At 33.7% G+C, this 57968-nt stretch overlaps 4 protein-coding genes across 4 annotated transcripts; 3 read left to right on the forward strand and 1 right to left on the reverse strand.

The window, feature by feature from the left end:
- Positions 1 to 12040: 12040 nt before the first annotated feature.
- On the forward strand, positions 12041 to 14313 carry LOC129916693 (membrane metallo-endopeptidase-like 1). Its single transcript, XM_055996791.1, has one exon. It carries the CDS (start codon positions 12113 to 12115, stop codon positions 14207 to 14209), a length of 2097 nt encoding a protein of 698 aa, XP_055852766.1. The 5' UTR covers positions 12041 to 12112; the 3' UTR covers positions 14210 to 14313.
- Positions 14314 to 19224: 4911 nt separating this feature from the next.
- LOC129916692 (neprilysin-like) lies at positions 19225 to 21680 on the forward strand. The gene has a single exon (XM_055996790.1). The coding sequence runs from the start codon at positions 19569 to 19571 to the stop codon at positions 21678 to 21680; it is 2112 nt and encodes a 703-aa protein (XP_055852765.1). The 5' UTR covers positions 19225 to 19568.
- A 1440-nt stretch (positions 21681 to 23120) lies between these two features.
- LOC129914987 (membrane metallo-endopeptidase-like 1) lies at positions 23121 to 25193 on the reverse strand. The gene has a single exon (XM_055994442.1). It carries the CDS (start codon positions 25191 to 25193, stop codon positions 23121 to 23123), a length of 2073 nt encoding a protein of 690 aa, XP_055850417.1.
- Positions 25194 to 41355: 16162 nt separating this feature from the next.
- Positions 41356 to 43395, forward strand: LOC129916698 (membrane metallo-endopeptidase-like 1). Its single transcript, XM_055996797.1, has one exon. The coding sequence runs from the start codon at positions 41479 to 41481 to the stop codon at positions 43336 to 43338; it is 1860 nt and encodes a 619-aa protein (XP_055852772.1). The 5' UTR covers positions 41356 to 41478; the 3' UTR covers positions 43339 to 43395.
- Positions 43396 to 57968: the final 14573 nt, after the last annotated feature.

Raw genomic sequence — 57968 nt, forward strand, 5'->3', positions numbered from 1 at the left:
ATTTTTTGAAAAAAAATTTTTTTATAGAATTGGTATGCCATTTTCTAGCCATCATTAATCAACGCCTTAAACCAAATTTTCCAAAAAATTCAAAGTCGCGTTTTTTAAAATACATATTTTTTCAAAATCCAAGAATCAAATTTTTCAAAATTTTATTTTTGGCTTATATTAAAATTATTTTAATCGAATATGTAGCAGGCGCGGATCTAGAAATTTGGTTTGGGGGGGGGGGGGGGGTCGCAGGATTAAAAAAACTTACTTCCAAAATAATCAAAAAAAATGGTCAAGTGCTCAAAATATATGCCAAATTCTAGCTAACATACAAAATTCTATCGAAATTCTTAGATCAAATGTATTTTCGAGAGGATTTTGTTTCGGAGCTTAAATTAAGCTAAATTTTTGACAATACATTTTTTTAGAAAAAAGTTTTCAGCTGTCAAACATTTACGCTGCTGTGGGAGCCGGTTAAACTTTTATCTTCAGAGTTTAAATTGTTTGCAGAAGGATTAATGTATTTTTTAAATTTATAATCAAAAACTGAAAATAAAGAAAGAAAATTGGGAAAGTAATGTCGACTTTTCACGAGTCGATTTTTCACGAGTCGACAGAAAAGAAAAAGTAAAATCAAAATACGACCTGTAGCCAGCAAAGAAGGTAACATTCATTAAATAAAGAAAGGTCACGTAATAAGAAAAAATTTATATTTTCCTTAATCCAATAAATTAATTTTTCTATATTAATTTTTTTTTTTTAATTAATACAATCAAAGCTTTTTTTAAATCTGTTGAAATTATTGAGGTTGTCATTTTAAACAAATTTAGAAGTTAATAACCGTTCTACACTGTGTGAATCTTGAACCTAGTTAAAATAAACAGAAACCACTTTGATTAAACTGTTTTTCGGAATGATTTTTCGTTGAAGGATATCATTTTAAAATGTTTTTTTTTTTTTTTTTTCAAAATTGAATCAACGTTGACCATACTACATTTTACATTGCGATTGCAGTTGAATGTTTTTATCAAAATCGCAGGGACCGGTTTGGAGAAAATTACCTATATTTTTACAAAATTCTTACGTGGAAGGTACCTTTATGGTTGAACTGTACTAAAAGTACGAAAATAATTCAGAAATGTTTTTCTTTCACATTCGTGTTTTGAGTAGAACTCGCCTGGTGCCACTTTGAATTACATCGATGTTTCCAAGAGCGATGTTTTCAGCATTATTATTTTTTTGCGGAAACATCAAACCATAAATATTTTTTTCTATAAAAAAGTACCGAGTAAAAATAGTATAATTATATGTTTAATACGCATTTTAAGAAATGTGATCTCTGAAAGCATCAAATGTGGCTCGTTTCCACCTTTTTGCCTTATAATTTTCTGTTTTTCATCTGAGGTTTTGGGGGGGGGGAGTCATGATGGATACCCATTTTTTTTTTAATTCATCCAGCAAAGTACTAATATGGTTAACATGGGTAACTCAAATTTAAAACTATTTAATTGAATGTTTCATTTATAGATGATTACTGGAAGATTAAAAAACAATTAATCATTTGAAATATTTTTTGTTGTCTTTTTTTTTTTGCTGTAGTCAAAATGTATATTCGCCAAAATAAGCTTGCTTTACAAAAACAATGACTTGTCGAAATTATTTTTAATTGAATTTTTGCCTTAAGGATTTTGTCTTGTGGAGAAAAATTCCTGACTAACGTAGTTGAGTTAAATAAATGATATAGTGTTGCTGTAAGTACATTGAAACACGACTTTATAGCAGAGCATCACGTTTTCAATTAATAAACCCCACCCAAAATCGAAAAACACAATCAAATCGTAAATCGTTCTAGTTACATAGTTTTTCATCATCATGATTTCCGTGTTAGTTTCATAAAGCCTTTTGTAGTTCCATTTTACAAAAAGGCCTTTTTGTTCAGTATAACAATAAAATATTCAATTTTGATAGGATCTAGCACGTTGTAACCACAACCACCCAGATAGACCAACTATAACTGATGGATGATCAGCGTAGCTATAGCGATAGGCCATCAGGGCATTCAAAGACCCTGACCATGGATATCAACTTATTGTTTACCTACACAAAATCTCACATCTTAAACCGCGTTGTAATCTTTTTTGCTTTGTTGTTTTCATAAAATCGTGAGGTTCCCCGAGAAAGCTAGATGCAAAGCTTTTGAATGGCTCGTGTTTGTGGTTTGTGTTTTATATCTAACAAAATATGTATGTATGTGCAACAAAGAATTATAGTGCCTGAGTACTGCTATACCTTAAATACTTCATACCTTCTTCAAAGTACTTTGAGAAAGTGTGTGATAGGTATAGTAAATGTTGCGTAGAGGGAAATCGATTTTTGTATAGGTGCATAATATTGTTGCAAATTTTTTTATATTTAATCAGTGGCGTAGAAAGCACGGGTTGCACCCGGGCGGCAATTATGGTGTCACCCCCAGAATGAGAAACAGTAAAATAATTGAAATTCCGTCATTATATCTTGACTGAAAAGGTAAAGTATCTTAAGTCGACTTAAGATGTTTTTTTTTTTTTGTTGAACCTCAGTGCCATTCTAAAGGCCTACAGTTCTGTCTTATCGGCATCTTTCTATCTCACACCTTTGTTTTTTTATGCACAAAAACAATTTCATCTTATGTTCAAAAGACACATATTCAAAACCATAAGTAGACTTAAGATTATATTGGGTTAAGACTTTTTTTTATTGTTGTGAAATCTTAAATTATCTTATGTTGACTTAAGATATTTTCGCGCGAGCAAGCAGAAACAAAAGTCATCCTTAAGTTGACATAAGATAAAATATTTTAAAAAATTCCGAAAGAGTGTGAAAAGGCAAATCATCTTATGTCAACTTAAGATTTTGGAAATTAATATAAAATACAATTTATAGAAAAGCTCAACTATCTTAAGTCATATTTTTCCTTATAACGGGAAATATATTAAAAATATCTTTTTGAAATAAATTTAATAAAAAAGATCATTAAATTTTATATACAATTTTATACAATTAAATCTACACTTGACAGAATTTTTGGGAGGCCGCTTTGAAGTGTTTTTTGCTCTCCTGAAATATCATCAAAATTGGCATAAGATAGTTTACCTTTTCAGTCGAGATATATAAATATGATTTTTTACTTGCAGAGGCGAATTTTGGAGTCGCAAAAATTTGAGTTTTAAAAAAAATTTCAAAAAAATAATTTTTGGACTTAAGAAATATATATATTTTTTTAAAATTTTTATATATATATGTATGTAATTAAAAAATAAAAAATCACCAACAATTTTGAACATTTTTCGATTTTTTAATTGAAAATGCGCACAACTGTGCTGAAGTTCGTAAAAAAGCTTAGCTCGGTATAATTTTAGAAAGATTTTTTTATGGGAGCTAAAATTAAGCTGGCTCTGTGCAGTAGGCCTAAGGAATAAAAAATCAAATAATTTTGTTTGCATATTTTAAATGAACATACCTTGTTTAAGATTATTTTCCAAAAATTTCACATCGATACGGCAATTAGTTCTAGAGAAATTAACGTTTTGACATGGCTTACATGGTTCCCAAAAATTTTAAAAGCGTTTTTCTCGAAACTGTGTTTTCAAAGTTCCTCACCGGCTACACCGATCGGTTTGAAATTTCACACAATCTTCTTAGATACTTTTGTCAGCCACTTTAAAGTGTAAATATTTTTGGTTAAAAAAACGATTTTTTTCTTTGAGAAGCCACCATTTTGTCAAAAATCAAAATTTTGACTATTCCTTCGTTCATTACTTGTATTAATCTATTCTTAAAACGAAGGGGTGACACCCGGGGCGGTCCGCACAAACCGACTTCATGATAAATTTCTGTATCTGTTGTATATACAAATTTTCGAAAATTTTTTGAAAAAAATAAAATTGATATGCTGGCCGTTTTAAAGAAATTTCGAGAAAATTTATTGAAAAAAATTGATTTTTTGATACTCGTATAAAATATTTTTTTTTAATATTTTTAAATTAAGTCTGTTTAAAAATCTGATCAGCAGAGAAAAGAACAGTAAAGATCCATAAAGTACAAGTTTTTGTACTGAATAAAACAAATACTATTACTATTAAACAAAACAGATTCGTTCTAAGGCCAGTTTAAAAAAAAATTAAGATAGTTGGATCCGTTTTTTTAGGGCGTTTGTTTTTAGTCTATAAAAGCCAAAATAATCATAAACTGAAATTTTTGGTATATTTTAATATTTTTTACGTTTTTGATAATGTTGCGCTCTAAACTCGTGATGGAAAAATTGGATATTCACAAAGTCATCCCATAACTGGCACAATTTTTCATACATCCAAACTAACGCATCTGAAGCACGGTTGATAGGTAAACTTGGCAGGAATGACGCAAACATTTATTGAGTCTTGCAGCAGGTAGACCATTATTATTTTTTTTTTACTAGAATAACCGTTTTTTTGTTTTGCTTAAAGTCAATGCAATTTAAAACTGAATTCAGAACTTTAAGGATGATTTTTTAAATGAAAACCTATTTCTTCCTTAAGTTCAAGAAATTCTATAAAAAAGGTAAAGGTCTTAACGACAGTGTCGTCATTTTATGGCTTTTTAAATAGACAAAATGTATGTGATTATTACTTTGATGTATATTCAGACATTAAGCAACCTTTTTAGTTCAAAAAAAAAAAAAACTAAATTATCTTACCGACAATTAAACTCCCATAACTTAAACCATAATAAATGGTGGATACGCATACGCACTCATATAAAATGCCAAAAGGTGCCGCCAAAGTAAGTGCGACTTAAAAACATTTTAATTACCAATTATATACATAAGTCTTGGAATATACAACAGTCAATAAAATGTATGTAAAAGTCTTTGCATGTGTTTTTTCCAAATGGACAAAGCAAAAGAACCTTATCATGACAGATACAAAGTGCCTCTTAGTCAAAACTCCATGCGTCTGGAAGTCTCAAGTACACCAATTGATCCCAACGAGCAGGTACATACACCAGCCATTTGAATATTATGCTCAAACTCAAACCATTCTCAAGTTGTCCGTTTAAAAAAAAAAACAATTAAAGTGGATAAAAGTTGATACCGAAAGGAAGAACTAAAAATGTAGAAAAAAATAACCGATTTCTTTTTGTATGTCGGGACGGGACTTTGCGTATAAAGAAGCCAATTGGAGATATACAAAATAGCTACTTGCGCATTTAAAGTTGCAAACGGCATTCTTTTTCTTAATTTTCTTTAGATATACATTTTTTTTTTTAATGTGTATATAGTACCTACCTAAGTTGTATGTTAAACTGCGATAAAACAAAAGAAATGCACTTGTCGTTTGCGCGCGCATTTTAATCATCCGGTCAATATGATGGTGACTATGAGGCTTTGCATCTGGTATCCAAGAGGTTATATTTTTACTTTTTTTTCCTTTGCTTCCAAAATAGGTAAGTTAAAGGCAAATTATAGTTTCTTGACAAAAAAAAAAGCAAAAGATGATATTGAAATTCAAAAGGATTGTCAGGACTTTTGTTTCAAGCAGAGATTAGAAATAAATCTCAACCTTTTAAAGGTTCCTAAATATCTCTTATTTGTCACCATTTTCAATAAAGGTCATAAAATAACCTTTATTTTTAAAAAAGAAAAAGTTCGGTCAAGGTCTGAGAGAAACCTTTAATTTGTATTTTTTTTTTTTTGTTTCGGTCAACCAGTGAGATTTATCGCTGAGAGAAAAAAATAAATCTCATCTGCAAATGTATATCAATTCCTAGAGACATTAGAGTGGTGACATATGAAAGCTTATATTCTCAGCTACCCGATAGTATAGTTTTTGAATTTTTTTTTTCAAAATTCCGAGAAAATCGCGTTTGAAAGTTGGGGTAACATTTTTTTTCGAAAAATCCCCGAATCTCCTGGAAGCTAAACCGCTTGGGAGCAATTTTTTGGAGTGATGTCAAATGATAGCTTGTGTCATGGGCCTACTCTTTGTACATTGTCAGATTTTTAAAAAATCATCTTCCATGTTCAGAATCGGGCTTAACTTTTTTTTACCTTTAAGTTCTCCCAGTTTAAGAACGCGTGCACCTACAGGGATGGGATTTGTACCCAAATGTAGGTTAGAGTCCCCGCTACCTTTTGGCATCAAAAATTTTTTTTCATTTTTTTTTCCAACATTCCGAAATATAGCCGTTTGAAGTTGGGCGGGCGAAAAACGCTTTTGGAAGCTGAACGGTTTGACCTAGATATTAGAACATCGGTCTCCTGAAATATTCGAAATTGCATTGGTTGTGCTTGTCGTCCCAGCGACTCAAATCACAGTGGAAAACACATTTTCGTCTTTAGATTTTACTTTAAACGAAAAGAGATATAGTCTTGGGTCTAAAGAACTTTGAGAGTCTATTTAGTTCATACATTATTTAATACATAAACTTAGAAAAAAGTCCTGTTTTAATTTTAAAGCAAAATCATGCGACCGAGTTGTGAGCCTTATTGTTATTTTTTTAAATTTTGATCTAAGCTATATGAATTCTAAAAGAATATTCTATTTGATGGACTTATGACGAGGTCGACTCTCTTACAATCATAATACATCCATCATATTCCCTCTCCACCCATTCTATTCAATTAAAAAAAAAAATTAAAAAAATAATTTAATCTTTTGATATAATTTATTCTAGACAAGTATCATCCGACCGGTGTGGTGGAAATATGCAAAGAGACGCTATTTTTTTTTCTTCAAAAATGGAAGCCAATGTGGGGGTTGTTGTATAGTTGCTAGCTAAGTCAGGGTTTCATTGAGTTTTGAGATTGAAACTCTTGAGTTTGTTTTTTTTTTAAGATAGGAGAACGCATGTGTTTTTTACTTTATTATTTCTCATTTTTGTTGTTTTTTGTCCACTACCTGGTCAGTATGCGGCCTCAATCAATTCGATGTAATCGCCGTTTAAAGGCCACCGAAGAATTTCTGATAAAAGGAACATCAATTCACGTGGATAGAATTTTGAATTTCGCTTAAAACAAAAAGAATATTTTGTGGAAGCAAATATTTTACTCATACAATTTGTTGTATTTCTTTTGTTTTTTGGTATAATTTTTTTGGCGAGGGCAGACAACATTTTATTCGTGGGAAAATGATTAAAAACAACTAGATTGTCTGAGTGACATCAGAACTACCCAACTCATATAATAGGTATTTATGTTTGTTGTAGCAAATTTTTTTTTATAAAAAAAATAGTTTTACGTTTTGCAGTTCTTGCAGTTAGGGGGGGGGGTATTACAAATTCGAAGAATTCCCTTTTTTTAAAATCGCCAATTTTTGTCCATAACTTATCGATTTTTATTAGGTACCTATCGATTGACTATCGCCGATTCCATACCAGATTAAAATTTCTCCGAAAAAAGATACAAAGCCGCTAACTAAACATGAAAGAATAGGTTTTGGAAGTCTTTCATTTTCTGTAGTAGCTTCTTGAAGTCATCATGTATGTACCTAAATATAGTATAAAAACTTTTTTTGAGTTAAAGGGATCTTGATCTAAAGCATTTTTCGGAAAAAAATTACTTTTTGAAAATTGGTACATGAATGAGAGGTAGAAGAATTCAGAAGCCTACATTTTGTTGCATTCTCTATTAAAGACGACCAAAAGCACTTGGTGCTTGGTATGCTTTTTTAATTTTTTAAAATAGTAATAAAATATACACAGTTGAAATGAAGTGCTACTAAAGCTATAAGTATAAAAATGGATCCGAAATCATAAATCACTTGAAGATGTGGTCATAAAAATTTGAAAGAAATTAACGAAAATTAATGTTGTTTCTTTTAATGTTTTCGAATAAGCAACTGTTTATTTTGTTTAACAAAATGGTATACACCGTCAATTTCGTTGTTTTGATGATATTGACCGTTATTTTTGTATGGCTAAACATTTTTTTTTTTAATTAAAAATAATTTTTTCGTGCACCCTTTTTAATGCAAATTTTGAAAATTTTCCATCAACGTTTACAGTTTAACCGATATTTTGTACGGAAACATTGAACACTAATTCGGCAGGAGTAAGTATAATGATTAAGATTTGAAACTACAGGGTGTCCCAAAAGTAATGGATCAAACGAAATATGCTGATAGGCCTTCTTAAGGTCTCTCAGAATTTGGTAACTTGTTCATCCCAAATCCTTACGGTTTTCGATTTAATGCAATTCTTGTGAAATTTTGAAAAATCCCTACTTTGCAACAGTATTTTGCTTCTTGCGCCCACTATTGATTTTTGTTTTTTTAAATTCTTTTACAAAAACATTGCGAAATAATTAGGAACAATTTATTAATCAAAATATTTTTTATTCCATACGCCATTTCGGTGCAAATTAACTAACAGTTTCAAGTTTTATAAAAAATCAATTTCTAACTTTTATTTGAGAGCAACATCGCAAAAAAAATTTGCACGGTGTGTGGATGGTTTATTATTTTAAAAAGTTGTCCTGTTATTGTCGTTTTCAAAAAATTATAAAAGTTTCCGAAGTTGCAGTTAGATCGCAAAATATTACAATTTGAATAATTCAACAAAACAGGGTTTTTCAGAGCAAAAATACAAACAAAAATAGAGGCTTTTGTTCAAAGAAAAATAAACAAATAACAGTTCGAGAAAATGTGTTTATTTTTGGTTGTTTTTTGTTCTGAAAAACCCTGTTTTGTTGAATTCAAATTGTAATATTTTGCGATCTAACTGCAACTTCGGAAACTTTTATACTTTTTTGAAAACGACAATAACAGGGCAACTTTTTAAAATAATAAACCATCCACACACCGTGCAAATTTTTTTTGCGATGTTGCTCTCAAATAAAAGTTAGAAATTGATTTTTTATAAAACTTGAAACTGTTAGTTAATTTGCACCGAAATGGCGTATGGAATAAAAAATATTTTGATTAATAAATTGTTCCTAATTATTTCGCAATGTTTTTGTAAAAGAATTTAAAAAAACAAAAATCAATAGTGGGCGCAAGAAGCAAAATACTGTTGCAAAGTAGGGATTTTTCAAAATTTCACAAGAATTGCATTAAATCGAAAACCGTAAGGATTTGGGATGAACAAGTTACCAAATTCTGAGAGCCCTTAAGTATGCCTATCAGCATATTTCGTTTGATCCATTACTTTTGGGACACCCTGTATAAGAATTTTTTTTTTTTATTTCCTTAGAATCTTTTGAGCCCGTATTTTAAAATTTAGCCTTGTTCAAAATAAAGGTCGCCCTAACGTACACTTACATTTAAAAAGATCAAAGAATTATTATTAACATCAATTGCTCTAAGAGTTAAATTTGCTTAAATTTTTAAGACTTTTTATATAGAAATTTCGAAAAAAAAATAAGACTCCTTTTTTTAAAAAAATAAAATCTTAAATCAAATTGCCCTCCAAAACAAGTATGCAGTTTTGATTGGTATACTAAGGTGCATTTTTAGACAAAAAATTTTCAAAATCGTTAGAGCCGTTTTTTAAAAAACTAATTTTTTATAAATAATTTTTTGGAAAAAAATTTAAAAAAAAAATTGGTATGCCATTTTGTAGAAATCACTAATCAACATCTTAAAACAAAATTTCAAAAAAATTCAATGTCCTGTTTTCGAAAATTTTATTTAAAAAAAAAAAAATTTCAAATTTTTTTTTAAAATCCAAAAATTATTTTTTTGAAAATTTTTGGTTTATAATTCAATTTTAAAGTTCAAGTGACCTCAACTCCAAATTTATAAAGCGTTTCGCCCAGGTACGACAGTGGGCTCATTAGTTAGATCTGTCTGATGAGCCCACTGTCGTACCTGGGCGAAACGCTTTATAAATTTGGAGTTGAGGTCACTTGAACTTTAAAATTGAATTATATTCAATCGCTCCACTTAAAATAGAAATAATTTAAATAATTATTATTATTTTTGTTATTTTTTTCTTCGTTATTTTTTGGTTTATATTTATAATTTCAAAAAAATTCAATGTCCTGTTTTCGAAAATTTTATTTTTCAAAAAAAAATTTTCAAATTTTTTTTAAAAATCCAAAAATTATTTTTTTTGAAAATTTTTGGTTTATATTTATATTATATAAATGCTTCTTCACAAAAAGTTTCGTTGAAATCAAATAAGCGGTTTTGGAGATAATCGGATTTGAAAAATACGGTTCTATGGCAGGTACCATTAATAATGATTTTCAACAAAAAAAATTTTTTCATTCAAAAATACACCTTAGCTTAAAACTAACACATGAATTTTTTAAACAAAATCGTTGGAGCCGTTTTTGAGATATTTCAATTTTACTAAAATCGGTATATGACAAGTACCGTTATTTTTGGTCCAAAAAAATTAATTCCAAAAATCACTCTGGAGAGTCGCAAAATAACGCTACATACCAAGTTTGACATCAATCGGTCCATCCGTTTAGGCTGTAGCTTCGTTTACAGACAGACAGACAGACAGACGGACTTCCGGGACCCACTTTTTTGGCATTCTATACCATCGTAATGTCATGGAAAAATGTTATCTCAACTTTTTTTTTTACGAATGCATAACTTGATATACATTACATACATATGTATAGTACCTATATCGCAAGTAAAAAATGTTACGCATACGCCGTGGAGACCCCATTTTTACCCGACTACAGCAAGGGAAGTTTATGTGTTAAATCGGTATGTACATTATAGGTGAGTATGCATGTATTTATATATGCACAAATTGTACATTATGTATGTTAGGGTGGTTCAAAACAAATAAAAATGTCTCCGAATGTCGATGCAAGCAACTTGTTAGTAACACTTACGTAAAATATGATTTCATTTAAACTTCTTTATTTTGCTTCTTTAAATTAAAAATGTCCTTAGTTATACGGCTAAATCAATTCTTTTCAAAGTTATGCAAAATCAAAGGTAATTCGTCAGATTATTTAATTTTTTTATATAAGGGTGCGATTGGCCGTTAATTTTGCTAAATATCACAAAACCTGTCTATAATAAAAAAAAAAAAATGGTATAAATTTTCTTTTTAACGGAGAATCCAAGGTAATCATGGCCATGGGAAATAAATTATTAAATTCGCTTTTTAATGTTTATTGCCATATTAGAAAAAAATGTTCCGATTTGTTGCCACTACAGTAGTTGTGAGGGTTCTCATTATGAACAAAAGACAACTAATACAAAAGTATTTATATATATTTTCAATTATGATTAAGGACATTTTAAGAAGTATTAAATCACAAAACAAAAAGGATTCTTGAAATTTTTGAAATGTTGATGGTACACATGTGTACCGTGCGTCCCGAAAGTGTTAAGAACTAAGTTTGCCGTCTGATAGAGTATCATATTTCATAGTAAAATGATAGTGTTCTTAAGCTATTATATATGTAAAAAAAAATACTGCACTATCAACCAATCTAATTTTAATAGATAATCTTTTTTATAACTTTAAAGTGAACCATTCGCAAAAACTGTCTTCTAAAAAAAACCTAATGAAATTTACGAATATGAAAAAAAATATAGATGGCGATTCGAAAGTATACTAAATAGTTTAAATAATTAAACGACCTTGAGAATATCAAATGATAAGAAACTATATAAAAGCTCAAAAATCTTATTATGCTTCCTTATCACTTTCAAGGTCTTAAATACAAAAAAAAGTGATGAACATAGTTCAACTTTCCACAGAGAATACACCAAAACACAAATTGAGCATGAATGAAAACTACTCTTATGTACCTTAAATTGCAAAGTATTAGTTTGTATAATAGACACTTTTTACATAGACTTAAAACATTTCTAAATAATCTTCAAACAAAATAGTGTCGTTTGTGGTTTGTGGATGATCTTAATTGACCCCTCTCATGCGCCAAAACTTTCTCTATAATTTACAGCAAAAAATAAAGCATTTTCAATTAAACGACTTTTCAAAAAGGTTATCTCTCTCTCAAGCTTCAAATGTATTTCGGGAAGGTCAGGTTCAACATAACAAAATTAAAAAAAAAAAAAAACAAACTTATGAGCACAGTCCAGAGCAAATTATAACCGCATTTGAATTAGTTTGCTAGAGAGTGTGGCCGGGCGAATTATAAAGTACGCGCCACTTAAAGTCTATTATGAAATCCTCGTATCAGTCAATCGTGTTATTCGTCGCGATATTTATACAAAATAGAAATCTTTTGTCAAGTTTTGCTGCTCCAACACTTGATAATGACATCCTTCACGGCAAGGATGACGTAGTGAAATCCTTTCGTGAGAAATATGCATCGCGCATGAAATCTTACATGAACACCTCGGTAAATCCTTGTGATGATTTTTACGAATATGCATGCGGTAATTTTCCAAATGCTATCGAAAAAATCGAAACTGTCCGAAAACGGAGTAACCTTTTAGATATTCGGTATGCCTTGAACGATTTAGTGGATATAAGTCTTCAAAAACACAGGAATCCTGATGAAAAATTCGCCGGAGAACTTGAAAAAGCAAAACAACTTTTTGACTCATGTGTGAAAGCATCGCTTTGGCCTGTCGAACCGAAAGAAGAGTTTTTAGCAGTCATCAGAAAGATCGGCGGATTTCCTGCTATTGATCCTACCTGGAATGCATCGGCCTTTGACTGGTTTAACATGACTGCTCATCTTAGTCGATATGGCATCGATGGATTGGTCAAGGAAGAAATCTACCTAAAGCATCCATTCCCCCCGTATTTTGAGCTTCCCAAGTTCGGATTTGACTTTGATGTCTATCTCGAAAATATCGCCACAAAGGATGCCCCGGGACACGTCTACAGTGAAAGTATAATGAGGGAGCTTTTAAGTATTTACGGGGTATCAGGTGCCAATGCCGACAAAGTTATCGAAGATGTTATCGAATTTTGGCGGGAAGCTCTTCTGGCTGAAAAAAGAAAAGACAGCTATGGACATTGTGAATTTTTGTCCCTTATTGACGACACAGCAGAATTCACCAAATGGAATACGTTCTTTGAAATCGCCTGGGAGGGAACTCAATTCCAGCCATCCGATTATAGTGAATGTCCGTGCGATTGGTATTATCACAAGTTGGACAAAATTATTGCTAAACGTCCTGAAGCGGCTGCCAACTACATGGCCTTGAAATTTCTATTCAACATGCATCCCCAAGTAAAATCATCGAGTTTCCAACGAACTCATTGCTTGAGTTATGTTAAAAAGGCTTTTCCAATGGTTTTGTCCCATTTTTACCTCAAGGAACACTACGACAAAGCTGTTGAAGATGACATAAATGAGATTATCTCTGAGATCAAACACAGCATGAGGAATATTATGGACACAGCTGATTGGCTGGATGATGCAACAAGACAGGAAGCTTTGGAGAAAATTCGTACTCTTCGAACACGGATTGGGGAAGTTAAAGATCCCAGTACGGACATTTATATCAACGAGATCAATAAGCTTAATTTGACGGATAATTTTGCAGCGAATGTTCTAGAAATGGCCAAGTTTAGACTTGACCTGCGTCACTATGGTTATTTGCATTCGGATCTTCCCGAAAGTACAACTCCAATTGAACTTCTCGATGTGCTTCAAGTGAATGCCTTCTATTACGTTCTTGATAACAGTATAAATGTAATGGCTGGTATTTTACATCCTCCAGTTTACCATCCACATCTTCCAAAGTCCCTGAATTATGGAAGTCTTGGATATATTCTTGGACATGAATTGACTCATGGTTTTGACAATGTCGGTTCGAATTTCGATTCTAATCTAACTCAACGAAATTGGTGGACAGAAAAGTCTAGAAAAGTGTTTGAAGAACATTTAAATTGTTTTGCTTCACACTACAGTGAATATACAGTTCCTGAATTAAAGCGGAAGTTGAATGGAACCACATCGCAAGATGAAAATATTGCTGACAGTGGTGGTTTGAGGGAAGCTTTAGCTGCCTATCGTCGAGTCTTTAAGAATGCTGTTAAAAATAAAGTTCCAGATTTTGAGAAAAACGAATCTCTCCCTGGGTTGGATATGACCCCTGATCAAACGTTCTTCCTTAGTTTCGCTCAAATCTATTGTTCCAAATATGATTTGAAGCATTATTGGGTTGAAATATCTGATGACCATCCATTGGATAAGTACAGAGTTCTGGGTTCATTGCAGAACTTTGAGGAGTTTCCTCTTGTCTTCAATTGTCCATTGGGCAGTCCAATGAATCCGAATGAAAAGTGCCGCCTGTGGTAGGCTCTTGTTGTGTGTCTTTTGTGTACAAAAAAAAAAATAAAGTTAATTCTATGTAATCTACTATTAAGCCATCAGTAAATAAAAATTTGTTTTTTACTAAAGTACTGAATTGAGTTTGTATTTTTCTTTGTGGAAAAGAAGACCTAGATTTAGAATGGAAATGGAAGTGTGCCGTATAATTTTCTAATGGTTCCGAATGTGGTGACAACACCCACGACTATGGCGGCGTACCACACATCATGTTTCAATGAAAGAAAACGTGCCGCACTGTAAATGCCACTACATTTGGATATTTGACGCATATAGTGAAATGCATTTATTAATACCGTTTAATGGTTTGATTTGTTTTAATGAAGCTATTGCAACACTTTTTTCTTTGTCAATTTGGTTTGAAAAATGTGTAAAGAAAATTAAATAACTAAGGGCTTGAAGAAGGTTGGCGAATAAAAGATTGTTTTTATAAGATAAGAATACTTTTAGACTTATGGATCTAGTGGAGGCTAGTTAGTAGCCAGTTATTGCAGATTGTTTTGCACTTTCGCGGTCAAAATGTTGGAGTTTACATAACGGGTAGTATTCAAATAACATAATAACGTAAGTACTTGCTTCTATAAGAAAAAAAAAACTGTAATATTAAAGGTTTAAAAAAAAAGATTTGATAATAATTTTATTTAATTAAAAATTTATTAAAAATTAATAATAATAAAACAAAAATTCTACTCTAAATCTTTAAATTATATTCATCACCAAACAAAGTATGCAATTATAGTGGAGTAACTAAAGCTCAAAAATTGACAATATTAGGGAACCCGGCCGAACAGCTTAGATTTTGATGATCTTTTTTTTTCAAGCGTCGGTAATTAAAAATACTTTAAAGTCTATAGATTAAAAATTGCCGGTGCTGCCGTTTTCATTTCTTAAATTTAATTGAAGATTTTTGTGAACAAAAACAAATTTTTTTCAAAAATTTTTCTTAAATTTCATAAATTAATTGATGCCAAAAGATTGTCTAGCAAATTCAAGGAAATAAATATATGGGAGTGAGGGACAATCTTCGATAGTTCAAGCGATAGATGCAATTTTCTTATTAATTGACTTCAAACACAAAAAAAATATTTGAACACAACGGCAACACCTACAATATTCAAATATACATTTTTTAAAAGCTAGAAGCTTAGTCATATATGTAAAATTAAAATTAAGTTAATTGAATGAACGGCTTTTGAAAGAATGGTAATTGAACTCAGATTTTTGAAAAAAAAAATTATTGAAAAAATTTTAACATATTGTTTTTTAAACTTGGTCGTAATATAAAATGCATTTATTTTCAATTTTTTTTTGGCCGCATTTATTATGATTTCAAATTATAAAAGGAAATGTCAATATGTATTACGGTTTATGAAAAAAATTAAAAAGTATTTCATTTTCGAAGAACTTTTTTTAATAAAAGTTTTGAAAAAAAATGTAACTTATTTTTTTTTTAAAGTTCAACATCTAAACATAAAATTATTTTTTATTCATTCAATAACCCTTACTGTTGAAAGTTAAATAGCAAAAATTTAAAGTGTGATATATTTTACCTTTTTTGCTTCGAAATTCAACTGATAATATTTATGGCCAAAAATTTTTTTTAAATAAATTCATATTTTATTAGAAAAAGTTTGGAAAAAAGTCATTTAAAATTTTTTTAATAACATTTTTTTTTTTTAATTCTGAGTTTGAGGACCATTTTTTCAAAAAGTCTTGATTAAATTTAGTAGATTTAAATTTAAGAGATAAGAATGAGCTTCTGGCTTTTTAAAAATGTATTTTAAAATATTGTAGGTGTTGTCGTTGTTTTCAAAATATTTTTTTTGTGTTTGAGGTCAGAATGTTAGAAAATTGCATTTATCGCTTAAACGATGGAAGATTGTCCCTTACTGCCTTTTATATATTTTCCTTAAATTACCTAGAGAATCTTTTGCTATCATTTGTTTTATGAAATTTAAGCAAAAAAAAATGGTTTTGTTAAAAAAAAAACTAATTTTAATTTTAAAAAACAATATGGCAGCACCGGCAATTTTTAATCTATAGACTTTAAAGTATTTTTAATTACCTACGTTTGAAAAAAAAAATCGTCAAAATCAGAGCTGTTCGGCCGGGTTCCCTAATAATTTGCTTTAGTTACTCTACTATTAGTTTTCTCTTGAATTAAAGACTTTTTAGACAAAAAAAAAAAATTAAAATCGTAAGATCTGTTAAAAAAATTATAATTTTGTTTGTGTTTGAAGTTTTCAAAAATTAAAAAAAAAATATTAATTTACATCTCATTTTAAGAACATATAATTCAACTCTTAAAAAAATATTTACATATTTTCGAAAAAAATTGATATAAGAAAAAAGTTTTAACCCTCCCAAGTAAAAATTTAAATATTTTGAAATAAATATAAATAAATACTTTTGCGTGTGTTTAACAATCATTCATACATGAATTGATAGTAATTTTTAAAGATTTGTTATAGATGCGTTAAACAAAAATTATTAAAAATTATTAAAAAGTATAGTAGGTTTTGAATGTTCATATTTCATCCAATTTTAGCCGCGTTGAATTTTCCCAAATTTCGAGGCTTGGAATGATTTTGAATATTTCTTTAAGTGAGAATTTATTTTCAAAAATTTCTTTTAAGTCTCATCATACTTAGACTTCTAAAGTCACCCAAAAAAGTTATTCCATGTTTGTTTTTTGTTCTAAAAAAAAACGTGTTTTTTTGAATTCATATTGCATTATCTTTAGTTTTAAGTTTCACTTTGGAGAATTTAATGCTTAAAAACCAAAATCTGAGTTAAAACATACGAATTATTTTTAGGGGGGTTGCTTAAATTTTTAAGACTTATTATATAGAAATTTGGAAAATGTAGGTATATAGGTCAAAAAAAAAAAAAAATAAAATTCGTTTTTTAAAAAAGTAAAATAAAGTCTGAATTCAAGTTGCCCTCCAAAACAAGTATGCAGTTTTGATGGATATATTAATATGCATTTTTAGAAAAAAAAAATTTCATCGTTACAGCCGTTTTTTAAAAAACTAATTTTTTATACCTAAATAATTTTTTGGAAAAAAGTTTTAAAATAAATTGGTATGTCAATTTGTAGAAATCACTAATCAACATCTAAAAAAGAAATTTCAAAAAAATTCAATGTCCCGTTTTCGAAAATTTGGTTTTTCAAACAAAAAAATTTCAAAATTTTTTTTAAAATCCAAAAATAAATTTTTTATTAATTTTTTTTTTGGCTTATATTAAAATTATATAAATGCTTCTTCACAAAAAGTTTCGTTGAAATCGAATGAGCAGTTTCGGAGATAATCGGATTAAAAAAAAAAACGGTTCTATGGCAGGTACCATTAATAATGATTTAAAAAAAAAAAATTTTTCATTAAAAAATAGACCTTATCTTAAAACTTATATTTGAATTTTTTGAACAAAATCGTTAGAGCCGTTTTTGAGCAATTTGAACTTTACTAAAATCGGTATATGTCAAGTACCGTTATTTTTGGTCCAAAAAAAATAATTCCAAAAATCCCTCTGGAGAGTCTCCAAAAAATGCCACATACCAAGTTTGAAGTCAATCGGTCTATCCGTTTAGGCTGTAGCACCTTATACAGACAGACAGACAGACTGACAGACAGACGGACTTCCGGGACCCACTTTTTTAGCATTCTCTACCATCGTAATGTCATGGAAAAATGTAATCTAAACTTTTTTTTTTGTACGAATGCATAACTTGATATATAGTACCTATATCGCAAGTAAAAATGTTTTGATTGATTAATATTTCCCAACCATTAACCATTTTTTAGTGAAAGAACTTAAAAAAAAAATTAACTATGTACATTGTACAATGTCTATATCAACTATCAAAAATAATCTTAGCCGATTCAGTCGTTTATTTTTAGTGATTTATTTAAAACATTTACATACAATAGATCTTTATATTTCTAAAAACAATAACAACTAGCCTAAGCAAACTTTAGCAAAACGAAAAAAAAGTGGGAAAACCGAACAAAGTGTTACTAAAAGTAGGGGAAGTGGGGGCAAGACCGCCGCTTTAGTGTTTGATTGTCTTAAAAACCAATATAAAACAACTTTTAGTTAAAATAAAGTCTTACATTTTGCACTTAATCCAATCTAATCTAGAAAACAGTTGCAGGTAGAAGGTACAAATACAGTCTGCAAAGTAATCTTCCTCAGGATCATCACTTACAGTATTATTTGGTGCATGTAGTTTGACTTTTTCGAAGATTTAACGGTGAACTTCTTCTTTCACATTTTGTAAGCTACCAGAGCTCACAATATTTCACCCATGGCCGGTCTTGCCCCAGTCATATCATGTCTTATGATCTGATATATTAATTTTGTTTTAATTTATCTTTATGATTTCTTCTTTCGCAGAAAATACTTTTGAATATTCACTTTCTATTAGGTATAAAAAAAGAAAAAGCTAAAAATTTTAATTTTTTCAGTGTTAAATACAAATGACTTTTTCACATGAACGATAACAATTTGATGAGAAATCACAAAATTTACCGTCACTCTTCGGCGTGTCAACTGAACTTGCTTAAACAGACGTAATCGATCATACCAAAAGGCACCTATTTTATATTGCAAGTGTTGCAAATTTTACTTTTTTTTCATACAACATAGTACAAAAACGGTCTTTAACCTACTTCCCCTATATTTTTTCAAAATTACAAAGTCAACAAACTTCATCTAAAGTTTGATTTGTCTCATTGTTATAAGAGTATTCAAACTACTTAAGTTCCATAGTCACAAATTTAGCATGAATTTAGCATATAAGTATTACTTTTTTGATAAATCATGCTATATTAATTTATTTTTCCTAACAAGATTTCAGATTAAAAAACAAACAACTTGTTTATAAAATTTACCTACTAGCTAATGGTATTCCCCAGTTTAGTTAATTTCAACTTAAATGCTGTCTTTTCATGCAAAACAATACTTGTGATATAAATAGGTTTACAATTTACCGTTTAAAATGTGAATATTGGAAAAAATCTTACAAGAATAAGTAGCGTTACTGCAGGGAATACTGGTCATTATTCGTCAATGAAGTTGACTAGGCATTTCCATAATTTCGCCTGAATAATTGTTGTCAACTTATTGTGCAAATGCATCTCATTGAATGACTAAATTTATTTTCCATTTGAATCAGATAATCCCAGAGTCAAACTTGATTAAGATTATGATAGTGTTTGGTAAACAATTTTGCATTCAAATAAAAAAGGAATTTTTTGTGGGATGAGTTCTTACTTGTCTCTCGTTACTAGTGAAAGTCGTGTCTCGTGATCTTAAAAAATTTAAAATGAAATCAAGCCCCACTTGGATGTTCTTTTTTTGGGTGATGTGCATCCAATTGTGCATCGAACTCACTCAAACAGCACCAATTTGTTCCGAAAACGAAGTATTTATCGACGAAGAAGAAACCTTTATTGCTTCTCACGCTTACCGAATGAAATCCTTGATGAACACTTCCGTCGATCCGTGTTATAATTTTTACGAATATGCTTGTGGGAATTTTCCAAACATTATCCAGGATTTGGAAACAACAACCATCAAGCGATCGACCCTGTCTGATTTGATGTTCGACATTTATGACAAAATGGATGATATTCTCCAAAAACCACGTAATCATAGTGACGAATATTACAATGAACTGGAAGTGACAAAAAAGTTTGTGGATACTTGCGCCAGTGCTAAACTCTTTCCCATGGAACCAAGACAGGAATATTTGCAAGTGATCAAGGATATTGGAGGATTTCCTGCCATCGAAACAAATTGGGATGAGCTGTCTTTTGATTGGTTCAGTATGACAGCGTATCTAACTCGGTATGGCATTGTTGGTTTTGTTGACGAGAAAATTTTACCAACTTATCCATTCAAACCAATTTACTATCTCCCAAAACTAGGCTTTGGAATTAATGTCTATCAGGAGAATTTTGCCACAAATAAGTCCGACGGATATGTTTACAATGAGAATATTATGAAGAACCTTCTGCAAGTGTATGGAGTGCCAGAAACTAAAGCTTCTCAAGTGATAGAGGAAATTTTTGAATTATGGCGGGAAATATTGAAACTCAAAGCTAAGTTGCCTAATGGAGATTTGGTCGGTATTAGTAATGAATGTCGAAAACTGTCCGCTGTGGAAGACATTGAACCAGGCTTCTTGAAATGGTATAATCTCTTTCCAATCGCCTGGGGTAAGACTGATTTTAGAATTTCATATGAGTCTTATTGCCCGTGCGACTGGTTTTATAACAAACTTGACTTTTTAGCCAAAAAGAAACCGAAAGCATTTGCCAATTATATGGCTTTGAAGTTTCTCTATGAAATGTATCCTCGTTTGATTTCGACGAAGTTCCAACGAAGACAGTGTCTTGCTATCACAAAAGGTGCCTTGCCGACTATATTTTCTCATTTCTATATGAAGGAACATTACAATAAGGAAAACGAAGGTGATATTATGGAGATGATCACAGAGTTGAAGACGGCTTGGAAATACTCAATAAACACAGCAGATTGGTTGGATGATAACGCGCATGATGAGGCTTCAAAGAAATTGGAAAATCTTCGTTCGCGAATTGGTCAAATGGTTGATCCCATTTATGACATGTACATAAAAAAAATCAACTCCCTTAAACCAACAAATAATGTGGCACTCAACATCCTTGAATTAGCTAAGTTTAAAGTTAATATGCGTCATTATGGTAATTTACATCCAATTGAAACCAATAAAACATTAGCTTACGACATTCTAGATGGAACTATTGTAAGAGCTTTTTATATGCGTTTGGAGAATATGCTTGGTTTGATGGCTGGAATACTTCAGTCTCCAGTTTATCATAAGAACTATCCCAATTCTATAAAATATGGTACTCTTGGGTATATTATTGGACATGAAATTGGTCATGGATTTGAGGGATATGGATTTGCAGTAACTTCAAATCGAACTCAACGTTTGTGGTTATCAAAGAAGTCCAAAGCGATAGTAGATCAGGAGTCAAAATGTTTTATAGATGATTATAGTAATTTCAAGGACCCAGGATTTGATCAAAAACTTAATGGAATGAAAGCGCTTAGTGAAATTGAAGCTGATAGTTTTGGACTGAGACAGGCATTCACGGCTTATAAAACAGTCCTGAAAAACGGTTTGAAACATGAAGGTGATGTGTTTTTAGAAAAAGAAACTGTTCCAGGATTGAATTTTAATCATGAAAAAACATTCTTTCTTGCATTTGCTCAACTTTATTGTGCGAAATATGAATCAAGACATTATTGGAATGAATGGAATGAAAATCATCCACTGAATAGATATCGAGTTATTGGCACTCTTAAGAATTTCGATGAATTTTCAAATGTTTTCAATTGTCCTGTTGACAGTCCGATGAATCCTACGCAGAAGTGTCGATTGTGGTAGAATTTGAAATTGTGAATTAAGTAGTTCATATGTGAAACATTTTTAGAAAATAATATTATTTTATTCTATTTAATTTATTTATTTACATATTAAATATAAATAACTTTTATTAAAAAAAAATATTAAATAAATATTAAAAGTAATGTGACTGATATTTGATGAATTCTTTCTTTTTTTGTTAAAAGGTGTGCTGTAAAAGAGCTATATTTTGATTAAAAAGTTTCTGTTTATTTCTACTAATACTATAGGTAATGCTTTTATCACTGATTTATTTATTAGGTCAATAAAATATTTAAAAATGGGAATTATATTTCGAAATTGGAATATTGAATTTTTTTAAATTTTTGTTGCTGGGCTTGATAAGAAAAATAAATTAACAATTCTTTTTTTTATTTTATTGTTTATTTTTTTTAATGAATCTTTGTAGGATCCGAAAAGTAATTGTCCATACGAATTTATGCTGAAAGAAAAAACAAAGGGCTCTTTGAATAAAGTAACTTGTTTATTTCAAATCTTAATGGTTTTCGAAAACATGCAAAACAAGTGTCTTGTCTTACATGAACATTAGACATTCTGCAATTTTTTGTAAGCGTTGCTCCTCATGGCTTAGTAACAAAAAAGTAATTTGGCTGTAAACTTTCAGAGATAAATTGGTCAATTTCAAAAAATATCCGGTACCTTTTGATAACCAAAACAAATTTTTCTATAAGTTTATCACTGGCGATATACTGCATGTCTATAAAATCCATTTTCATCCAAAAATAAACCAAAATTTCCTTCAAATTCAAATTTTTGATTTTAAACTAATTTCCTTTTAATTTTATGTTATCTATCATGTAGATTTTATAGTCATTCAACAATTTTATTGCCAGTGATAAAAGCTAAAAGGAAAAAAGTCATTTCATTCAGATTTGACCAAATTTTAGCGGCTCAACCTACTAATGCTTAGTGTTTCAGAGACATTGAAAAGCATTGAACCAAAAATTTTGTTTAAAATTGTGTGCAAGTGTAATCAATGGTAAAAATTTTATATTATTGTTTAATTTTGCTTATAAAAAAAAATGTTATGCATACGCCACAGTGATCTGCAAATTGTTTTACTTTTTACTCAATTGACCGCCTTTCAGGAGAGTTTTCAAAGACAAATCAAAGCACAATAAAGCAAAGAATCGATGTAAATGTGCATGGGTACACATTAATGCACTAAAATAGGCACTATGCTGTACGGATATAACAATTCAATAAAAACTTTTTTATGGAAACATTGCTCTTTAACAGCACTCTTTGGCAAAATATTTTTTTTTATTTAATTTATTTAATATTGTTTTTTACAATAATTTTATACTTAATTTATATTAATTATAATTAATAATAATTAATACAAGACTAATAATAAATATTTTTTATAAATATCAACTACTTAAATTACAATTTCAAAATCTACCATAGCCGACATTTCTGCGAAGGATTCATCGGACTATCGACAGGACAATTGTAAACATTTGAAAATTCATCGAAATTCCTTAGAGTGCCAATAACTCGATATCTATTCAGTGGATGATTTTCATTCCATTCATTCCAATAATGTCTTGATTCATATTTCGCACAATAAAGTTGAGCAAATGCAAGAAAGAATGTTTTTTCATGATTAAAATTCAATCCTGGAACAGTTTCTTTTTCTAAAAACACATCACCTTCATGTTTCAAACCGTTTTTCAGGACTGTTTTATAAGCCGTGAATGCCTGTCTCAGTCCAAAACTATCAGCTTCAATTTCACTAAGCGCTTTCATTCCATTAAGTTTTTGATCAAATCCTGGGTCCTTGAAATTACTATAATCATCTATAAAACATTTTGACTCCTGATCTACTATCGCTTTGGACTTCTTTGATAACCACAAACGTTGAGTTCGATTTGAAGTTACTGCAAATCCATATCCCTCAAATCCATGACCAATTTCATGTCCAATAATATACCCAAGAGTACCATATTTTATAGAATTGGGATAGTTCTTATGATAAACTGGAGTCTGAAGTATTCCAGCCATCAAACCAAGCATATTCTCCAAACGCATATAAAAAGCTCTTACACTAGTTCCATCTAGAATGTCGTAAGCTAATGTTTTATTGGTTTCAATTGGATGTAAATTACCATAATGACGCATATTAACTTTAAACTTAGCTAATTCAAGGATGTTGAGGGCCACATTATTTGTTGGTTTAAGGGAGTTGATTTTTTTTATATACATGTCAGAAATGGGATCAACCATTTGACCAATTCGCGAACGAAGATTTTCCAATTTCTTTGAAGCCTCATTATGTGCGTTATCATCAAACCAATCTGATGTGTTTATTGAGTATTTCCAAGCCGTCTTCAACTCTGTGATCATCTTCATAATATCACCTTCGTTTTCCTTATTGTAATGTTCCTTCACATAGAAATGAGAAAATATAGTCGGCAAGGCACCTTTTGTAATAGCAAGACATTGTCTTCGTTGAAACTTCGTCGAAATCAAACGAGGATGCATCTCATAGAGAAACTTCAAAGCCATATAATTGGCAAATGCTTTCGGTTTCTTTTTGGCTAAAAGGTCGAGTTTGCTGTAAAACCAGTTGCATGGACAATTGAACGCATACGAAACTCTAAAATCAGTCTTACCCCAGGCTATTCGAAATAGTTTATACCATTTTTTGAAGCGTGGTTCAATGTCTTCTACAGCTGAAAGTTCTTGACATTTATTTTTAATACCGACCAAATCTTTATTAGGCAACTTAGCTTTGAGTTTCAATATTTCCCGCCATAAATCAAAGATATCATCTATGACTCGAGAAGCTTTAGTTTCCGACACTCCATACACTTGCAGAAGTTTCTTCATAATTTTCTCATTGTAAATATATGCTTCGGACTTATTTGTGGCAATATTCTCCTGATAAACATCAAATCCGAAGCCAAGTTCTGGGAGATAGTAAACTGGTTCGAATGGATGATTTGGTAAAATTTTCTCGTCAACAAAACCAACAATGCCATACCGAGTTAGATGCGCTGTCATAGTGAACCAATCAAAAGACAGCTCATCCCAATTTGTTTCGATGGCAGGAAATCCTCCAATTTCTTTGATTACTTGCAAATATTCGTGTTTTGGTTCCATTGGAAAGAGTTTAGCACTTGCACAAGTATCAACGAACTTTTTTGTCACTTCCAGTTCATTGTAATATTCGTCACTAGGATTACGTGGTTTTTGGAGAATATCATCCATTTTGTCATAAATGTCGAACATCAAGTCAAACAGGGTCGATCGCTTGATGGTTGTTGTTTCCTTATCCTTTATAACATTTGGAAAATTTCCACAAGAATAATCGTAAAAATTATCACACGGATCGATGGAAGTGTTCATCAAGGATTTCATTCGGTGAGCGTCAGAGGTAATAAAGATATCTTTTTCTTTAAATAATTCTCCATTTTCTGAGGAAATTGGTGCTGTTTGCGTGAGGTCAATGCACAACTTGATGCACATCATCCAAAAACAAATTGATTTCATTTTAAATTTTTCAACCGCAACACACACACGACTTTCCCTCACTTATAATCGGATACAAGTAAGGGCTCATCTCACTAAAAAATTCCTTTTTATAAAAAATTGTGTACCAAGCTCGATCATAATCTTAATCAAGTTTGACTCTGGGATTATCTGAATAAAATGGAAAATCAATTTAGTCATTTAATAAAATGCATTAAAACAATAAGTTGGAAACTATTCTGGCGAAATTATGGAAATGCTTAGTCAGGTTCATTGGCGAACACTGTGCGCCAGTGTTGCTCGTAGTAATACTACTAATTTTTGTAAGATTCTTTATTATATTCTCATTTTAAATAAAAAGTAATGTTCTGCATGAAAAGACAGAATTGAAGTTGAAACTAACTTAACTGGGGATTCCCAATAGCTAGTAGGTAAATTTGTAAACAAGTTTTTTTAGTGTGAAATCTTTTTAAGAAAAAATTGCATGAGCCCTGATGCTAATTTCTCAATCAAGCAAAAAAGTAATAACGTATTTGTGATAACGGGGGTTCCTTTGTTTAGTTTTCATGCTAAATTTGTGAATTTAAAACTAAGAGAATACGAATGCTTTTATAATAACGGAGGTAAACTAAACCCATTAAGTTGTTAAATTACTTGTATATTTTAGACTGTTCAAAAGATAGTGAATATTTATAGTAATTGTTCTAAATAAATTAATAAAAATCAACGGTCAAGTCGGTTAAGTAGATTTTTGAAAGTTGATAGATAAAGTTCATTAATGTTGATGTATTATCTCCCATAAATGAAGAAGACAATATTATTTAGGTTTCATTAATAACATTAACCAATGTTAATAAACTGTAAACGTTAAAAAAAGGTTAATGAATCGAACTTAATATACCTATTGAAGTGAAAACTTCTTTAGCATCGTAGTGATTTGAAACAAGATGAAACGAAAACGCGACACGACTTCAACTTGTTATAACTTTTTTGTTTTAATAGATAGATGAATGAAATTTGTACTGTAGATAGGTAATTAAATAAATTTTAATTAAATACAAAATTTCAATTAATTTCATATTCAAAATTCGGAGATAACGGTAAAAAGATGTTCTTTTTCAACACGTTATATCTTATGATCTAGTGCACATACAAATTTGATTTAATACGCATGCTGATAACATAACCTTTTATTTGATATATCACACATAACGTTACGTGCTCTACAAGTTACACAATCTTAAATTGAAAAATTTGAAACATACCTCAAAACACCGCGTTAGAAGTTATAGAGGTCAAAAGGTCACGAAAATTCATTACGGCGTTGTTATGAAGATGTGAAAAATCGACATTGATATCGCGTCCGCGTTAGAAGTTATAGAGGTCAAAAGGTCACGAAAATCAGTTTTTCGCATATATCTCGTGACCTGTTGCTCGGAGGTCAGTAGGGGTCTATGGAAAATCTGTTCGACATAAAATTATCTACAAATATTGTCTTATGCATTTTTCTGTAAATCCAACCGATTTCGGACTACATTATAACGTAGTCATTCAAACTACATAAATTTCTTCAAAGTTTCGATATGAAAGTTTTAGTCTTGTTTAAAATACTCAGATAAGACACTAGAGAAGAAAACACACAAAATATTTATTTCACTGTTTAACGAAACAACAAATCAAAAGATGTGCGATACATGTGTCTACACTTTGTCAACTGATTTTAATAAAATCAAATCTTATTTTAAATGACCGCTGCAAGAACCATATCCGGTTAATCATGATCAGGTCGAGTGACTAGGAAAGTGGTAAGAACAACAATTTGACGGATTTTATGTTCAAAATAAAAAAAAAAAAAAACAATCAATGCATAAATTTTGGTTACAATATTTTGGTTAATAATGTGATTCCAAAAGATAAAAAATAGATTATTTTTTGGTGGAATTATAAAATAAAACTGATGATGACGCTGATTGGTTTGCTGTCATGTCGTTGAATCACCACTTGTTCTTGGATTTTCCAATCGGAGTCTAACGTGATCTTTTGAGGTGATGTGGTTTTAAAGGAATTGATATTGATGGACGAAATACAGGGTGTTCTGGATTATGATAAGGGCATTTCAAGGGGTGATTTTGGGGTATTTTCTATGAAGGAAATTGCTCTACATTAACTCTCAATCTGCACAGTTGATTCCACTAAGAGAATATTTAAGAATTGGTTTGCCTTAACTCATGTTAATCAAGGGGCACGGTAGTGCCCAGCCAAGTTCTCTAGCAACTTTGGCACTACACCCTTATTTACAGGAAACAACTCAGGCCATTTTCGACCCCCCTCTAACTTCCACACCAAAGATGCTAGAAATTTCAAACTCACTACATTTGTTGAGCTCGTCAAAACCAAACACCTCACAAAATTTCAGCCTCCTACGATGAGTAGTTTCTGAGATATAGGGCTTCAAAAATCGCAAAAACCGTAACTGACTCACTGACTCACTGACAGATCATCAAAATTATGGAGAACTTCCCGATATCGTAGAAACTTGAAATTTTACACGGTGATAGGACTTGTGGTGTATACAAAGGAAAAAATCGATAATTTGAGATTTTCAATTCGGGGGGCGTGGCATCCGCCCATTTCCGCTGAATTTTCATCATATATTATAGAGCACTTCTGATTTATCGTAGAATCTTGAAATTTGGTAGAATAGTAGAGCTGGTAGTTTATACAAAGGAAAAAATTTAAAACTTGAGAATTTCAGCCAGGGGGCGTGGCAACCGCCCATTTCCGCTGAATTTTCATAAATTATTATAGAGCACTTCTGATTGTCGTAGAATCTTGAAATTTGGTAGAATGGTGGTGCTGGTAGTTTACACAAAGGAAAAAATTTAAAACTTGAGAATTTCAGCCAGGGGGCGTGGCAACCGCCCATTTCCGCTGAATTTTCATAAATTATTATAGAGCACTTCTGATTGTCGTAGAATCTTGAAATTTGGTAGAATGGTGGTGCTGGTAGTTTACACAAAGGAAAAAATTTAAAACTTGAGAATTTCAGCCAGGGGGCGTGGCAACCGCCCATTTCCGCTGAATTTTCATAAATTATTATAGAGCACTTCTGATTGTCGTAGAATCTTGAAATTTGGTAGAATGGTGGTGCTGGTAGTTTACACAAAGGAAAAAATTTAAAATTTGAGAATTTCAGCCAGGGGGCGTGGCAACCGCCCATTTCCGCTGAATTTTCATAAATTATTATAGAGCACTTCTGTATGTCGTAGAATCTTGAAATTTGGTAGAATGAATGGTGGAGCTGGTAGTTTACACAAAGGAAAAAATTTTAAGTTTGAGAATTTCAGGCAGGGGGCGTGGCAACCACCCATTTTCACTGAATTTTCATCAAATAAAGAGATTTTATATTCTACAGCCATACCTTGCAAAAACTAGTGAAATCACAACAAAAACATTACTGTTAAAAAAAGAGCCAAGTTATCCTATGTTGAAATTATGCTTACACAAAAAGTACTGAGATGTAAAAGTGTACCAAGTTCTAAAGTTTGGGTTCAAATTCGTATCAATAAAAGTTTGATTGTTTAATTGGCAATTTTTGAAATAACTTTAAAAATCGATGGTTAAGAAAAATTGTCAAGAGAACAATCAAAATTTTATTGATACGAATTTGAACCCAAACTTTAGAACTTGGTACACTTTTACATCTCAGTACTTTTTGTGCCAGCATAATTTCAACATAGGATAACTTGGCTCTTTTTTTAACAGTAATGTTTTTGTTGTGAAATTAATTTCTCCGTCAATATTAATGATAGAAGCTTTGCTAAGATCTTGTTTATTAGGAAAAATGTAATTCTTTGAAACTGCATTTTAAAAATGTTAATATATATTTTTTGATTACTCAGATATTAATTTTTATATGCAGTTCATTTTTTCTTACCCATGATAATTTTTGACTTTGAAGCGAATTTTCTTCGATAAATGTGTGTTAAATAAAGTCTTGTACAAATTTATTCTAATAAAGAAAACAATAATGAACAAAAGTCATTTACAAATTTTCCATAAAACTTATACACATACATACATCTTATGATGCTTGGAAAAACCTGAACCAGGAAAAATCTTTAAAAACATGTTTTCTTTTTTGTTTTTTAGTCATAAAACCGGAAGAATTAATTATTTATTTTGTTATTTAAAGATAATTTTCATTTAAAATCTAGTTACATCAATTATTTAAAGTGTACTCCTTGTTTTTGTAGGCATGATAGAGCGGGTTTTTTGGATTTCATTGCTAATAAAGCGAGCTCAATTCTTGGTGTTATTTAAACGTTGATCAAAGGAGTTTGATGATCCATTTGTTACTTTATCTTTATATACAACCCCATCTTGAATACGCTTCACAAGTATGGAGTCCTTTTTATGAAGTTCCTAAAAACCGAATCGAATCAATTTCTGAATAATTTTGTACGCTTTGCTCTTGGAACGATCCTTTCAATTTTCCACTGTATGAACAACGTATCAATCATCTTCAGATATAAACTTTAGCTCAAAGACGTGTTAATAAAATGATTTGATCTTTCTTCATCGGCTTATTCATCTCCTGAAGGTCCAAAACACAGTCCTTTTGCCCCTTAATCCAGATTCTTGCATAGCCTTTCGTAATCAGGATGACAAACTGTACAAAACCAGATAGATTCTTCGCCCGATTTTCAAAATTGGTTCTAGGATTTTTGCAAAAAAAATTTTAATTCTTTTTTTGAAGTGAAAACTTCTTTAGTATCGTATTGATGAAAGATGAAACGAAAAAGCGACAGGCAAAATCAACTTTTTGATTTTAATAGATAAATGAATGAAATTTATACTGTAGATAGGTTATTAAATAAACTATATATATGATAAACTTCAATTAATTTCACATTAAAAATCCTGAGTTAAATTGAAAACTCAAAAAACCCGTAATATCAGTTTGAAATATCGACATGGTGAGCTTTCGACAATTTTTACTTTTTTGTAGACATGGTAGAAATATGATTGAAGCGACATCTACAAAGTGAAATAATAAGCTTTCAGATGATATAAAATTTATTATAGGTTGTCATACAAAAAATATGGATTTAAAGGTGATGGAATAAAAAAAAGGTATAGATTTTTTCGATATTTTTTTTTGTAAGACAAATTATTTTTTAAGGTTTCACTTCTACGACGACGTGTGAATTGCACACATGATTTTTTTTTATTTTTGAAGTGAAAACTTCTTTAGTATCGTAGTGATTTGAAACAAGATGAAACGAAAACGCGACACTACTTCAACTTGTTATAACTTTTTTGTTTTAATAGATAGATGAATGAAATTTGTACTGTGGATAGGTAACTAAACAAATTATAATTGTACAAAATTTCATATTCAAATTTCGGAGATAACGATAAAAAGATGTTCTTTTCCAACACACGTTATATCTTTTGATCTAGCGCACATACAAATTTGGTTTAACTTTAATACGCATGCTGATAACATAACCTTTTATTTGATATATCACACATAACGTTACGTGCTCTACAAGTTACACAATCTTAAATTGAAAAAAAAATTTAAAAATACCTCAAAACACCTGTGGAGATCTGTTGGCGATGACCAGCTACCAGTGTAGGAAGTACCGTAATCTCAGTCTGGAAATTCGACATGGTTGACTTTAAAAAATTCTAACTTCTCTTGTAGACATCTTTGAAATAAGATTTATGCATCATTATACAAGGTGAAACAAAAAGCTTTCACATGGTATAAAATTTTTCAGAGGTTGTAAAACAAAAAAATTGATTTAATAGCATGAGAACATTGCTTTTTGGATGAAATTTCATCGAGTCTAAAAAATTCTAGCTCTTTTTGTAGATGTCTCATAGACCTGATCGATATATATATTTTCAGCTTAGAAATTTATATAGGTTGTCATATAAAAAACATGGATTTGAAGGTGATAGAATAAAAATAGGTAGATATTTTCTATTTTTTTTTTTTTTTTTGCAAGAAAAATGATTTCTTAAGGTTTCACTTCTACCACGTGTGAATTGCACACATGATTTTTTTTTTTTTTTATTAATTGCATCATTATTGTTATTAAAAAGTTGGTACTTTCGCTCAATTTCTAACGCTCACTTGAAAAATACCTTCGTAAAAGTGTTCAAGCACTCTGGATAATAATTTTCTACTTGCAGTTTATGCTTCAAAAACAGCAACATAACATTTTTGTAAGCAACGATTTTAATATATATTTCTACTTTTACAATAATTGCCAATTAAGATAAAAATTAAATAAAATATATAAAATTTGTGCAAAAAGTATTAAAAATATTTTTAAATTTAGTTATTATTATTTATTAATTTTTTATTTTATATTTTGTATAATTTAAAGTCATGTCGTGCCAAATTCTGACCCGTGCACAGTGCGTCGAGTGTATGGGGGATGTGGACAAAAATCAGAATATATGTACTAAATTTGTGTTTCTTTGAATAAGAAAACCTTCAGAAACACATATTTATGGTATATTTTATCAAAGTAATGATAAATTTCACAAAAAACTTATAAATATTTAAATAATATCGAATGAGATCCAACTCTGCAGGCAAAATTCCTTAAAAAAATCCAACTTTTTTAAATTCAATCTTAAGACTGTTTTTTTTTTATAATGCTTGATTCCTACAAAAAACAAAAACAAAAAAACGAAAGAAAACATATAAAAAAGAAAAAAAAAACGACGTACGAAAATTGTCCAAAAAATGACAAAAGTCCAATTAAATTCCCCGATATTTTGGAACAAAATATTTTGAAAAGCACTTTAGCATATACAGCTTTTTGTTTTACTTAAAACAAACTCATAAAGCACATTTATGTTTGAAAATTTTACGATTTTAACTAATTTTTCGAAAACGTCCTTGTTTTTTAATACTGAAAATGAGTCTTCAAAAATGTAAATATTTTGAAGATGAGCAAGTATGACAAAAAAGGTGAGCATGATAAGAAAGTTGAAATATAAGGTCTGATATAAATTTAGTTTTTTAGTCACAAAAAACAGATTTTTTTAGGTTAAATTTTTTAAATTATAAGGACAAAAAAGCATCTCAAATGAATTTGAACTGAAAAAAATGAATGCAATTTATTTTCCTCTTATAAAATTATGAGACATAAAAGAGTTCTAGCGACATGAAAAAGTAGAAGCCAAATTCGCACCCGTGTGCCTATCACGTCACAAAAAAGAGGTGTGCCTACAGAGGGTTAATCAACATCTGAAACCCAAATTTCAATTAAATTTTATGCATCGTTTTTTCGAAAGTTCATTTTTCAAAACTTAATTTATTAATACCTAATATTAAAGTTAGTCATACATTTTTTTTGAAATTGAATAAGTCGTTTGGAAGAATGTAAGAAATTAAAAAAAAAAACTGTTCTACGGCAGACCGTTAGAAATAATATTCGAAAAAAAACTGTTTCACCAAAAGATGGACGTTACTTTAAAAATAACATTTGAATTTTTTCATCAAAATCCACGTTTTTGAGAAAATTGTACTTTGTAAGAGATTGGTAATTGGGAGGTACGATTTTTTGGTCCTAAGAAAATAATTCCAAAAATACCTCTGGAGAGTTTGAAAAAAATGTTGTAAGTAATATGATGTTAATTATTCCATCCGTTAAGACAAAAACTAACAAAGAGATAGTAAAATGCACTTGCGGTTTTGCATCCTCAATCTTATTATTGTAATAAAATACATAAAAAAAAGTTGAGATAAAAATCATCTCAACTTTTTTTTACACAAGTCGTGCCAAAAAGCTAGACGTATAAGTTTGCTTAAGACAAACAAACAAATTTGAGCTTTTTCCATCCAAGAGGGGCTTAAAAACTTGACTTGTCTTAGACAAAAAATATGAAAAATCAAAAATCAACAGCTCACAATGGTTTGGTATAGCTTTTTTTAAAAGCCTATATCATTTCTTTTATTTTATTCATTAAAAAAATATCAGTTTTATGGCCTTAAGATGTCATTGGAATATATTCCACACTACTAACGGAAGTGAAGCAGGAGTCACCATTTATATATAATATTTATAATTCAAAAAAATTTATATTTTAAATTATTTTTATTATTATTATTTTTATTATTATTCATATACATATGTACAATGTACATATATTGTTTTTTTTTTTCGCTTGAATTAAGTCCGATAAATACACTGAGGGAAAAAATAAATTGAAGTTGAAACGTTGTTGTTTCAAAGATGAACTACTTTGATTTATGTGACTTTAAGATACGAAACCATCAAAAATTAACCTTTTTTCCACGTTGATTTTAAAATGTTCATCTTCAACGCAAAAACATTCCGAATAATAGTTAAATCAATGTGGTTTTCATTGATTTAACGTTGTTTTATGGTGGCTTTTCCCTCAGTGTAAATAAATAAAATACACACTTTTCCATTCATGCAGTCAGTGTTCATCGATTTATATGTACCTACTTCAAAAAATACACGATTTTTCTAGAAAAAAATTATTTTGAAAATTTTTGCAATGATGAGTTTTTAGTACACAAACTGCCTGGTTAAATTCAATTAAATGTATTCTTTTATGAATTTCACATAAAAACCATTTATATTTAAGCAACTCTTACCATAATAAGAGCAATAGCAAGTAGGGGGACCCAGGCGCGGGTCTAGAAAATTGGTTTGGGGGGGGGGGGGGGGGGGGGGGGGGGGGTCACAGGATTAAAAAAACTTACTTCCAAAATAATTTTTAAAAAATGGTCAAGTGCTCAAAATATATGCTTAATTTTAGCTAACATAAAAAATTCTATCCAAAATCTTATATCAAATGCATTTTTGAGAGGATTTTGTTTCGGAGCTTAAATTAAGCCAAATTTTTGACAATACATTTTTTCGAAAAAAGTTTTCAGCTGTCAAACATTTACCTTGCTTTGGGACCCGGTTAAACTTTTGTCTTCAGAGTAAAAATTGTTTGCAATAGGATTGATGTATTTTTTTAATAAATAATCAAAAACTAAAAATAAATAAAGAAAATTGGGAAAGTAATGCCGACTTTTTACGAGTCCATTTAAGCCGCACGATAGATTACAATAAAAGCAGGATTTTACAATGATCTGATCTGGATCACGAGAAAAATAAAACACAGCTTTTATTGATGATGAAAAAAAAAATTTTAAGTGAATGTAAACTCAAAAATAAAATTCACAGGTCAACGCTTGTTTGTAAATTGTTAATATTTATACTAAGAAAGTATTTACTAAGATACTAAGAAAGTACTTAGCCAATTCAAAAATGTATCCCAATTCTCACAACTAAATAAAGCTAAAAATTGATATGTAAAAAATATACATATGTTTATATATTTCTTAATCCAAAAAATTATTTTTTCTTTATTTAATTTTTAATTAGTGCAATCAAAGCTTTTGTTTAAAAAAAATTTGTTGAAGTTAATGAGGTTGTCGTTTTAAACAAATTTAGAAGTTAATAACCGTTCTACACTGTGTGAATCTTGAACCTAGTTTAAATAAACAGAAACCACTTTGATTAAACTGTTTTTCGGAATGATTTTTCGTTTTTTCAAAATTGAATCAACGTTGACCATTCTATATTTTACATTGCGATTGCAGTTGAATGTTTTTATCAAAATCGCAGGGACCGGTTTGGAGAAAATTACCTATATTTTTACAAAATTCTTACGTGGAAGGTACCTTAATTTATGGTTCAACTATACTAAAAGTACGAAAATAATTCAGAAATGTTTTTCTTCCACATTCGTGTTTTGGGTAGAGCACTGAGCATCATTTTTTTTTTTGCGGAAACATCAAACCATAAATATTTTTTTCTATAAAAAAGTACCGAGTAAAAATAGTATAATTATAATTATGTTTAATACGCATTTTAAGAAATGTGATCTCTGAAAACAAAAGTTAGCTTTAAAAAGAAAAAAATGTACAAATTAAAAAATACATAGGTATTTTTAGGATGAAATAAATTTCCTCCACACAGATTTGTTACAAAGAAAAGCGTATATCTTAAACCAAAATATCAAATTAAGTTATTGCGTTATTATTATGTATAAGAATGATATTTAAATATCAAATTTAAAAAAAATTTTTTTTTTATATATTTTATCTACTATCAACTTATCATATCAATTTTTCATTCCAAATTATTAAATAAAAAACAATTAATTTTTACTAATTTAAAGGCGCTATGTGATGTATTTTCGAAGTAAAATGTATGAATTACTTAGAAAATTAAAATGAAATCACCATTCACCAATATTATATTTATAAAGAATATTCGAATTCAGTAATGTTTTGTTTAATTTTAAAGAAAAAAGAAAGAACTTACAAATTAATAAAAATGAAAAACAATGAAATATTATTATAATAAACCGAAACGTAAAATTTAGTCAATATTGATATATTTAAATTGTCAAAGTGAAATTTTTATTCCCAAGCTAAAATTTAAAAATGTCATAATGATATGATAATCGTATCAAAACTGATATTTTAATTTTTGGACAACTTTTGTCACTCAAAAATTATAATTTAATTGCTGTTACTATAAATTTTTGTTTTCGGTGTAGTTTCAACATGAAACTTTCAAGACAATTCCTAATAGCGACGACTATGTATAATATACATTGTATATCCTTTTTAAAACGTTAGTGGAGAGCTCCTTGTGATAAAATTATCATACTCGCTTCCACTTCACTTGACTTGTCAAATTTTATTATGCAATATGAACTTATTCCTAATCAATAGCTGTTTTTTACTTTGGTAAACCTAATTCAGTTAATGAATACTTTATTTTTTTTTTCTATTTTTGTAATAGTTGATCACTGATCAACACTAATATGTCGATTAAATAATTTTGTATGGTCATTCATTAAAGTTAAAATGTATCGCACGCAAGATGTTGACACATTCGCAATAGAAAAAGTTGTACTATCCATGTCGTCTACCCCACATACTCCCATTTATTCATTATGGGAAGTCGCCTATTAAGTTTTATCAAGATTTAAAACACATGTTAAGATTGAATTAACTAAAATGGGAAAAAATCAGATTTACACACTACCCACTTTTTAGCAGCTAGATACAAAAGTTGATTACAAATCAAAACCAAACAAATTTATTTAATTGATTTTGAACTTTATAATTATATACGAATGTGGGCTTATCTTTTACATCAAAATACAAAGCGAACTATTAAATGCAACACGAATTCTAAAAAAAAAAACTTACAAGAAAAGAAAATGACATATAAGGAAATTGCATAGAGCCACTCATTTTTTATACCATTAATCAGACCACTTAACCCACATTATTTGCAACTTATCTGTCTGGTTATTATTATGCAATCACATTTGTGATTGCTATTATTGGGGCTTAGCCTATGTGCAAACCTTTTTGACTAAAGACTTATATCTTGAATAGAAAAGGTAACAGAATTAACTTAGAACTTATAACTTCTGTAAAATGATAACCTTTAGAAGTCTAAATCCTAAAAGAGCTTCATAAAATATTAAAATCACTCTAAAGAAAAACTGTGTACTTTCAATAAAATTATTCTCTTTGGCATCTTTTCTTAATCATATCCTTCTGCCACCCCAAAAAAGGCTCTTCATCTGTTTCATTCATTTGATTTGTTAACTTCTGCAGAATCAGAATTCATTTCCACATAATATCCAAGTCATGTCAGCTCGCATGGTGATATGGCATAAACATCATAATGTCGGCATCTTAGAAGTTGCATTTGTGTTTTTAATATTCCCTTTGAAGGACTCCACGCATCGTTTCGTATCAAAAAGACCATAAATATAAAGATAAAAAAAGCTAAACGCCCGCCCTACGGATAAAGAACTGAAGAACTCTTTTTTATTTCATATCTTACAGCGCGTGGGCAGCTCGTTGATTAGTGATCGGTTATCAGATTCTTGGATTTATTTTTTATGAATGATCTTTAAGTCGCCTTCTCCTTATGTTATATAGGAAGGGATACAGAGAAGTTTGCATTGTGAAATATTAATTTGTCTCAGGAAATCACAAACTGAAAAATATACCACGAAAAAAATATAGGCGGGGTTCTTTTGGTCATATTCGGAAGTTGCCAAAATAAATCTTTTATCATATAATGATGATCTAAGGAAACGCAGAGTACGAGTCCAGAAACCACATGAATATTTATGATAATATGGCAATTGGGAATTCTATAAAGCTCTTCAGTGCGAAGCAGGCTTTGCCTTTGACACTGACATTTAATCAAAGATGATACACTGCTGACAATAATAAAATAAATAAAAAGAAGAAATTCACATCGGGGGACTAATAAATCATAAATTCGTTTCAAACAGGCTGTTTCGCAAGAAAAATTCCAACTTGTATCCAAATTATCTGTAAAAAAAAAAATAATTACAAAACCGTTTCTATACAAAAAAATTACGGTTTTGAATTTGTTTTTCCTAAAAAAATCTTTTTTTTACACAAGAATATTATGTAGGTATGGCCGCATTCTCTTGTTTTTGGAGGTCAAAGCTTATTTAAACGATACTTTTGCAACGCAAAACAAATTTAACTACGACTTAATTTTCTCGCTTTCGTTTCCTTCTCGAGTTATAACTTTAAAAAATTGTAACTTTTGTAGGTGTCGTACAAATATGGTTGAGGCAAATTTTTAAAGGTGAAATGATAAGCTTTTCAATGATATAAAAGTTAGTATAAGTTGTCAAATAAAAAAATGGACTAAATCGAGATGGAAGAAAAAAAAGATTGTTTTTTTTGATGAAAATTGATTGCATTCAATAAATTCCAGATTTTTTTCTGGATGTCTTACAAACATGATTGAATATTGAAAGCTTAAATAATAAGCTTTCAGATGATGTAAGATTTAGTATAGGTTGTCATGTAAGAATATTGACAGTAGATATGATGGGATCGGGTCAAAATTCTGGCTTCAAAATTCTGCTTTTCAAAATTCTACTTTTTTAGCGAATATTCTGTTTTTCAAAATTCTGCTTTTTTTCTATTCTGTTTTTCAAAATTCTGCCAGCATTACATTTGAACAAAAAAATTCTGCTAATTCTGTTTTTTTTTTTTTTTATAGCATATGCGAAAAATACACCTCATTAATGTAATTCAACATTGGTACTTTACTAAATTTTTTTATTTAAGTGTCGCAAATATTTTTTGAAATGCATATACTGACTTTCTTTCAAATAAAATATGTATACTAATTGGAACCGATATTGTATATTCCTTTTCTTATTCAAATTTTTGAATATTCATCTTTATTTGATAAATTAATAAATTTTTAGTTGTTTTCGGAAATGTTTAATATTAAAAACCTTTTCTTAATATTTTCAAATTTATTCATTTATAAAACAAAAATTAATTCGCATTTAAAAATGTTTAAATGTTTGGAAAATGTTAAAAAGCGCGCGCTTTTTAACATTTTCCAAACCCTTTTTTAATTTTTTGCAGAATTTTGAAAAGCAGAATTATGAAAAGCAGAATTTTGAAAAACAGAATTTTGAAAAACAGAATTTTGAAAAGCAGAATTTTGAAAGCAGAATTTTGTAAAGCAGAATTTTGAAAGCAGAATTTTGACAAAAGAATTTTGACCCCGGCAGAATTTTGACCCCAACCCAGATATGATGTGTAAAGAAAAAAGTTTATTTTTATTAAGTGAGTGAGAAGTATAATTCAATTATAACATGTACATGTGAACACACCACACTTTTTTGTTGTTTGATGAAATAGACTTGGAACTGAGTTAACATTTACGGAGTGGCAATTGTCGGATATGGTCAAAATTTATAATTTATAAATTGCACGACTGGGGTCGCACGTACTTGCTTTTATGGTAAAAGTTACTCTAATGTTAAAGTTTTTAATTGAACAAAATAAGGGAAAATTTAAAATTTGATATTTTCACGGAATTTCGTTAGTGGTGAAAAAAAAAATAAAATCTGTTTTTATAAATAATTAAATGCCGTTTCAAATGATCTTTTACAAAAAACTAAGTATGCCATTTTATTTCTAGTATAAAAAGGAATTTTTAGAAAAAAAATTTGCGAAAATCGTTAGAGCCGTTTTTTAAAAAAATAATTTTTTTATATATAAAAATTTTCTAACATTTTTCAAAAAAAAAAAGTTGATATGCAATTTTGAATAAATAATTAATTTACACATAAAAACAAATTTTCAAAATTTTTCACCAACTCGTTTGCAAAAAATTGATTTTTCAAAAAAAAATTTTGAAATATTTTTTAAAAATCCAAAAATGTTTTTTTTGAAAAATTAAAAATTTTTTTAAATAATGATTGTTTAAACATTTCTGTATTAAAAATTTGGTCGAAATCTGAAATTTGAGAAATTCATAAATCCAAAAAACCGTTCTATGGCAGGTACCGATAACTGTACAAAAAATATTTTTTTTATTATCAAAGGAGGCTCTTATCTGTAACAGTAAGCAGAAAAATTTTAATCATAATCGTTAGAGCCGTTTTTGAAATAAATCAACTTTTCTGTTTCCGTTATATGACAGGTACCGTTAGTTTTGGTCCTAAAAAAAAACTTCAATTTCTCCTCTAGGGAATCACCCAAAACTGTTAACTACCAAGTTTGAAGAAAATCGCTTCAGTAGTTTAGGCTGTAGCTCGAGGTTCTTACAGACAGACAGACAGAATTGCCGGACCCACTTTTTTGGCATTCTCCATCATCGTAATGTCATGTAAAATTGTTATCTCGAGTTCGATTTTTTTTACGAATCCTAAACTTGCCCTATAGTACCTATATCGCAAGTAAAAATTTGGAAAATGTTAAAAAAACGCGCTATTTTGATTTTTTTTTTTTTGTCGTTTATCAATCTTTTTGAGCAATCAAGATGATATTTTGGGCAGTAAAAAAGATATCGGAAAAATTTAAACAGGTCTTGAAAGCAAAGAAGGTTCTTATAGAAACAGTTACTTAAAATGTTCAAACAATTTTCTTTATATAAAAGAATAAGGTTCGAAGTAGTCAAAAACTGTTTTTTTTTTTGCATTTTCTAACGGTAATATTTAAAAAAAAACCCTTTCAAATTTCTCTAACTTATCATACATTTTTATTTTTTTTTTTTTTGTCAAAGATAAAATTATTCTGTTCTTCAATAGGTATAGTGATTTTAGAAAAATTCAAAAAAAAAAAAAAAAAATAAATGAGTAGGTACGATCGATTTTAAATGTGGGCATTTTTTTAAGATACCGTAAACTGTGCCAGATTTTGTTATTTTTCGTAACTTGGTATTAAGTTATTTTTTTTTTTCAAAATTTAACTTATTACCTCATGGAACAGAAATCTGGTGTCAGCTCTAGACTATAAAATTTCTTAGCAAATATTTTTGTTTTATTTTTTACAACAAAATCTAATTTTAAAAATTAAATCAAACGGGCCAGTCTTATTGCATTTATTTTTATAGGAGCAAGTAGTTTTGACCGAATACTAAGTTCCTTCTTTATTAAAGCTTGTGACATAAATGATGAATAAAACGTTTCGTAATTTTATACAAATCAAATGTAAACGATACCCCCAACGATACAATATTTAATGAACTAACAAATAAAACCAGGAAATATTAGAGAAAACCAGAAAGTATTCTTCTCCCCAATGCCGCACAGTGCATCATATTGCCTGCATTGAATGTTACAATTTTTAAAGCTTTGTCAACATGTTTAATAATAAAAAGCTTATCACCTAATTGAGTTTTTCAAAGCCTCTAAATTGAAAAATTCAAAGAAATTGTCACCTTTCTTTCATCACACTGTAACTTGAAAAAAAGTCTTTATTTCAAATAAGGAAACATCAAGAAATCTCTTAATTATTTAAAGAGCAACTTTTGAAGCCAATTCAACAGATTGCATCTTCTTCTCAATACAACAAAAAAAAAAAAAAATACAATATATATTTCAAAAAAAATCTTTTTCAATTAATCTGAAGAACCTCAATTCAAATGCCATAAGTTTATCTTTTTGCCCCGACCGGCATTGTCATGTTTTTTTACTGTATTCATTTCAAGGTTAATTTATAGAAGCTTTTTCTAACAAAAAAAAAGTTTGTTTTGTAAATAAAAAAAAAAAATGCCTGCTCAATGTGTCAGACTTTATCATCACCGCGATGCGCGAAATAAGGTCTTCTCGCTTGATAACGCATTTAATCGTAATATTTGAAGCCTAACGAACAGTCACAATTTTTTTAAAAAATTCGCGCAATATGTGCCAATCAGTGATATTTGTTTTTCTGTTATTTGGGACTTTTTTAATACCTCTCGAAGCTGTCATCGAGAAATACTTGAAACCTTCAGTTAGTCCATGTGAAGACTTTTATCAATATGCCTGTGGCAAATGGAACGAAGTCAATTCAAACATTGAAAACGGTGATACCTTAAGTCTTCTCGATGCCACCATGAACGAGAAAGTAAGTGGATTTCTCGAGTCTAAAGAAGATCATGGAGTTCTGAAGAAAGTCACAACATTCTACGAGTCTTGTCGAAATTTAGAAGACTACAATATGAATCTATTTTTGAAAGCCATAAAGCCTCAAAGTGATTGGGCAGTATCAAGTTCCTGGGACAAAACCAAATTTAGCTGGCTTCAAACTCTTGCTGAATTGAATAAAAATGGCGCCCAAATTTTTCTAGAGCACACTATTATGCCGAGATGGGATAACTCAAGTGTTAACATAATTTACATCGACGTAGTGGCTTTTCATCCTAGCTCAGAGGAATCAATTAATGCTATTCTCAAGAAGGCTTCAATCAATAGTAGTTCACTAGCTGAAGAGATTATTGAATTTGAAAAGCTTCTTGCTCCAATCGTGGCTAAGTCTCAACCATACGACGAAGATAATGAAGCTGAAGAAGTTGTCCTAGGCTATCTTGGAGAAGCGTTACAACAAATCAATTGGTATCTATATTTTAATACAGTTTTTGGCCATGAAATGGATCCCTACACTCCGATAATTATTCAAAATTTAGATATTGTGATGAAAATAGCAGAGCTTTTGAACTCTTCAAAGCCTGATTTAGTGTGTAACTATATAATGTTCAAATTCCTGCAGTTTTTGGACCAATATAGCATCGATAGTATCAGTCCAAACGAGTGCGTTACGGCACTTCATCAAGGAATGCCTTTGGCAGTAGATCATATCATTGAGAATCACTTTTACGAGCACGATTATGACCAACTTGTTCAAGACCTATTCAACTATTTGAAAGTCGAGTTTTTAGCTGGGGTCTCAAAGCTTTATGAAGATCAACGTGACGTGCTATTATTCATCTACACCAAAACTTCTGTGATGGATCTTCAGATTGGTAACGCTGACAGAAATATGACTTCTGATGCTGTAGCAAAGTATTACGCAGGTCTTGACATTAAGGAAGGAGATTTTTACAACAATTTCCTCGAGGCTTTAAAATATAAAACCACAAAATATTTAAAATCTATTAATGGCGATCCAATTCATATTGCTTATCAATGGAGCGTTACATCAAGTCCATTTTTTCTTCAGCCAAGGAATAAAATTATAGTTCCTTACAGTCTTCTTCAAGAGGGTATCTTTGGCAAGGACATCACAACAAATAAATATAGTGTCCTAGGATTTATAATTGGTCATGAATTTCTTCATGGTTTCGATACAAATGGAATAAGTTACGATTATACCGGTTCAATGGTTCAAAGTGCCTTGTCATGTAATCAAAAATTTTGGGACAGTGTGCAATGTGTTCAAGAAGAAATGGGTAATAGTGGTGTTACAGAGAAAATTGCTGATATTGGTGGAATACGTTTGGCTTATAATGCTTTTCAAAGGTCGCTGATTCAAGTTGGTAAGAATATTATGGGAAAAGAGACCGAGGCGGACAGATCATTGGGACAATCGTTCTTTATTGATTATGCACAATTTTTCTGTGGCAAAACTAAGAAAAGTGCTAAAGGATTACCTGGACGGGATGTTCATGATGCAGATGATTTGAGAATAAAACGTTCGTTGATGAGTTTTAATACATTTGCAAATGCTTTTGAATGTCCTGTGGGAAGTGTTATGAATCCGGAAAAGAAGTGTAGAGTTTGGTAAGAGAAATAATTTTTGAGGATTGGAAAGATTAATAAATTGAATAAAATTCAAAACTTTGTTCTTTGTGTTTTTTTTTTTGTTTACTTTAAAAAATCAAGACTTTTTATGATTTATTTTTTTATTGTTGCTGCATATTGGTCAAAAGTGGTAAGTATTGAAGGGTAACCAAAGGCGTAGGTAGCCCTTTGGGGGACTTGTATCAAGTTTTTTTTTTAGGCCCCCCTTATTTGTCTAGGAGTGTTATGTTCTATCATACAAAAAACACCAAACGACAAAAATAGTGTCAAACTATTCAAAGTCAAACTTTTGATATCAGTAAATAAAATGCACTACTGGGTCGCACGCACTTGCTCTTGCAGTTCAAAGCACTTTTATGTTAATTTACATAAATGTTTAAAAAAATTTGATTTTAGAGAAGAGCCGACATTTAGGGTAAAATTTTGTTAAATAAATATTAACTCTGCAAAGTTTAATCAAAATCGTTTGAGGCGTTTTCGAGTAATTTGCTATAACTTGAAAAATGTTTATGGGAGGTGTACGGGACATGTAGTTGACATGATGGGGACAAGTCCGGGACACTCCCGGGACATGTCCGGAACACGTCCGAGACAAGTCCGGGACACGTCCAGGACATGTGAGGGACACGTCACGGACAAGTCCGGGACACGTCCAGGACACGTCCGGGACATGTCTGTACAAGGACATGTCTGGGACAAGTCTGGGACATGTCTGGGACACGTCCAGGACACGTCCGGGACATGTCTGTACAAGGACATGTCTGGGACAAGTCTGGGACATGTCTGGGACACGTCCGGGACATGTCCGGGACACGTCCGGGACATGTCCGGGACACGTCCGGGACATGTCCCCAAAAGGGCGATTAGGGTCGACACTATTTTGTACTTTTGAACTCTCCTAGATAATCAAATTTCTTCAATTTTATTCAAATTGTGCAAGCCGTTTTCTAGATATAAATATGCACACTCAGAAGTGGGCGTGGCAGGGGGCGTGGAAATTTCGCCCGGAAATTTGTCCCGGACATGTCCCCGACGTGTCCCGGACATGTCCCGGACGTGTCCCGGACATGTCCCCGACGTGTCTTGCACATGTCCCCGACGTGTCTTGGACATGTCCTGGACACGTCGGGGACACGTCCGGACGTGTCTCGTACATGTCCCGGACATGTCCCGGACGTGTCCCGGACATGTCCCGGACATGTCCCGGACGTGTCCCGGACATAACCCCGACTTGTCCCGGACATGTCTCGGACGCGTCCCGGACGTGTCTCGGACATGTCCCGGACGTGTCCCGGACATGTCCCGGACGTGTCCCGGACATGTCCCCGACGTGTCCCGGACATGTCCCGGACGTGTCCCGGACATGTCCCCAACGTGTCCCGGACATGTCCCGGACATGTCCCCAACGTGTCCCGGACGTGTCCCGGACATGTCCCGGACGTGTCCCAGACATGTCCTGGACGTGTCCCGGATTTGTCCCGGACATGTCCCGGTCGTGTCCCGGACATGTCCCGGATGTGTCCCGGACATGTCCCCAACGTGTCTCGGACATGTCCCGGACGTGTCCCGGACATGTCCCGGACGTGTATCGGACATGTCCCGGACGTGTCCCGGACATGTCCCGGACATGTCCCCAACGTGTCCCGGACGTGTCCCGGACATGTCCCGGACGTGTCCCAGACATGTCCTGGACGTGTCCCGGATTTGTCCCGGATATGTCCCCAACGTGTCCCGGACATGTCCCGGACGTGTCCCGGACATGTCCCCAACGTGTCTCGGATATGTCCCGGACGTGTCCCGGACATGTCCCGGACGTGTATCGGACATGTCCCGGACGTGTCCCGGACATGTCCCCAAAGTGTCCCGGACATGTCCCCAAAGTGTCCCGGACATGTCCCCGACGTGTCCCGGACATGTCCCGGACGTGTCCCGGACATGTCCCCGACGTATCTTGGACATGTCCCGGACATGTCCCCGACTTGTCCCGGACATGTCCCTAACGTGTCCCCTACATGTCCCTTACGTGTCCCAGACGTGTCCCGGACATGTCACCGACGTGTCCCTGACATGTCACCGACGTGTCCCTGACATGTCACCGACGTGTCCCGGACATGTCCGGGACAAGTCCGGGACATGTCCAGGACACGTCCGGGACATGTCCGGGACACGTCCGGGACATGTATGGGACACGTCGGGGACATGTCCGGGACACGTCGGGGACATGTCCGGGACACGTCCGGGAAATGTCCGGGACACGTCCGGGACACGTCTGGGACATGTCTGGGACATGTCTGGGACAAGTCCGGGACATGTCCGGGACACGTCCGGGATATGTCCGGGACACGTCCGGGACATGTCCGGGACACGTCGGGGACATGTCCGGGACACAGCCGGGACATGTCCGGGACACGTCCGGGACATGTCCAAGACACGTCCGGGACACGTCTGGGACATGTCCGGGACACGTCCGGGACATGTCCGGGACACTTTGGGGACATGTCCGGGACACGTCCGGGACATCTCCGGGACACGTCCGGGACATGTCCGAGACTCGTTGGGGACATGTCCGGGACACGTCCGGGACATGTCCGGGACACGTTGGGGACATGTCCGGGACAAATCCGGGACACGTCCGGGACACGGCCAGGACATGTCTGGGACACGTCCGGGACATGTCCGGGACACGTCGGGGACATGTCCTGGACACGTCGGGGACATGTCCGGGACACGTCGGGGACATGTCCGGGACACGTCCGGGACATCTCCGGGACACGTCCGGGACATGTCCGAGACTCGTTGGGGACACGTCCGGGACATGTCCGGGACACGTTGGGGACATGTCCGGGACAAATCCGGGACACGTCCGGGACACGGCCAGGACATGTCTGGGACAAGTCCGGGACATGTCCGGGACACGTCCGGGATATGTCCGGGACACGTCCGGGACATGTCCGGGACACGTCGGGGACATGTCCGGGACACAGCCGGGACATGTCCGGGACACGTCCGGGAAATGTCCGGGACACGTCCGGGACACGTCTGGGACATGTCTGGGACATGTCTGGGACAAGTCCGGGACATGTCCGGGACACGTCCGGGATATGTCCGGGACACGTCCGGGACATGTCCGGGACACGTCGGGGACATGTCCGGGACACAGCCGGGACATGTCCGGGACACGTCCGGGACATGTCCGGGACACGTCGGGGACATGTCCGGGACACAGCCGGGACATGTCCGGGACACGTCCGGGACATGTCCAAGACACGTCCGGGACACGTCCGGGACATGTCCGGGACACGTCCGGGACATGTCCGGGACACGTTGGGGACATGTCCGGGACAAATCCGGGACACGTCCGGGACACGGCCAGGACATGTCTGGGACACGTCCGGGACATGTCCGGGACACGTCGGGGACATGTCCTGGACACGTCGGGGACATGTCCGGGACACGTCGGGGACATGTCCGGGACACAGCCGGGACATGTCCGGGACACGTCCGGGACATGTCCAAGACACGTACGGGACACGTCCGGGACACGTCTGGGACATGTCCGGGACATGTCTGGGACATGTCCGGGACATGTCCGGGACACGTCCGGGACACGTCCGGGACACGTCCGGGACACGTCCGGGACATGTCTGGGACATGTCCGGGACACGTCCGGGACACGTCCGGGACATGTCTGGGACATGTCCGGGACGTGTCCGGGACACGTCCGGGACACGTCCGGGACACGTCCGGGACATGTCCGGGACATGTCTGGGACATGTCCGGGACATGTCTGGGACATGTCCGGGACATGTCTGGGACATGTCCGGGACACGTCCGGGACACGTCCGGGACATGTCTGGGACATGTCCGGGACACGTCCGGGACATGTCCGGGACACGTCCGGGACATGTCCGGGACACGTCCGGGACACGTCCGGGACATGTCCGGGACACGTCCGGAAAATGTCCGGGACACGTCCGGGACACGTCTGGGACATGTCTGGGACATGTCTGGGACAAGTCCGGGACATGTCCGGGACACGTCCGGGACACGTCCGGGACATGTCCGGGACAAGTAAGGGACACGTCCGGGACATGTCCGGGACATGTCCGGGACATGTCCGGGACACGTCCGGGACATGTCCGGGACACGTCGGGGACATGTCCGGGACACGTCGGGGACATGTCCGGGACACGTCGGGGACATGTCCGGGACACGTCGGGGACATGTCCGGGACACAGCCGGGACATGTCCGGGACACGTCCGGGACATGTCCAAGACACGTCCGGGACATGTCCGGGACACGTCCGGGACATGTCCGGGACACGTCCGGGACATGTCCGGGACTCGTCGGGGACATGTCCGGGACACTTTGGGGACATGTCCGGGACACGTCCAGGACATGTCCGGGACACGTCCGGGACATCTCCGGGACACGTCCGGGACATGTCCGAGACTCGTTGGGGACATGTCCGGGACACGTCCGGGACATGTCTTGGACACGTTGGGGACATGTCCGGGACAAATCCGGGACACGTCCGGGACACGTCCGGGACACGTCTGGGACATGTCCGTGACATGTCTGGGACATGTCCGGGACATGTCCGGGACACGTCCGGGACATGTCTGGGACATGTCCGGTACATGTCCGGGACACGTCCGGGACACGTCCGGGACATGTCTGGGACATGTCCGGGACATGTCCGGGACACGTCCGGGACACGTCTGGGACATGTCCGGGACATGTCTGGGACATGTCCGGGACATGTCTGGGACATGTCCGGGACATGTCCGGGACACGTCCGGGACACGTCCGGGACATGTCCGGGACATGTCCGGTACATGTCCGGGACACGTCCGGGACACGTCCGGGATATGTCTGGGACATATCCGGGACACGTCCGGGACACGTCTGGGACATGTCCGGGACATGTCTGGGACATGTCCGGGACATGTCTGGGACATGTCCGGGACATGTCCGGGACACGTCCGGGACACGTCCGGGACATGTCCGGGACATGTCCGGGACACGTCCGGGACACGTCCGGGGCACGTCCGGGACACGTCCGGGACATGTCTGGGACATGTCCGGTACATGTCCGGGACACGTCCGGGACACGTCCGGGACACGTCCGGGACACGTCCGGGACACGTCCGGGACACGTCCGGGACACGTCCGAGACATGTCCGGGACACGTCCGGGACACGTCCGGGACATGTCCGGGACACGTCCGGGACATGTCCGGGACATGTCCGGGACATGTCCGGGACACGTCCGTGACACGTCCGGGACATGTCTGGGACACGTCCGGGACACGTCCGGGTCACGTCTGGGACATGTCCGGGACATGTCTGGGACATGTCCGGGACATGTCCGGGACACATCCGGGACATGTCCGGGACACGTCCGGGACACGTCCGGGACATGTCTGGGACACGTCCGGGACATGTCCGGGACACGTCCGGGACATGTCCGGGACATGTCCGGGACACGTCCGGGACATGTCCGGGACATGTCCGGGACACGTTCGGGTCATGTTCGGGATACGTGCGGGTCATGTTCGGGTCACGTTCGGGTCATGTTCGGGTCACGTCTGGGACACGTCCGGGACACGTCTGGGACATGTCCGGGACATGTCTGGGACATGTCCGGGACATGTCCGGGACACGTCCGGGACATGTCTGGGACATGTCCGGTACATGTCCGGGACACGTCCGGGACACGTCCGGGACGCGTCCGAGACATGTCCGGGACACGTCCGGGACATGTCCGAGACTCGTTGGGGACATGTCCGGGACACGTCCGGGACATGTCCGGGACACGTTGGGGACATGTCCGGGACAAATCCGGGACACGTCCGGGACACGGCCAGGACATGTCTGGGACACGTCCGGGACATGTCCGGGACACGTCGGGGACATGTCCTGGACACGTCGGGGACATGTCCGGGACACGTCCGGGACATGTCCGGGACACGTCCGGGACATGTCTGGGACATGTCCGGGACATGTCCGGGACACGTCCGTGACACGTCCGGGACATGTCTGGGACATGTCCGGGACATGTCTGGGACATGTCCGGGACATGTCCGGGACACGTCTGGGACATGTCCGGGACATGTCTGGGACATGTCCGGGACATGTCCGGGACATGTCCGGGACATGTCCGGGACATGTCCGGGACATGTCCGGGACATGTCCGGGACATGTCCGGGACACGTTCGGGTCATGTTCGGGAGACGTTCGGGTCATGTTCGGGTCACGTTCGGGTCATGTTCGGGTCACGTCCGAACATGAACATGTTCGGGTCACGTCCGGGACATGTCCGGGACTTGTCCGGGACAAGTCTTGGACACGTCCGGAGCACGTTCGGGACAAGGCCGGGACACGTCCGGGACAGTGTTCAGGACACGTCCGGGACATGTTCAGGACTTTACGATAAGCAGAAGTGCTCCGTAATCTTGTGCTGAATCCAGTCATTTTGTCGGAGAAAACGGCTTAGAAATGCAAATGAACTGAAAAATTAAATTTTTGATATAACTTGAAAAGCTTAACTTAAAGCCTTCGACCAATATTTTCTATAAGCGTTGTCTGCCATTTTGAAAAACATTGTTCTTCTCAAAACTTAACTCAAAACCCACGTTTCATAGCTTTGGTGTTCATAGCTCTGGTTTTTCATAATATCGGTTTTTCATAATTTCAGTTCTTCATAACATTGTCGCCCATAACTCTGGCTTTCATAACTTCTTTACTATTTCATTTGAGATAAAAAGCAACAAATTTTAGTTCCTACACACTCCCATGCAAATTGACTCTTCAAAACATGTATCTTAACCGCACTATCAACACAATGACCTTGTAACTATTCACCATAATTTTAAAATTTATCTTCTAAAATTAAAATTCAACACTGCACTCTCCATAAATTTTAAAATAAAATGTACGAAAATATCAAAACAAACCACAATCCTTGATTATATGGAGATTATACAAGTTTTATGAGGGAATATGATTGCAAAGATGTCTTAAATCAATAAGAACCAAGGAAAGTCCGTCTTTTGACTAAAAGCCGTTTTGTATTATACCCTTTTTATTGATGGTTCATTTTAATTCAATTACCAGACTGGCTATATAAAATATTAGCAAATAAATTGTCATTATATTCACAATTCCATGTGAGTAAAAGTAATTCAGACTTTTGTCTGCAAACTCGAGGTGCTTCAAGGATTGCTTTCCAGTTGACGCCATATCTCCACCGTCCCTCACCACATATCATTTTCATATGGTTACCATTGAGTGTCACTCCATAATGAAAAATGGAACTTTAAGTGATTCTATTATTAGGACGAAAAACTGCGCATTGACACAAGAGCACCTATTTGTAAAAAGGGATTGTTGGCAATTTACATGCACAGTGCATTCCAACTGTCAAGTTAGCAAAATAGAACTCCCAGCACGATCGATCTGGTGAAATAAATCCATTTCAAGAATATAATATTGTTTTGTTTATCCAAGCATCCGTCCGTCAATCCATCATCTTGTTTTCATCACGTGTGTCGTCGTCTTATAGTTGTTTTGAGTTTTCTTAACTCGCAAATTGTGATTTGTTTTGATTTTAAAAATAAGAACGAGAAGAATATTTTAAGGTTATGGTATACAATGCTAATGGCCGTATTAGATGGTGATATTGAAATTTATTAAGATTTTTGTTTTGAGTTTATTGACATCAAATCAGCTAACAAATAATTATAACATTATTACAGTTCGTTTGTCAATAATGGACGACTTTTTTGGTGATTTGACATCCTTTGAAAAATTTGCTTTAACAAGTCCCTTTCACCGTATAATTGGCAAAAACAGTTTTGATGAATGAGAGAAAGATATAATAACCATTAGGACAATTATGTAATTCATAGCTTAAGTTAGTATTATTGCAAACATTTCAGAGATAAAATCATGTAAAAACAAACAGACAAATTTTTTCCATTAACATTATAATCCTTGTTCACTCACCAGTTCAATGTTAAAGCAACAGTGATAACTGGTCTGTTTAAAAAGATTGATCATATAATTCATATTAAATTCTGATGAAAACTACGAAAAATTACACGATGATCCTGTTAAGTTCACATTAGTAGCCATGTTAAATTAACACCATACTCGATTAAAAATTGTATATCTTCAATTGAATCGAGTTATCAAAAATCGTGGTTAACCTGTTGACGCTACACAATCGTTGCCAAATCGAGCTCGTGATCAAGTTAAAAAAGCATGATTGTCAGCTCGTTACACAATTATACTCATCGAATGAATCTTCAAAATTCTTTTCAATAAACATTACTTAATAATATTTTGAATGGAATATTTAATAAACAAATCATACATTTTCTTTAATGTCTATTTGTTCATAAAAGTTTGGGGAGGTGCCAACAATAGGGCAGTTTACCCTATCAAAAGGTGATTGCCACGACTAAAAATAAGTTTTTTCTATGATGATCCGTCAGTTAGTTACACAGTAGAGTAACTAAAGCTCAAAAATGGCAATTTTAGGGAACCCAGCCGAACAGCTTAGATTTTGATGATCTTTTTTTTAAAACATCGGTAATTAAAAATACTTCAAAGTCTATAGATTAAAAGTTGCCGGTGTTGCCGTTTCGATTTTTTTAATTTAATTGAAGATTTTTCTGAACAAAAAACATTTTTTTTTTTTCAAAAATTTTACTTAAATTTCATAAATTAATTGATGCCAAAAGATTGTCTAGGAAATTTAAGGAAAAAAAAATACATGGTAGTGAGGGACAATCTTCCATCGTTTAAGAGATAGACTTCAAACACAAAAAAAAATATTTGAACACAACGGCAACACCTACAATATTTAAATATACATTTTTAAAAAGCTAGAAGCTTATTCATATTTGTTAAATTAAAATTAAGTAAATTGAATGAAGGGCTTTTGAAAAAAATTGTACTTGAACTCAGATTTTTGAAAAAGAAATTATTGAAAAAATTTTAACATGTCGTTTTTAAAACTTTTTCGTTACGTAAAATGCATTTATTTTGCAATTTTTTTGGCCACATTTCTTAGAATTTGCAATTATAAAAGGAAATGTCAATAGCTGCGTTCCTTTGGAAATATTTATCTACTTTTTAGTACTTAAAGCTGCTTTGAACTACTTTTTCAGTATAGCAAAGTAGATCAAAGTAGTTTTAAGTACTAAAAAGTAGATAAATATTTCCAAAGGAACGCAGCTAATATGTGTTACGGTTTCTGAAAAAAATTAAAAAGTATTTCATTTTCGAAGAATTTTTTCAAATAGAAGCTTTGAAAAAAAAGTGAAAAAAAAATTCAACATTTAAATATAAAATTATTTTTTATTCATTCAATAGCCTTATTGTTGAAAGTTAAATAGAAAAAGTTTAAATTTCTTATTTACCAAAATCTTTAAGAAAATCAATTATTGCAATGCATAAATTCAGTTTTTATCAAAAAAATCGAATAAAATTAAAGTAATTTTTATATTTTTTTTTTTTTCATAACTGTTATACAGGGGTCCCAAAAGTTAACGTCGAAACGAAAACGGTAGATAGGGTAGGTGATGACAGTTATCAGAAAAAAAATTAAAAAAAAAAAGAGTGTGTGTACACATGTACACGCGACTGAAGTTATACTTCTCATTCAGTATATGTAAATGAATTTCATTTGATATTTTTAACTTCTATTATTAAATTAATTAATCCACAATTCGTTTTTTTACATTTTTATCAAGTGAACAATAAATTAATTCTTTCATCCTCCTTGCGTCCATGTAGTTTTCAATTTATTCTGTGAAATTTACTTATGTTGTAATATGGAACTTGCAGGGTTGCTACAAAGCTCAAAAGTGAGCTGAGCTGAGCTCAGCTCACAGCTCAGCTCAAATTTTGAGCTAGCTCACTTTTGAGCTATGTACCATAGCTCAGCTCATTTGAGCTGAGCTGATGGTTGAGCTGAGCTGTTGGGTGAGCTGAACTGTCGGTGAGCTGAGCTGAGCTGTTGGGTGAGCTAAGGTAAAGTGAGCTGAGCTGAGCTGTGATGGGTGAGAGGATACATTGATTTTTATTTGGAAAGTATAATGAAATATGAAGATATTTTAAACTTTTATAAAACACCAAAGCTTAAGATGTTTGGTTCTAGTTATTAATGGAATTATTTTAACACATGGATATTTTTATAAATAAGACAGATAATTTTTCGTGATCTTTTCTCTTGGTTTTTTTTTTTATAGTAAATATATTTCTATTTTTTTAGTAAAATATTTCTTTTTTTATCATAAAAAAAAATTCCGGTACAATCCGGTTTTTCGATTTTTTTCAAAATTCCGAGAAAATCGTGTTTGAAAGTTGGGGTAAATTTTTTTTTTCGAAAAATCCCCGTATCTTTGAACGCTCCTGGAAGCTAAACCGCTTCAGAGAAATTTTTAGGAGTGATGCTAAATGATAGCTTTTGTCATGGGCCTACGCTTTGCACATTGTCAGATTTTTAAAAAATCGCCTTCCATGTTAAACCGCCACATCATGCCTATTTTATCAGAATCGTGCCTATTTTTTTTTTTACTTTTAAGTTCTCCCGGTTTGAGAACGCGTGGACCTACAGGGATGGGAGTTGTACCCAAATGTAGGTTAGAGTCCCCGCTACCTTTTGGCATCAAAAATTTTATTTTCATTTTCTTCAAAATTCCGCGATATAGGCGCTGGAACGCTTTGATCTAGAGACAGGGGAGTGGTGCCATATGATAGGTTATATTCTCAGCTAATCGATAGTGGTATAATCCGGTTTTTCGATTTTTTTCAAAATTCCGAGAAAATCGCGTTTGAAAGTTGGGGTAAAATTTTTTTTCGAAAAATCCCCGAATCTTTGAACGCTCCTGGAAGCTAAACCGCTTGAGAGCAATTTTTGGGAGTGATGCCAAATGATAGCTTTTGTCATGGGCCTACGCTTTGCACATTTTCAGATTTTTAAAAAATCGACTTCCATGTTAAACCGCCACATCATGCCTATTTTTTCAGAATCGTGCCTATTTTTTTTTTAACTTTTAAGTTCTCCCGGTTTGAGAACGCGTGGACCTACAGGGATGGGAGTTGTACCCAAATGTAGGTTAGAGTCCCCGCTACCTTTTGGCATCAAAAATTTTATTTTCATTTTCTTCAAAATTCCGCGATATAGGCGCTGGAACGCTTTGATCTAGAGACAGGGGAGTGGTGCCATATGATAGGTTATATTCTCAGCTACCCGATAGTGGTATAATCCGGTTTTTCGATTTTTTTTTCAAAATTCCGAGAAAATCGCGTTTGAAAGTTGGGGTAAAATTTTTTTTCGAAAAATCCCCGAATCTTTGAAAACTCCTGGAAGCTAAACCGTTTGAGAGCAATTTTTGGGAGTGATGCTTAATGATAGCTTGTGTCATGGGCCTACGCTTTGCACATTGTCAGATTTTTAAAAAATCGCCTTCCATGTTAAACCGCCACATCATGCCTATTTTTTCAGAATCGTGCCTATTTTTTTTTTTACTTTTAAGTTCTAACGGTTTGAGAACGCGTGGACCTACAGGGATGGGAGTTGTACCCAAATGTAGGTTAGAGTCCCCGCTACCTTTTGGCGTCAAAATTTTTTTTTTCATTTTCACAAGCAAATTGCCACAGGCAACTTGCCATAGGCAACTTGCCACAGGCAACTTGCCACATACAACTTGCCACATGCAACTTGCCACATGCAACTTGCCACATACAACTTGCCACATGCAACTTGCCACATGAAACATGTTACTTGCAACGTGTTGTGTGTTTTATGTTTGCCGTACTGCGGCGTACTGCATTTTTAAATACTAAAGTACTGCCTACTCTAAAGGTGAAACTACAGCCCTGCTACCCAGGGTGATCGCGTCATAATCCCTTTGACATTCTTGTCAAAAAGTAAATTTTCATACCCACCCTCCCATAAGAAGTATAACTTCAAAAATCGCAGCCATATATTTTGGGAGTTATGGGCATTTGAAAAAAAGTCGAAAAAATGGTCACCCTGTGACGGTTTTTCATGTGCCGTGACTACAAATCTTAATTTTTCTCAGTTTTTTCTTTTGTTACGGAACCTTGAATAACCCTGCTATCAAATGCATTAAAAAATTTTAACTCAGCTGCATCAGTTTTAAAGAAAATATTACTTTTTTACCCAACTTAGTACTAAAAAATTTTACATGACTCTAATTCAATGAGCCGTAGTGTAAAAAAAATGCACTACGATGTTTCGGCAAGTTGCCTTAAAGGTTGGTGTGTTCAATTCTCTTTTCAAAATAGTATAACATTGTTGGGAATATTTCATAAATAACCGAGATAAATTTTTTTTTCTTAAGAAATCCGTTTTTTTTAGGTAATTTTTCCATATTATTTAAGTTTTTGTATTCTGAAAGGTTCTGAAAGGGTTTTTTTCCAAAATTTTGAGTTGAGGAATTCATTCAAAAACTCTAGGTTAAATTTAGTGGATTTAAATTTTACAGATAAAAATGAGATTCTAGCTTTTTAAAATCGTGTCTGTAAATAATGTGCAGGAAATAATTTTAGCATAATATCTATTTAGCTTTGAGCTGCTTCCCACGATTAAAACAGATTTCATATTGTTATACATGTTACCTTTTGACCTTTTTCACAATCCACATACATATGTTAAAATATTCTCACAGTATTGGATCTGGGAAACAGCCCCACCAAAGTGCCCTTATTCAAAATATAAATGTGCCCCTCTTCTTTTGGTTACAAAATATCACCTTAATCCAGAGATTTTCGTTTCCATCAGAAACTATAATGAAGAAACAGTTTGTCTATTGATTGACAGGTTATCATCATCACAAGAATGATTTATCGCTTATGGCACCTAAAAATGATTTGTCACTTGTTTCTATTTTTTTAAAGGGGAAACCGAAAATACCTCTGCTGTCGGCAGTACCTACAGCACAAGCCACTACCTTCAGACATTTTTGAAGCCCTCCTTTTTCCAAAAATATTTCATGCACATATGGAAAAGAGTTCGTTCATCTTGTTGATGATTTAATTTTTGTATGTCTTGTCTATTATAATGTTCAACTTTTGATGAGAAGAATATTTTCAAAAAATTATGTTTTCCAGAGGTGAATGTGGCACCTAAACCTGAATGAAATATTTCTTGTCCGCCCTTTTTTTTTGTCTCATTTTAGTCTAAAAATAGTCATTAATTTTGGTTTGCTTGTAAAAATTGTGACATGAAAATTTCTTAAGATGCATTGGGGACAATACACTACCAACTTACTGACAACAAGATGATAATGATCCCAGGGGTTTTTGGTCGGTGTTTCATCCATCTACGATACAAGTTCATTTCGGTGCAGTGGTTTAAGATTTCTTTTACACAAAAAAAGTAACAACATGTGTGTGTAAAAAAGTTTCCACGAGCGGAGGCGGAAATATCCCACAAGATTAACATAGTTGTATCTATGCAATATACAATACATAGAGCAGATATAGGTGATGTTAAAGTAGAAGATTCAAACATAACAACAACAGTTGTACGTCATCGTGGGAAACGTTGATTTATCATTGCAAATGATAGATTTATTTTCTACGAGGAGTTTAGGAATCTGATTTACAATGAAATTAAGGAGCCCCATCAAGATGGTGAGACGGATACACTACGGGCCCGCCTTCTACCGGAAAACGCATCATGTGATAAACTTGTTAGTTTTTAGGTTGACAGAAGATTCCGTTATAAGCTGGTTTACGTGCGTGGCCAAAGCATTTCCGGTTTTCATGATGGAAAATAAAATAGTAATAAATTCTAGTGATGTGAAAATTGTATGTTTTTTTTTTTTGTTATTAAAATAGTTTTATTTGAAGGGAAATGTCCTTTAACGTGTTGAAAAACAAATACGTTTGGGAGCAAATAGGTCAATTGACATAATTTGAAAAAAAAAATAAAGAAAACTATAGGTTGAATTAATGAAATGAGATTTATGTTTTAGGTGTCTGTACCTCAGTCATTTTCTATTTCAATTTTATGTTAAAAAAAAATGCACTTCTTTAACATCAAATTGAAATAGAAAATGACTGAGGGAAGCTACAAATTTTGGTTTGCAAAGCTATACGATTTCGAGAAAAGAAAAATTTTAAAATTCAAATTTTTTTTGAAAATTTTGGCCGTTATGAGATTGAGTTTTATTTAAGCGGAATAATGAATTTAAAAAAAAAACCGATCGAACTACAAAATTCGAGGTTTTCGCGTTTCATCTGAGTGTAGGTTACTTTAAATTTCTGCAAAAAAGAAATTGCATTTCGTATTTTTTTTGGGATTTTGAGATCTTTGTTTGGTGCTGTTGTATTGGAGCTACAAAATTGGGGTTTGCATTAAAAATTTTATTTTCAAAAGTTTCAATTACTGGCAAAATAAAAAAACTTAAAAAAGTTATTTATTTAAAATGTCTCCACTGCACAGTGGTACCGGTTTCTAAGAAAGGCGGCCATAGGGGATTATGGTTAGGATAGCAACAAAATATACTTGTATAGGTATGTGTGAGAATATATTTTTTAGCAATAAAAAAGAATAATTCAAATAAA

The sequence above is a fragment of the Episyrphus balteatus genome, chromosome 3 (assembly GCF_945859705.1).
Source record: "Episyrphus balteatus chromosome 3, idEpiBalt1.1, whole genome shotgun sequence".
NCBI lineage: Eukaryota > Metazoa > Arthropoda > Insecta > Diptera > Syrphidae > Episyrphus > Episyrphus balteatus.

Bases quoted from the DNA above. Each gene is read 5' to 3' on its own strand.
- LOC129916693 (XM_055996791.1), top strand. From the start codon at position 12,113: ATGAAATCCTCGTATCAGTCAATCGTGTTATTCGTCGCGATATTTATA.
- LOC129916692 (XM_055996790.1), top strand. From the start codon at position 19,569: ATGAAATCAAGCCCCACTTGGATGTTCTTTTTTTGGGTGATGTGCATC.
- LOC129914987 (XM_055994442.1), bottom strand. From the start codon at position 25,193: ATGTGCATCAAGTTGTGCATTGACCTCACGCAAACAGCACCAATTTCC.
- LOC129916698 (XM_055996797.1), top strand. From the start codon at position 41,479: ATGTGCCAATCAGTGATATTTGTTTTTCTGTTATTTGGGACTTTTTTA.